Source organism: Pseudophryne corroboree, chromosome 1, assembly GCF_028390025.1.
Source record: "Pseudophryne corroboree isolate aPseCor3 chromosome 1, aPseCor3.hap2, whole genome shotgun sequence".
In the NCBI taxonomy this organism is placed as follows: Eukaryota; Metazoa; Chordata; class Amphibia; order Anura; family Myobatrachidae; genus Pseudophryne; species Pseudophryne corroboree.
This window is the reverse complement of record NC_086444.1, coordinates 946,325,667-946,397,755: the sequence shown is the minus strand read 5'-3', so window position 1 is coordinate 946,397,755 and position 72,089 is coordinate 946,325,667. Positions and strand designations below refer to the sequence as shown.

Below are 72,089 nucleotides of genomic sequence, written 5' to 3'. Positions count from 1 at the left end.
GGATCCCGGCCACCGGTAAAAAGTATGAATTCCTGCATTAGTGTGGCAGAGGTCGCACAGACATCTTTAAATTCTTAGTCCTTTCCCAGTTTTGAAAAAAAATACTCTATATTTGTTTTCTTAGAAGGTGCACCCGGAACATAAATTGAACATATAGTTAACCAAAAGAGAAGAATTCCTTTGTTGAGGCACTCGTGTACTATTTTATGTTTCTTAATGTTACCACTTTAAGTCACATACCATTTAGATAAGTGACCACTAATAATAAAATATTACTTTTAATATTTCTTTCGAAAAGACAGCTAATTATTACCTGTCGTTGTCAGAAGGATATCAGCATATTACCATTCTAATTATTAATGTGATCTAACACTGTATTCTACATAAAGGGTAAATCATATTATGTTGACTCTATATTAAAAACCTAAACAGTAACTGGAGGAATTGTACTCCTTTATATTTTGAACGTAACAAATATTTTTATTTAATATTGTTTTTATATATGCATCGCCAAGTAATTTTTAAGGTATAAAGGGAATAAAAGTAATGACATAAATTATACACAATTACATAAAGCGTGCCCCACAAATAATTTTATGTTTTCTGCAGTTATGCAATTAAGCAACTTATTACTTAGAGACTCTGGAGTACGAGGAAAGGTTTACTAGGTTAAATATGTATACACTAGAAAAGAGGTGTCTAAGAGGAGACATTAATATCTTCAAATATGTAAAGAGTCACTTTAAGGAGTTAGCAGGAGATTTGTTTATTAAAATTACTCTGAATAGTACACGTGGGCAATCGTTGAGGCTAGAGGAGAAAAAATTCTGTAGACAACGTAGGAAAGGGTTCTTCACGGTAAGGGCAATAAAGATTTGGAACTGCCTACCGGAACAGGTAATAATGGTGGGCTCTGTAAATGCATTTAAAAACAAATTGGACAAATTTCTAACTGGAAAAAGTATCCAGGGCTATAGCTCTTAACATAGTGACATTATATATCTCGTAGTGGTAAGAACCATAGTTGTCAATTGATACTAAACCATTACTTCAGCAGGTGCATTATAATATGCACAGCTTAACACAGAATACAGGTTGAACCCGATGGGCATTTTGCCTCTTTTAAACCTCACTAACTGAGGCGTGGCCACGACGGCTGAGGAGTAGGCAGCAGGTCTCGGGAGCTCCCCGGCTACCAAACTCCTGATACCCATCCTGACTCCCTCTGGTGCTTCTACCCGGCCGAAATACTCACCCCGTACTGCTGGGCACTGACGGGCGTCCCTCTCCGTAGTCTCCGGGTCCCGTGGAGGCGGCACTCACCGACGTCCGGCTCTGCGGCCTACAACTCCTCCGGATCCCCGGCCTCGATTTTGGCGGCCCCAGCCGCGGGACACCCGGAGCTCGAGCGGCGGGCTGCTGCCGGACGCCGCGGAAAGACTGTGGGGGGGAGATAGCCTCTCCTCTGCCTCTCGGGCTGTGACCTGGGACCCAAAAGATAGGAGGATAAGCAGGTACTCCTGGGGAAGGGGAAGGGACACTGCGGCCATTTTGGGAGTGGATTATAAAGGCTGCTGCCCATGCCTGCACATCTGATGGGCTGCCTGATGGGATTCTCCTGTGACCAGTGAACTGTTTTTGATCTCTGAGACCTTACTGTCAGTTGCTCTCATTCATTCTCAGCCTCTCAATATCTATATTATCTATATTAATTCAACATACCGTTGGAAGCACAGTCAGGTGTTCCCACTGCGCAGCTCTCCCATTCTGCCACATAGGAGCTGCATATAGATTGGAACTGACTACGCTGCTGTACTGCACTAATATCCTTCAGTGTACTACACACCAACATCCTGCCCCTGCCTCCCAAAATTGCTGCAGGATATTCCCTCTCCAATATTCCTGTCCGTATTGCTGCTGCTTCTACACAAGCCTGTATTTTCTATCCATTGATACTTTGACACAAAGACCGGGCACGGTTGCTTCCCGCCACTAATTGTATACGTCCTTGCTGCTACCACCTTCTAATTACACTTCTATACAGAAAACCCTGCCCTAGGGTGGATGTGACTGCTCCTGTCCAATATGGTTAAGGGAGGCCAGAGTGCGGCCGCGGCCAAACTAGAAAGATATGCCAGGCAATCCATTCCCAAGGTGTCATCGGCTCCTTCTCAGGGAGCTTCTCCGACCCACTCGGATTCTCCCTCTGTGTCTGCGGCCGGCTCCCCGGGGGTGGCGGAGGCGCCGTCTATTCAGCAGGTGCTGGAGGCTATAGCTGGCAGTGAGCAGCGTCTCTCCGATAAGATTGAAAAGGTGCAGTGCGACCTCTCCTTACTCCGACAAGATGTTCAGCGTATCCGTGAGAGAGTGGGTGAGGCGGAAACACGGGTCTCCAACCTGGAAGATATGTGTGGCCCCCTGAAGCAGTCCGTATCCACGGTGACCCAGCAGGTTTCCTCCCTTCAGACCAAGCTCTTAGACATGGAGGGATGGCTGTGCAGGAACAATGTAAGATTTGTAGGCCTGCCTGAAAGAGAAGAGGGCTCGCAGCCGGAGGACTTCCTCGAATCTTGGCTTAAGGAGATGTATGGCGCTGAGTCCTTAACGGCTCAATTCACGGTGGAGCGTGCACATAGGATACCATCTCGGCCGCTACCTCCTGGTGCCCCTCCTCGCACCTTCATCGCCAAATTCCTGCATTATAAGGACCGGGACTCAGTTCTCCGCCTAGGTCGTACGAAGGGCCCGTTGGTCCGTAATGGAGTCAAGGTATCGGCCTTCCCGGATTTTGCCGCAGACGTCCAGAAGGACTGAGCCCAATTTATGCCCATTAAACGGCGTCTGCGAGACCTCAACATCTCATATTCCATGCTGTTTCCTTCAAGGCTCCGAGTTGTGGCGGATGGGGAGACCAAGTTTTTTTAATTCCCCCAGAGAAGCGGCACAATGGCTGGACAGATTTGCACCGGGTGCTCGGCAGCTGGCTCCGGACTGATCTCCTGCGTTGCAGAAGCTGGGGACTAGACTGCCGGAGGGAACGATCATAGATCGGGGAGCCCCCCTCCTTTGTATTGGTGGCTCAAGACTTTTACGTCCAAGTGGTGTTGATTAGAGAAGGGTTGGAGGTTTAGTTGAGAATCTAGGCTTTCTTAACACTTGGAAGTTTGGGTTGTTGGTTTGGGATATAAGTATGCCGATGTTCGGTGGGGGTGTACAGGGAGGGGAGGGATAATTGGGAAACTGCTGGTTGCGGCTTCCTTTGTTGCTGTTTTTGGTTTTCTTTCTTTAGTTCGTTATTTTTCTTACCTAATTTTTTCTGAAGCAAGGATGTTTAATGATTCAGACGCTATGGCTTATAGCGCGGGGCTTATATACGTCATGTGTTGCTGGTATTAATACTGTTGATTCTCAGTTATATTTTGGGAAATGTCTATCCGGGAGACACATAGAATCTACATGGGGTTATGATTAACCTGAAAATTCTGGCATGGAATGTCCGAGGTCTGAATAACAAAATCAAACGCTCTTTGGTTCTAAATATGATTAAGAAATATGACCCGGATATTGCATGCCTCAGTGAGACCCACTTAGAGGGAAATAGGTTATTGTCTTTACGACGGGCCTGGGTGGGATGGGCATACCATGCCTCTCATTCTTCCTTTTCTAGGGGTGTCTCGGTTCTGATTAAAAAATCAGTGCAATTTGAATTGTTGTCGATCAAAACTGACCCGTATGGAAGATTTATATTTATGGAATGTAAACTGAGTTCCCAGCCCTATTACATTTTAGCGGTGTATGTCCCCCCTCCTTTTTCATATGCTGTGCTGCAGCAGGCTGCCTCTTTTATTGCTCCTTCTCCTACCACCCCAGTGATATGCCTGGGCGATTTTAATAATATCCTAGATTTATCCTTGGACCGATGGCACTCCCCGAATGTTGCGCTAGCGGGTGGTGGCCCTACCAAATTTGCTGACTTCTTGAATAGTTTGCAGTGGGTAGATGCGTGGAGACTCCGTCACCCTGCGGCCCGTCAGTTCTCCTGTTTTTCCAGTACTCATGGCTCCTTCTCCAGGATTGACCTGATGCTGGTGTCCCCTGCCCTTGTCCCTGGGATCATTGACATCCACTATGAGGCTCGAGGGGTCTCTGATCACTCCCCTCTGTTGATGACTATTGCTGTAGAAAGTCAGAAGGGGCACTCTTATTGGAAGCTGCACCCCTCTTGGCTGACCCAACTAGGTGACTGTAGTGACCTGGAGACTCAGTGGGGGGGGGGGGTACTTTAACGATAATGTAGGGTCAGCCCCGGGTACGGTAGTTTGGGATTCATTTAAGGCGTTTTTGAGAGGTTCCTATATTGGACGCATAGCGGCTCATAAAATGTCCTCAAGGGAGAGAGAACAGGCCCTTGAAAGTGACGCCAGGGAACTAGAGTCCCAATACTTGCTAGATGGTGCCCCCGCGATGAAGGTACGCTGGCTGGTGGCTCAGTCGGCTTGGATGGCCCACCTGTCCGATAAAAACTCACGTTCCCTCCTTTTTAAAGCTACTAATATTTATATGCAGGCTGATAGGATGGGGGGACACCTGGCCCGTCTGATTCATTATGATCGTCCTAGGTCTATGATCACCCAGATGTCTGATGGGGATGGCTCCTTTGTTGACACCACGCCGGATATTGCGCAACTATTCAGATCTTATTACTCTGAGATATATAGCTCACAATTGACGTGCTCTACTCTAGATCTCTCATATTACCTGAGGGGTATTGCGTTGCCCGCACTTTCCTCTGGAGCCTGTGAGCTGCTGGAGGCGCCCTTGACGCTCGAGGAGGTGACTGCGGCCATTGGTATGTCCCCTAATGGCAAGGCTCCGGGGTGTGGCGGGATTCCCTCCGAGGTCTATAAGAATCATATCGATTTTTTTGGGCCCAGACTCCATGCCCTATACTTAGATATATTTGCCAATAACGAACTTCCCCTCTCTATGTCAGAGGCAATTATAATAGTGATTCCAAAGACCGGTAAGGACCCTGGGTCTCCAGACTCCTATAGGCCGATTTCCCTGATTCCCACCGACGCTAAGGTCCTGGCAAAGATATTGGCTGTACGGCTTAACACAGTAATCACCTCCCTCGTTCACTCGGACCAGACTGGCTTCATGCCAGGGAAGTCCACTTCTATTAATCTACGTAGATTATATACCATTTTGCAACTCCCACATGACTCCCCTTCTGATTCGGCTGTGGTCTCGTTAGACGCGGCCAAGGCCTTTGACAGCATTGAATGGGCTTATTTATGGGAGGTGATGGCTTGTATGGGCTTTGGACCCAACTGTATCAGATGGACTAAATTACTGTATCAACATCCGAGTGCCAGGATCTTGGTGAACGGCTATGTATCCCCCTCTTTTCAACTGTCCCGTGGTACTAGGCAGGGCTGCCCCCTATCCCCCGCACTGTTTGCCCTGGCCATCGAGCCCCTGGCCTGTTTGATAAGATCGCACCCAGATATTGTGGGAATCGGTATGGGTTCACGTGAGGATAGAATAGCTCTTTATGCCGACGACATGTTGTTGTTTTTACAGGATTATACCAAGTCAATGCCCACTCTGCTCCGTGTGATTGAGTGCTTTGGTAATTACTCGGGTCTTAGAATTAACTGGTCTAAATCATACATTATGCCAGTCATAGCCCCCCCCCCCCCTACTATTCCCAAAATCCCCCTGCCATTATGTTGGACGATACAATTTAAATACCTCGGGATTCAAATAACTAATGACCCTTCTGATTTTGTCCCTTTGAACCTGGACCCAGTTATGCGGTGGGTCGTGGGTAAATCCAAAGCCTGGTGTAAGCTTCCACTGACGGTGTCTGGCAGGGTTAATCTCATTAAAATGATTATACTGCCTAAACTTTTATACATTATTCTCCAGTCCCCGGTATATATTTATCCGCCATTCTTTAGGAAATTGAATAGTGTTCTATCCTCTCTGATATGGGCTAACAAGCGACCTAGGATACAACTAAATACCCTTACCAGGCAGCGCTCTGACGGTGGCCTGGCTCTGCCTAATTTTCAGATATATTACTACGCTGCTCAGTTGACTCATATTAGTGTGTGGGCGCAGGATTCTGAGGTTAACTCTTTACATTGTGAGTTCATTCGCTGTTACTTCCCCCACCTCTCTCCTATGCAGGTGCTGCTGAGTGGGAGCATAGCTCGGTTTCTTCCCCCTTATTTTCCAGGCCTTAAAGATATGGCGGGCCCTGAGAGTCCTTTTGAGATACGATGGTATGGACCCAGATACCCCCCTTTGGTACTCTGACTGGCTCCCAGAATTGCATGCGCTTGAGGGGCGGGAGGTATGGGCCCCTAGATTGGTGGTTTCTATTTCTCAACTCTACCTAGATAATGTACTCAAATCCTTTCAACAACTGAAAGATGAGTTTGACTTACCCAATTCCTATTTTTTTCAGATATCTCCAGCTCCGTCACGCCCTCCGGTCCCAGTTTGCTGAGTCCCCCACACGAATCCTCCCATTTCCCATCAAGACCTTTGTGGCTACTTTGGGTCGAGCTAAGATGGTCTCCCTGGCGTATGGATATTTGCTTACTAAGCTCCATGCGGACCCTCTGACACGTCTCCGTGGAAGGTGGGAGGAGGATATGGGTTTAATAGCTGAGGAGGACTGGGCCCTTGCTCTGGAATACCCTGCCAAAGTTACCAAATCTCTAAGATATCAGCAAATTCAATTCTTCATTTTACACAGAACATATATGACTCCAGCTAGACTGGCTACTTTTGGTACAGGCGGATCTGGCCTTTGTCCTAAGTGCGAGGGGGCGGTGGGAACATTTTGGCATCTACTGTGGGATTGCCCGAGGTTGAGGGTGTTCTGGTTGGGGGTTAGGTCAATTCTGGAGAGTACGGGAGTGACTGGCGGACTGCTTACCCCTCAATTCTGTATTCTGGGGATGGGATGCTCTACTTCTATGTCTGTTTCGATGGGTCTTTATGCTCACAGTGTATGTGCCTTGGCTAAGGTTTGCGAGGCTATGGATGGCCCCTAGAGCCCCTTTGGTTTCTGCGCTTCAGACCTTAATCAATGATACAATAATTAAAGAAAGATATGTATATATGAAACAAAACGCATCAGCCAAATTCGAGAGGGTCTGGTCTCCATGGCTTGACTCCCCCCATTCTCACCCGATCCCACAACTATAGAGGGCACTGAAGTGCTAATTTTCCAAAATTTACTGTTTCATGATGTATTTGAGACGCTTGGCGGCTGAGCCCTGCGTGGTTGTCTATTCAACTGCACGATTAATGTGGTCCTGAGTCAGGATATTCCTTCTCACTTTGCTTCTGTTTTTTGTTTTTATTTTTGTTTCCTATTGGTTAGTTTAAGGGCGTTAATAAAAAAGTTAAATGTGGATTTATATATATATGGCTACTGATTTTGCAGACCTAACTGATCTGAACAACAGGAAATTTTCTGTACTATACCCTCATAGACATGTCCTGTTACTCCACAGTTGTGAAATTACTTCAAAAATGGGGTTCTGATTCAAGTTAAATGATTTATTTTTTGTGATGTGCTAATGCTCTGCAATGTCTGTACCTTATTCTCCAGACTGCTGAATAAAAATTACTTTATTAAAAAAAAAAAACCTCACTAACTATGTAACTATGTAACTTGTACTCAATTATGGGAGCACCACCAACTACAACTTCAAAGATGAACTCTTTCATTTCTTCAAATAATTCTGACATATTAAGAAAAAAGGTCAGAGCTTGTAAACCCTTATCAGACTTAATAATGGTGTATAATGTGCTCACATCAGCATTGACTAAAAGGCAATTATCATCCCACTCCATTTCTTCTGAATTGATTAAAATATCTCATATCCTTGAGATAAGCTTTGGTATTTTTAACCAATGGTTGGAGATAAAAATCTAACACTGCGGACAAATTTCAAGTTATGCTGTTTGTATTTGCGCCAGATATTATTGGCCTCCCAGTGAGTGTGAGGGATCCTTGTGTATTTTTGGAAAAACAAAAATGTGGGGACTGATGGGTGTTTAACTCCACAAGGGCTTGCATAACTTCACTAACTGGATCTGATTTTCATTTTTGTATAGGTATCCATTAATTATCTATACATTTTGGACACATAGTCACACTAGTCCAACAGAACCACACCGCCACACTTATCTGCAAGTTTTTTTCTCACAATTTCTTTTTTATTAAGAAATGAAGAATACATGAATAAAGTGTGACATTGATCTCAAAAGAAAATTAGAACAATCCGGATTGGTTTTTGCAAAAAAATAAAAAGACAATAGATTCATTATCAATTACAACTAAAAACCAGTCTGATATATGTCAAAGCTATGGAGCCATCTAGAGATATCAGCAAGATAGGTACAGTATAAGTAACAATAACAATGTGTCACAATCCTGACTGTAGGTTTCATATTTGGTGACTTACCCCTGCAATCTGTCCCGGATTCTGTGTCTTTTTACTCACTGAGTTAAACAGCTTGTCAGCACTATGAGTTTTCCTGAGTTCTCTGCCTGAAAGGTAATAGTTAATTAGCTCCACCTGTGGTGAGCTCCTGTGTGAGGCTGAATTCAGTAATCTGAAGTTTAGGCCTAAAAGCCAGCATCCTATGTTTTGCAGAAGTTCAGGCTTCAGTGTTCTCTCGGCCTGCTAGGCCTCATTCTACATCACAGCCTAGTCTAGAGTAGTCACATGACAGTGACTGTTTACCTGACCCAGAGTTGTCCAATCCTCTGCCAGCCTGAGACTCTCTGCATCACCTAATCCTGCTCACCAATCACCAAGGACCAGGAAGTATAAGTTGGGAGGCTGAGTTAGAAACTGGGCCAGTTCCTTGTGTCACACTCACAGCTATGTGTGAGTCTTCAAGCTGAGCTCCCTAAAGGTAACCTTTATACTCTAGTTCCTGTGAAAACTCTGTTCCTTGTTACCCTGTTTGGTTTACTTTTGTGTTGCCACTGATGATCACTATTTCCACGAGTCTCAAAGTAAAGGCACAGCTGCAGTGGTTCATCTTAAAGGCACAGTATTATATTCCATAGTCTCAACTGAAAACCACAGCTGCCGTGGTTCATCTTTACTGCTGTTGTAGTTGTGATCTCCAGAGCTCCCGTATCCCTGCAGCATCTCCGTGCCTCAGCATCTCCGTACCTCCGTGCCTCAGTACCTCCGTGCCTCAGTATCTCCGTGCATCAGTATCTCCGTGCCTCAGTATCTCCGTGCCTCAGTATCTCCGTGCCTCAGTACCTCCGTGCCTCAGCACCTCGTGCCTCCAGCATCTCCGTGCCTCCAGCATCTCCGTGCTTCCAGCATCTCCGTGCTTCCAGCATCTCCGTGTCTCGGATCCTCGTGCCTCAGCACCTCCGTGCCTCAGCGCCTCTGTACTTCCAGCACCCCAGTGCCTCAGTACCTCAGTGCCTCAGTACCTCAGTGCCTCAGTATCTCCATGCCTCAGTATCTCTGTGCCTCAGCACCTCCGTGCCTCAGTACCTCCATGCCTCCCAGCACCTCCGTGCCTCAGCACCTCGTGCCTCCAGCATCTCCGTGCTTCCAGCATCTCCGTGTCTCGGATCCTCGTGCCTCCGGCGCCTCCATGCCCCAGCATCTCCGTGTCTCAGTACCTCCGTGCCTCAGCGCCTCCGTGCTTCCAGCACCCCCGTGCCTCAGCACCTCGTGCCTCCAGCGTCTCCGTGCTTCAGCATCTCCGTGCTTCCGGCATCTCAGTGCCTCCAAGCACCTCAGTGCCTCCAAGCACCCCAGTGTCTCTACGCACCCCAGTGTCTCTACGCACCCCAGTGTCTCTACGCACCCCAGTGTCTCTACGCACCCCAGTGTCTCCAAGCACTTCCGTGCCTCCTAGCACCTCAGTGTCTCCAAGCATTCAGTGCACTTTAGCGCAGTTGTACCTGGAATTCTTCCCTGATTTATCAGCGCCTTTCCAGTTCTGTCTTTCAGGAGACCTTCAGCGTTCACACGTGCCTCCTGTCTGCCGACCTAATCCTGCATGGGGAGAACCTAGATTCGGCCATCTCTGCTGCGGTTCCTCTTCCCAGTCACCGGAAGAAGCCCCGAGTCCACAACACTCCCAAACCAGGTCAGTGGTAGTATTCATATAATTCTCCAGTCGCCCGCACAGACTTCACTAACACCGGGTTCACAAAACCTCAGTCATGACACAATGAAAAGGAGAAAAAGAGAAATATGTCATGTAAGTACAGAGGGAAGACAACTTGACAATCGGAAAGGAAAGCGATTACAATAGTAGAGATGAAGAGAAGAGAGAGAGGGAGAAGAAAAGAGAGAGCATTGTCATTACCTTAAAGCATCAGGGTGGAAGAGGGTTACCATACAGACATGAAATTCAGAAGTTTATTTGTAGCGCAACCATCCAGACCAGGTAGGGGTAAATTTAGAGGAGGGTATTCTCAAAGAGGAAGTAACATCCTCCATGTCCATATAAAATTGATCATTTGAAACCATGTGGAAATGGGTGGTTGAACAGTGGATCTCCAATAACAGGGGATAGTCTCCCTGCCAGCATTCACCAGATGTCGTAGTAAAGATTTCAATGAATTATCAAGAGATAGTCTGGACTTGGTGCTAGAAGCCAGCCAATCCATGACTTTGCCACATATGTGGAGAGGGGTGACTTGCAATTGGCCACACCAGTAGAGGGTGGATATGTTCGGAACATCTGGTGAACATTATCAGGGCAATGATACCATCTGGACATGATTTTATATTGTGTTTCCAGGACCTGGACTGAAGGAGAGCTGGCAAATGTGTAACAAAATATATATATATATATATATATATATATATATATATATGAGACCAGTGGTCTGCAGAGAGTTCCCTTTGGAAGTCCCTGTGCCAGCCTGTCACAAACGAGGGAGCTCAAGAAGGGAGGCTTAAGAGACATTTTTGATATAACTGAGAAATCAGGTGTCATGGCAGTCTCAGCCAAGCATATGGATTCAAAAGCTGTTGGAATCCACCCATTGACACGGACAGGTAGGGAGGCAACATAGTGCCAGAGGTGTAAATAAGCTCAGAAATAGCTAGATAGGAGGCCGAAAATCTGCGCTAAGTATGAACAGAGACCAGTTGAGCCAGTTAAATGGGACAGGCAGGAAATACCAGCCCTAGACCAAGCAGAAAGGGGGGATTATGTGAAGGAGTTCAGAGGTAAATCTGGGTGATGTAATAATGGCATAGGCATTGGATTGAAAGCTGGCAAGCTGGCCTGTATAGAAAGCTGGCAAGTGTTGCATGTCTTCCAACAGTTAGGGGTGGCATCTAAAGAATGGTATCTTTAACAAGGGGGGTTTCCTGATCCATGGGAGAATATGTGCAGGCATGCCAGTGGCAGCCCCTACAATGAGTGGCCATTGTTTATCAGCAGGAAATCGGACATCTCAATTATCCTAGCTAAATGAACAGAATGGTATTAGCTAATGGAGTGGGGGAGCTGAAGACCCCCTACAGTACGGCTACGTATCAGAACTGACTGAGCTAACCGATGGCTCATCTTGCCCCAAAAAAAGTGGCCTACTACCTCTTGCAATTCTTTAAAGAAAGGCGCTGGTATTAGATGGGCAGAGTTTGCAGAAGGGAAAGGATTTTTGGTAAAATATTCATTTTCACTGTGTTAATCCTACCCAACAAAGATAATTTAAGGGACGACCATTTGTTAAAACCTGTTTTAAATTTGTGTAATAAGGGGAAAAATTAAGTCAATACAGGTCTGAGTTGTTACGAGACAAGAGAACTTCTAAATATGTAAGTTGAGAAGGGTGCCATTGGAATGGAAATGATTCTCAGAGGCCCTCGATCACCCACATGGGAGTCAAAACATTCAGGGCAACTTACTTAGTATAATTTATCTTAATGTTAGATAAAAGATTAAACCTACTAATTCAGTCATGAAGACTGGGAGAGAGGTCACTGTGTCAAAGATAGTGGAAAGGAGAACATCTGCGTATAGGGATAATTTGTACTCACCACCACCTGCCCGTAAACCATAAATATTTGGATTGGCATGGATTGCTCTTGCCAGTACTTCCTTATCTGCGTGTTTTATTACTAACTCTTTATAAAGTATTTTTTAAAGACTTAATCACCATAAATTCCCTTTTAGTTAAGTTATATTTCTTATTTCTTTATTGCAAAGATTTTTCTGGTTCTTCAGTTACAATTTTACTGAAACATTCTATAAAACTTCCCTTTTCATATGAAGGGTAGAAAGAGGATTTTGGTTTAAATAAAGAGCTGGAGGGACCTCCAGCATACTTAATTATGTCTACATTGTTCTTACCTTTATTTATGAAAAAACTTTTCAATAGTTTATTTCCAAATATATTTCTGTCTGTCTTTATATAATTCAAAAGGACTGAGTGACTGACTCATCAGGAGAGTGGGTGGATTCCAGCAGCTTTTGAATCCATATGCTTGGCCGAGACTGTGCCACAACACCTGATTTCTGTAGGGGAGGCAGTGTATCATTGTGTTAGCCATGTTTCTGTTATTGACGGAAGGTTGAGGTTGTAAATTATATATCTACTAGGACTCTACTGGCAGCATGTAAGAGAAAGAATGAATAAATTAGTGCAATTTGCAGGCTGGTGTGATTAGATGGCTAGTATTGGGGAGTTGTGGAGCTACCATTTAAGATCCATCTTGCATGGGGGTTTCTAAGAAACTAAATAACTACTTACATGCTTGCCTGAAATTTACCTCCAGGATTTTAGCAGATCCATTTCCTTCTTCATCTATTGTTCTTGCTCTGTACATCTGCTCCCACCCTATAACACAAAGATTCCCATTGAATAAGACCAAATCATTTGTTCGGTTGACAGAAGGAATTGCTCCACGAAGACTTACATCTTCAATGAACCATATCTTACACTGATGAGTTAGTCAGTATTTGAAAAGTGAAACAGGGGGTTTATGTAATAGCCTGCGAGATGGAGGCTGGGGTAAGATTCTGATTAATCTGGACATATTTTTAAGGTGGCAATCATTGAAAAGGAAAAAGCAGGTTAATTATTATTTTTACAAAGTTTACAAGACTTGCCGGAATCTCGCCCCTGTCTGCATCTGACATTCTATTACATAAATGCCAGGTGCTGGCAGCATATCACCAGCATTATTTTTTCCAATCCTGCTCTAAGTGTTTACTTGTCTTGGCACTCTGCAGAGTAAAGCCATGGCCGTAACTAGGGTGTGTGGCTAGAGGATCATGTGACCCGGGCGCGAGATTGGATAGGGTGCTGGGATCAGCTGTGTCTGACACAGCAGAGAAGACAGTGGAGAAAAATTGGATTTTTAGTCATGTGTGCTACTGCTTAGACTTTATGCATTAACAGAGAGACTACAAATCCCATGAGGCATTGCACCCTGCAGAAAGATGGCCACTGCTGTAGCTATAGTAGTCAGGGTAGCATCTAGTTTCCCTTCCTCAGCGGCAAGCCTAAAAAGTATACCAGACGCCCGCCCTAGCTATGAATGTGGTCATGCTGCTGACCTTTCTCTGGCCCCACACAGCACTGCATTCAGCGCTGAGTCGCTGACAGCAAAGCGATGGATGGAAGCAGGACGGTATCCTTCACCTCCACCTTAGTAAAGAGCGAAAGGACTGGAGGTAAAACACACAAACACATATTCACTGTGACTTGTGTTAACCCCTGCAGCTCATTTAAACTAGTTTTCTTAAGCTTATATACAGTATATTGCCCTAATCTATAATGTGGAGACTGCTTATTTTCACCACTGTGACAGCTACAGATTGTATATGTGTATATATATATATATATATATATATATACAATTTATTTTGTGTATGTGGGTGTATGTATATGTATATATATATATATATATATATATATATATACACACACCATGTGTGTATTACTGGGGTCTGCTGGTCTGAGGGATATTACTCTTCCAGTGAAACAGAGACTAGTGACCTCCTGCCACCCGGTGGACAGTATTTTTTAGGGGACCCCCAGGAACCAACAGGGGTAGGTGGCAACAAAGGCCAAAAGGCCGCACGAGGAGGGGGCAAGGTAAGAAGGGGAAGACGGAAGTAGTCTCAGTTAATAACATATTTAACTTATCTACATACAGATTAACCCCAGCTGAAGAATCAGTATTAGCATTGGGACTTTCCTTTGTACCAACATTTAAAAGGGAAGAGTATGAACACCAAATCGATATGTATAAAATAGGTCGTAAATTATGCCTAAGAGAGTTTTTTGGTGAAACAGCTGAACCCCAGAATAGTAAGAAAGGATTTGATATTAAGAAGCCGAGTGAGTTTGAATCTCCTTCAACAAACCCAAGTCTAAAAATTTTCTTGAGGATGGTGGAGGAGGATTGTAAACAATCTTTTAGAGCTTGTCAAAATTATCAAAACATTAGTTCTGAACAGAGAATGGCAATTAGGGCCCTTCGGGCCAATGATAGGATTGTAATACGGATAGCCGATAAGGGAGGTGGTGTAGTGGAACTTGACTATAAATACTACAATGAGGATGTCAAATTACAGCTGAGCGATACAGCCACTTACACCTAAAAAACATATAATCCTATGTATGAAATAAAAAACAAGGTGGACTCATTGTTGACATGTGGCCTATCTAATGGCTGGTTGGATGAACAATTGGTAAAAGTATTGACAGTTGACCATCCAATTTGTCCTATATTATACTGTATTCCAAAAATCCACAAGTCATTGGATAGGCCTACAGTACGGCTACGTATCAGGACTGACTGAGCTAACCGATGGCTCATCTTGCCCCAAAAAAAGTGGCCTACTACCTCTTGCAATTCTTTAAAGAAAGGCGCTGGTATTAGATGGGCAGAGTTTGCAGAAGGGAAAGGATTTTTGGTAAAATATTCATTTTCACTGTGTTAATCCTACCCAACAAAGATAATTTAAGGGACGACCATTTGTTAAAACCTGTTTTAAATTTGTGTAATAAGGGGAAAAAATTAAGTCAATACAGGTCTGAGTTGTTACGAGACAAGAGAACTTCTAAATATGTAAGTTGAGAAGGGTGCCATTGGAATGGAAATGATTCTCAGAGGCCCTCGATCACCCGCATGGGAGTCAAAACATTCAGGGCAACTTACTTAGTATAATTTATCTTAATGTTAGATAAAAGATTAAACCTACTAATTCAGTCATGAAGACTGGGAGAGAGGTCACTGTGTCAAAGATAGTGGAAAGGAGAACATCTGCGTATAGGGATAATTTGTACTCACCACCACCTGCCCGTAAACCATAAATATTTGGATTGGCATGAATTGCTCTTGCCAGTACTTCCTTATCTGCGTGTTTTATTACTAACTCTTTATAAAGTATTTTTTAAAGACTTAATCACCATAAATTCCCTTTTAGTTAAGTTATATTTCTTATTTCTTTATTGCAAAGATTTTTCTGGTTCTTCAGTTACAATTTTACTGAAACATTCTATAAAACTTCCCTTTTCATATGAAGGGTAGAAAGAGGATTTTGGTTTAAATAAAGAGCTGGAGGGACCTCCAGCATACTTAATTATGTCTACATTGTTCTTACCTTTATTTATGAAAAAACTTTTCAATAGTTTATTTCCAAATATAGTTCTGTCTGTCCTTATATAATTCAAAAGGACTGAGTGACTGACTCATCAGGAGAGTGGGTGGATTCCAGCAGCTTTTGAATCCATATGCTTGGCCGAGACTGTGCCACAACACCTGATTTCTGTAGGGGAGGCAGTGTATCATTGTGTTAGCCATGTTTCTGTTATTGACGGAAGGTTGAGGTTGTAAATTATATATCTACTAGGACTCTACTGGCAGCATGTAAGAGAAAGAATGAATAAATTAGTGCAATTTGCAGGCTGATGTGATTAGATGGCTAGTATTGGGGAGTTGTGGAGCTACCATTTAAGATCCATCTTGCATGGGGGTTTCTGGGAAACTAAATAACTACATACATGCTTGCCTGAAATTTACCTCCAGGATTTTAGCAGATCCATTTCCTTCTTCATCTATTGTTCTTGCTCTGTACATCTGCTCCCACCCTATAACACAAAGATTCCCATTGAATAAGACCAAATCATTTGTTCAGTTGACAGAAGTGTAGAACAAGGAATTGCTCCACGAAGACTTACATCTTCAATGAACCATATCTTACACTGATGAGTTAGTCAGTATTCGAAAAGTGAAACAGGGGGTTTATGTAATAGCCTGCGAGATGGAGGCTGGGGTAAGATTCTGATTAATCTGGACATATTTTTAAGGTGGCAATCATTGAAAAGGAAAAAGCAGGTTAATTATTATTTTTACAAAGTTTACAAGACTTGCCGGAATCTCGCCCCTGTCTGCATCTGACATTCTATTACATAAATGCCAGGTGCTGGCAGCATATCACCAGCATTATTTTTTCCAATCCTGCTCTAAGTGTTTACTTGTCTTGGCACTCTGCAGAGTAAAGCCATGGCCGTAACTAGGGTGTGTGGCTAGAGGATCATGTGACCCGGGCGCGGGATTGGATAGGGTGCTGGGATCAGCTGCGTCTGACACAGCCGAGAAGACAGTGGAGAAAATTGGATTTTTAGTCATGTGTGCTACTGCTTAGACTTTATGCATTAACAGAGAGACTACAAATCCCATGAGGCATTGCACCCTGCAGAAAGATGGCCACTGCTGTAGCTATAGTAGTCAGGGTAGCGCCTAGTTTCCCTTCCTCAGCGGCAAGCCTAAAAAGTATACCAGACGCCCGCCCTAGCTATGAATGTGGTCATGCTGCTGACCTTTCTCTGGCCCCACACAGCATTCAGCGCTGAGTCACTGACAGCAAAGCGATGGATGGAAGCAGGATGGTATCCTTCACCTCCACCTTAGTAAAGAGCGAAAGGACTGGAGGTAAAACACACACACACACACACACACACACACACACACACACACACACACACACACACACACACACATTCACTGTGACTTGTGTAAACCCCTGCAGCTCATTTAAACTAGTTTTCTTAAGCTTATATACAGTATATTGCCCTAATCTATAATGTGGAGACTGCTTATTTTCACCACTGTGACAGCTACAGATTATATATATATATATATATATTTTTTTTTTTTTGTGTATATATATATATATATATATATATATATACACCATGTGTGTATTACTGGGGTCTGCTGGTCTGAGGGATATTACTCTTCCAGTGAAACAGAGACTAGTGACCTCCTGCCACCCAGTGGACAGTAGGTGGCAACAAAGGCCAAAAGGCCGCACGAGGAGGGGGCAAGGTAAGAAGGGGAAGAAGGAAGTAGTTTCAGTTAATAACATATTTAACTTATCTACATACAGATTAACCCCAGCTGAAGAATCAGTATTAGCATTGGGACTTTCCTTTGTACCAACATTTAAAAGGGAAGAGTATGAACACCAAATCGATATGTATAAAATAGGTCGTAAATTATGCCTAAGAGAGTTTTTTGGTGAAACAGCTGAACCCCAGACTAGTAAGAAAGGATTTGCTATTAAGAAGCCGAGTGAGTTTGAATCTTCTTCAACAAACCAAAGTCTAAAAATTTTCTTGAGGATGGTGGAGGAGGATTGTAAACAATCTTTTAGAGCTTGTCAAAATTATCAAAACATTAGTTCTGAACAGAGAATGGCAATTAGGGCCCTTCGGGCCAATGATAGGATTGTAATACGGATAGCCGATAAGGGAGGTGGTGTAGTGGTACTTGACTATAAATACTACAATGAGGATGTCAAATTACAGCTGAGCGATACAGCCACTTACAACAAAAAAACATATAATCCTATGTATGAAATAAAAAACAAGGTGGACTCATTGTTGACATGTGGCCTATCTAATGGCTGGTTGGATGAACAATTGGTAAAAGTATTGACAGTTGACCATCCAATTTGTCCTATATTATACTGTATTCCAAAAATCCACAAGTCATTGGATAGGCCACCAGGTCGCCCGATAGTATCGGCAGCAAACTCGGTTTTACAACCTTTAGCACAATACATTGATTTTTTGTTACAGCCTATAGTGGTATGCAGCAGAAGCTACATACGAGATACTGGAGATTTTTTTTTCTAAACTCACACAGATTGGTGATTTACCAATTGATTTTCTGTTTGCTACAACGGATGTTTCATCCCTATATACCGTCATACCCCATTATCAAGGGGTATCAGCAGTAAGGGAAGCTGTGATTAATTTCGATTTCTGTGGTCCACCTGTCGATTTTGTTTGTGAGATGATTCATGATATTTTAACTCTGAACCACTTCCAATATGCTGATTTTTTTTATGTGCAGAATGATGGGACTGCAATGGGGTCGAATTTGGCACCAGGGGTGTAGTACGGGTGACCGGCGGTCTCCTGACCGCCGGTCACCTTACCGACGCCGGGATCCCGGCAGCATACCGACGCCAGGATCCCGGCGGGGAGGGGCGAGTGCAGCAAGCCCCTTGCGGGCTCGCTGCGCTCGCCACGCTGCGGGCTCGGTGGCGACCTGCGGTCGCCACGGGTTCTGTTCCCACTCTATGGGTGTCGTGGACACCCACGAGTGGAAATAGTCCCTGTTGGTCGGCATGCCGACCATCGGGATAGTGAGCAGTCGGGCTCACGGAGGAGGTCATGTGACTGTCGGTCAGCCGACTGGCGGTCACATGACTACCACCCGGCACTAGAGTATGCAAATATTTACATGATGCAATATGAGAGCACTCACATCTACCCCAAATATGGTCCCAGAATTCTTCACTACTATAGGTTCATTGATGACATATTTCTATTGTGGGGAGATTCCAGTGAGAGTTTTTTAGAGATAGTCCAGGACCTCAATGGACTTGATAGTCCAATTCGTTTTACAAGCAACATTCTGACCAGCCAAATCGAGTTCCTCGATGTTTCTGTGTACAAGAAAGACGGGTCTTTGGGGACTACTCTGTACCACAAGGATACGGATAGAAACATACTTTTATACTCCACCAGTCATCACCCGAAATCACTCAAAAATGGATTGCCCATTTCGCAATTTTTACGAGTCATGTGTAACAACACACAGAGTGACATGATGGAGAAGCAACTAGCCGAGATGGCAACTAGATTTTAGGAGAGAGGCTATACATTGGGTATAGTGAAGAAAGCTCTTAAGAGAGCAAGACATATCTTCACAAGTGGACAGACCAAAACCAATTTACCAGCATCCGATAGAATCAGTGACGTGCGGTGAGGTCAGGGGCTGGGGAGGCACTGCAGCTAAACACCCCCCCCTGAAAAAAAAGTGCAGTCCCCCCACACCGCTAAAACCAGCACCAGGCAGAACCAGCCAGGGGGGATAATGCCATAGCAGGAGAGACACTCAGTGTGGGGTCCCCCTGCCATGCCATTAAACACCCCCCAAACTAGTGATGAGCTGGTTCGGTTTCTCGGAAACGGAACCCCCCCAAACTTCACCCTTTTTACACGGGTCCGAGCCGTACTCGGATTCTCCCGTATGGCTCGGTTAACCCGAGCGCGCCCGAACGTCATCATCCCGCTGTTGGATTCTCGCGAGATTCGGATTCTATATAAGCAGCCGGGCGTCGCCGCCATTTTCACTCGTGCATAGGAAATGTTAGGGAGAGGACATGGCTGGCGTCCTCTCCATTATTGTTGAACTTGATTGAGCATTATTGCTTAATTGTGGGGAGGGCTGGGGAGCAGCTGTATAATATAGGAGGAGTACAGTGCAGAGTTTTGCTGATCAGTGACCACCAGTTATCCGTTCTCTGCCTGAAAAAAACGCTCCATATCTGTGCTCAGTGTGCTGCTTTATTGTGGGGACTGGGGACCACCAGTATAATATTATATAGAAGGAGTACAGTGCAGAGTTTTGCTGACCAGTGACCACCAGTATATAATATATAGCATTACGGTACAGTAGGCCACTGCTGTACCTACCTCTGTGTCGTCATTAAGTATACTATCCATCTAGATTCTATACCTGTGGTGCATTTCAGTTGTGCAGTTTGCTGACACAGTGACCACCAGTATTTATAGCAGTACGGTACGGAAGGCCACTGCTGTACCTACCTTTGTGTCGTCATTAAGTATACTATCCATCTACATTCTATACCTGTGGTGCATTTTAGTTTTGCAGTTTGCTGACACAGTGACCACCAGTATACTATATATAGCAGTACGGTACGGAAGGCCACTGCTGTACCTACCTCTGTGTCGTCATTAAGTATACTATCCATCTACATTCTATACCTGTGGTGCATTTTAGTTTTGCAGTTTGCTGACACAGTGACCACCAGTATACTATTTATAGCAGTACGGTACGGAAGGCCACTGCTGTACCTACCTCTGTGTCGTCATTAAGTATACTATCCATCTACATTCTATACCTGTGGTGCATTTTAGTTTTGCAGTTTGCTGACACAGTGACCACCAGTATACTATATATAGCAGTACGGTACGGAAGGCCACTGCTGTACCTACCTCTGTGTCATCATTAAGTATACTATCCATTTACATTCTATACCTGTGGTGAATTTTAGTTTTGCAGTTTGCTGACACAGTGACCACCAGTATACTATATATAGCAGTACGGTACGGAAGGCCACTGCTGTACCTACCTCTGTGTCATCATTAAGTATACTATCCATCTACATTTTATACCTGTGGTGTATTTTAGTTTTGCAGTTTGCTGACACAGTGACCACCAGTATACTATATATAGCAGTACGGTACGGAAGGCCACTGCTGTACCTACCTCTGTGTCGTCATTAAGTATACTATCCATCTACATTTTATACCTGTGGTGCATTTTAGTTTTGCAGTTTGCTGACACAGTGACCACCAGTATACTATATATATAGGTAGGTACAGCAGTGGCCATTCTGGTGCATTTTAGTTTTGCAGTTTGCTGACACAGTGACCACCAGTATACTATATATAGCAGTACAGTACGGAAGGCAACTGCTGTACCTACCTCTGTGTCGTCATTAAGTATACTATCCATCTACAGTCTATACCTGTGGTGCATTTTAGTTTTGCAGTTTGCTGACACAGTGACCACCAGTATACTATATATAGCAGTACGGTACGGTAGGCCACTTCTGTACCTACCTCTGTGTCGTCATTAAGTATACTATCCATCTACATTCTATACCTGTGGTGCATTTAAGTTTTGCAGTTTGCTGACACAGTGACCACCAGTATACTATATATAGCAGTACGGTACGGAAGGCCACTGCTGTACCTACCTCTGTGTCGTCATTAAGTATCCCATCCATCTACATTCTATACCTGTGGTGCATTTTAGTTTTGCAGTTTGCTGACACAGTGACCACCAGTATACTATATATAGCAGTACGGTACGGAAGGCCACTGCTGTACCTACCTCTGTGTCGTCATTAAGTATACTATCCATCTACATTCTATACCTGTGGTGCATTTTAGTTTTGCAGTTTGCTGACACAGTGACCACCAGTATATATAGCAGTACGGTACGGAAGGCCACTGCTCTACCTACCTCTGTGTCGTCAAGTATACTATCCATCCATACCTGTGGTGCATTTCAGTTGTGCGCAGTATATATAGTAGTAGGCCATTGCTATTGATACTGGCATATAATTCCACACATTAAAAATGGAGAACAAAAATGTGGAGGTTAAAATAGGGAAAGATCAAGATCCACTTCCACCTCGTGCTGAAGCTGCTGCCACTAGTCATGGCCGAGACGTTGAAATGCCATCAACGTCGTCTGCCAAGGCCAATGCCCAATGTCATAGTAGAGAGCATGTAAAGTCCAAAAAACAAAAGTTCAGTAAAATAACCCAAAAATCAAAATTGAAAGCATCCGATGAGAAGCGTAAACTTGCCAATATGCCATTTACGACACGGAGTGGCGAGGAACGGCTGAGGCCCTGGCCTATGTTCATGGCTAGTGGTTCAGATTCGCATGGGGATTGAAGCACTCATCCTCTCGCTAGAAAAATGAAAAGACTTAAGCTGGCAAAAGCACAGCAAAGAACTGTGCGTTCTTCTAAATCACAAATCCCCAAGGAGAGTCCAATTGTGTCGGTTGCGATGCCTGACCTTCCCAACACTGGACGGGAAGAGCTTGCACCTTCCACCATTTGCACGACCCCTGCAAGTGCTGAAAGGAGCACCCGCAGTCCAGTTCCTGAGAGTCAAATTGAAGATGTCACTGTTGAAGTACACCAGGATGAGGATATGGGTGTTGCTGGCGCTGGGGAGGAAATTGACAAGGAGGATTCTGATGGTGAGGTGGTTTGTTTAAGTCAGGCACCCGGGGAGACACCTGTTGTCCGTGGGACGAATATGGCCATTGACATGCCTGGTCAAAATACAATAAAAATCAGCTCTTCGGTGTGGAATTATTTCAACACAAATGCGGACAACAGGTGTCAAGCCGTGTGTTGCCTTTGTCAAGCTGTAATAAGTAGGGGTAAGGACGTTACCACCTCGGAACATCCTCCCTTATACATCACCTGCAGCGCATTCATCATTAGTCAGTGACAAGTTCAAAAACTTTGGGTGACAGCGGAAGCAGTCCACTGACCAGTAAATCCCTTCCTCTTGTAACCAAGCTCCTGCAAACCACACCACCAACTCCCTCAGTGTCAATTTCCTCCTTACCCAGGAAAGCCAATAGTCCTGCAGGCCATGTCACTGGCAAGTCTGACGAGTCCTCTCCTGCCTGGGATTTCTCCGATGCATCCTTGAGTGTAACGCCTACTGCTGCTGGCACTGCTGTTGTAGCTGCTGGGAGTCGATCGTCATCCCAGAGGGGAAGTCGGAAGACCACTTGTACTACTTCCAGTAAGCAATTGACTGTCCAACAGTCCTTTGCGAGGAAGATGAAATATCACAGCAGTCATCCTGCTGCAAAGCAGATAACTCAGGCCTTGGCAGCCTGGGCGGTGAGAAACGTGGTTCCGGTATCCACCGTTAATTCAGAAGCAACTAGAGACTTGATTGAGGTACTGTGTCCCCGGTACCAAATACCATCTAGGTTCCATTTCTCTAGGCAGGCGATACCGAAAATGTACACAAACCTCAGAAAAAGAGTCACCAGTGTCCTAAAAAATGCTGTTGTACCCAATGTCCACTTAACCACGGACATGTGGACAAGTGGAGCAGGGCAGACTCAGGACTATATGACTGTGACAGCCCACTGGGTAGATGTATTGCCTCCCGCAGCAAGAACAGCAGCGGCGGCACCAGTAGCAGCATCTCGCAAACGCCAACTCGTTCCTAGGCAGGCTACGCTTTGTATCACCGCTTTCCAGAAGAGGCACACAGCTGACAACTTCTTACGGAAACTGAGGAACATCATCGCAGAATGGCTTACCCCAATTGGACTCTCCTGGGGATTTGTGACATTGGACAACGCCACCAATATTGTGCGTGCATTACATCTGGGCAAATTCCAGCACGTCCCATGTTTTGCACATACATTGAATTTGGTGGTGCAGAATTATTTAAAAAACGACAGGGGCGTGCAAGAGATTCTGTCGGTGGCCCGAAGAATTGCGGGCCACTTTCGGCATTCAGCCACCGCGTACAGAAGACTGGAGCACCACCAAACAGTCCTGAACCTGCCCTGCCATCATCTGAAGCAAGAGGTGGTAACGAGGTGGAATTCAACCCTCTATATGCTTCAGAGGATGGAGGAGCAGCAAAAGGCCATTCAAGCCTATACATCTGCCCACGATATAGGCAAAGGAGGGGGAATGCACCTGACTCAAGCACAGTGGAGAATGATTTCAACGTTGTGCAAGGTTCTGCAACCCTTTGAACTTGCCACACGTGAAGTCAGTTCAGACACTGCCAGCCTGAGTCAGGTCATTCCCCTCATCAGGCTTTTGCTGAAGAAGCTGGAGACATTGAAGGAGGAGCTAAAACAGAGCGATTCCGCTAGGCATGTGGGACTTGTGGATGGAGCCCTTAATTCGCTTAACCAGGATTCACGGATGGTCAATCTGTTGAAATCAGAGCACTACATTTTGGCCACCGTGCTCGATCCTAGATTTAAAACCTACGTTGTATCTCTCTTTCTGGAAGACACAAGTCTGCAGAGGTTCAAAGACCTGCTGGTGAGAAAATTGTCAAGTCAAGCGGAACGTGACCCGTCAACATCTCCTACTTCACATTCTCCCGCAACTGGGGGTGCGAGGAAAAGGCTAAGAATTCTGAGCCCACCCGCTGGCGGTGATGCAGGGCAGTCTGGAGCGAGTGCTGACATCTGGTCCGGACTGAGGGACCTGCCAACGATTACTGACATGTCGTCTACTGTCACTTCATATGATTCTCTAACCATTGAAAGAATGGTGGAGGATTATATGAGTGACCGCATCCAAGTCAGACAGTCCGTACGTATATTGGCAGGAAAAAGAGGCAATTTGGAGGCCCTTGCACAAACTGGCTTTATTCTACCCAAGTTGCTCTCCCTCCAGTGTGTACTCCGAAAGAGTGTTTAGTGCAGCCGCTCACCTTGTCAGCAATCGGCGTACGAGGTTACTTCCAGAAAATGTGGAGAAGATTATGTTCATCAAAATGAATTATAATCAATTCCTCCGTGGAGACATTCACCAGCAGCAATTGCCTCCACAAAGTACACAGGGACCTGAGATGGTGGATTCCAGTGGGGACGAATTAATAATCTGTGAGGAGGGGGATGTACACAGTGAAAGGGGTTAGGAATCGGAGGATGATTATGAGGTGGACATCTTGCCTCTGTAGAGCCAGTTTGTGCAAGGAGAGAGTGATTGCTTCTTTTTTTGGTGGGGGCCCAAACCAACCAGTCATTTCAGTCACAGTCGTGTGGCAGACCCTGTCGCTGAAATGATGGGTTCGTTAAAGTGTGCATGTCCTGTTTATACAACATAAGGGTGGGTGGGAGGGCCCAAGGACAATTCCATCTTGCACCTCTTTTTTCTTTAATTTTTCTTTGCATCATGTGCTGTTTGGGGACAATTTTTTTAAGTGCCATCCTGCCTGACACTGCAGTGCCACTCCTAGATGGGCCAGGTGTTTGTGTCGGCCACTTGTGTCGCTTAGCTTAGTCACACAGCGACCTTGGTGCACCTCTTTTTTTCTTTGCATCATGTGCTGTTTGGGGACAATTTTTTTGAGGTGCCATCCTGCCTGACACTGCAGTGCCACTCCTAGATGGGCCAGGTGTTTGTGTCGGCCACTTGTGTCGCTTAGCTTAGTCACACAGCGACCTTGGTGCGCCTCTTTTTTTCTTTGCATCATGTGCTGTTTGGGGACTATTTTTTTGAAGTGCCATCCTGCCTGACACTGCAGTGCCACTCCTAGATGGGCCAGGTGTTTGCGTCGGCCACTTGTGTCGCTTAGCTTAGCCATCCAGTGACCTCGGTGCAAATTTTAGGACTAAAAATAATATTGTGAGGTGCGAGGTGTTTAGAATAGACTGGAAATGAGTGGAAATTATGGTTATTGAGGTTAATAATACTATGGGATCAAAATGACCCCCAAATTCTATGATTTAAGCTGTTTTTTAGGGTTTTTTGTAAAAAACACCCGAATCCAAAACACACCCGAATCCGACAAAAAATTTTCGGTGAGGTTTTGCCAAAACGCGTCCGAATCCAAAACACGGTCGCGGAACCGAATCCAAAACCAAAACACAAAACCCGAAAAATGTCCGGTGCACATCACTACCCCAAACTAGTCAACCCAGGGCTGGAATTCCTCGGAAAGTGGGGCCCCCAAAAAATCAAAATGGGGTCCCCCCTCCCGAGCAACAACCAGCACTGGGCTGATAGCCCAGTGCTATGCCCCGCACCCCTGGTGGCGGTGGGTGCGGGGTTCATTGTATGCTAATACTGTTCTTTACAGGTGGCCTACAGGTCCCAGCTAGCCTGCCCCAGCATGCTGGCACTTGAAGAACCACAAGTGCCAGCATGCCCGGACATAAATGGCCAACTGGCACCTGTAGTCCACCTGCAAATAATAGTAATATTGTTCTTTACAGGTGGCCTACAGGTCTTAGCAAGCCTGCCCCAGCATGCTGTCACTTGGAGAACCACAAGTGCCAGCATGCCCGGACATAAAGGTCCCGCTGGCACCTGTAGTCCACCTGTAAAGAAAATATAAAAAAACCACTACACGTTCTTTAAAAAACCTTTATTCCAGAGTCTTCACCTGGTGGGCGGCGGCTGCTAAGCTCTTTTGCATAGACGCCGCCCATGCAGGACTTCCAGGGCGTCTTCGGTCTTCAGGAGCTCTTCTCTGCTCCTCCTCCGCCGTCAGACTGACAGCCGCTGCCTCGCGCTGACTTATATAAGTCAGCGTGAGGGGGCGGGGTGATGACGCGGCAAGCCATAATTGGCTCGCTGCGGCCATCTTGAAATTAAAAAATTACGCTGAGGCGCCATTTTTGAAATGGGTACCGCTTCTGCTGCCAAACTCTGCACAATGGCCCTGAATGCCGCATCCCGCCGCCGCTACCGCCGCCCGCATCTCCGCCGCCAGCACCTCCGCCGCCCGGCCCGCTGCATCCAGCACCTCCGCCGCCACCGACTCCCACACAGTGATTGACAGCGGATCCAGTAATGGATCCGCTGGCCAATCACTGTGGCCTCACTCACAGGGGCGTGCTTTCATAGGTTGAAAGCACGTTTCTGTACGAAAGCAGCACCTCTAATGGTGCCGCTTTCCCATGTTATTTCAATGGGACTTTCCTGCCCAATGCTAGGCCTCGCCCGCCCCCGCCCCCCGCTCCCATATCTTTTCCCAATCACTACGGGAGGCACCACGATCGGTGCCTCCCAAACTAATTATTCACACTTTAATGATAAGTAAAATAATAAAGAAGATACTTATGTGTCATAAGTATCTTCTTTGTATTATTTTACTCATTAATGACAGGGGAGGCACTGCCTCCCCTGCCTCCCCTGACTGCACGTCCCTGGATAGAATGGTCATCACCACCCGATTCGATATCAACGCACCAGCCTTTGCACGATCAGTCAATAAACATTGGTCAATAATTGCTACAGACAAGATGTTTAAAAGTATAGAGAAAAAGCCCCTACTATCTTTTGCTCAGGGTCCAAATATTAAACAATTATTGATTCAACCAACTAAGAACTTTGAAGCTAAATCCAATTCGACTTGGTTGAACCCCCCCAAAAATAGGGTGCTTCCCTGTATCGGCTGCACAACATGTAAAAACATGCTGACTGGAAAGATTTTCTCTCACCCACACATGGGCAGGAAACTTGCCATTAGACAACATGTGACATGCACGACTGACCATGTTGTATACATATTGATGTGCCCATGTGGCCTCTATTATGTCGTCAAGACTGTCACCTCATTTCGCGAAAGATGGCAAACCACCGCTTGTCCATAAGACAAGCCATGATAAATAAGAGTAGTGACAAACCTGTGGCGCGCCATTTCTTGACGAATGAACACCAACTAGCATCCCTTAAGAGTATGATAACTGACCATATTCCTAAGAAAATAAGGGGAGGTGACAGAAGCCGTATGTTGCTTCAAAGGGAGGCAAAATGGATTTTTAAATTAGATACTAAGTCACCTGAAAGTATAAAATTACCGTTGCTTCTTGTGATGTTAGCAGCACAGTACAGAGCACTAATTTGGTTAGCATTGGACTAAATAAGTTTTTTTCTTTTTCATTTTAGTTTTGAGTATTAATCTTGTGATGTAAGTCATTAATGTTTATTTTCTTTGATTATTAGGTGACTATAGGATGGTTCGGGTCTGCATATACAGCTTGAAATTACACGTCCAGATGGGTCATTGTTTAATATCTGAGTATTGCTTTTGGGCACTCCAAGGGATAGGCTGGGATAGAATAGGAGCTGGACATGAATGGTTATACCTGATTCCCATATAGAGAAGAGACAGAATATAAGTATAATAAGTCATTTTTAGTCTATGGTACAGCAGGTGGCTGATTATTGTATGCTATAAACTCTGAGCGTGTTAAAAGGATCACTCCTGATTGGCGCCCCCCAAATGAAATATTAATGAGCAGTTGAGATAGTGGCCTTGCGCTGTGGGGACAGAGGGGTGGTGTTACATGGGTTGAGACCTGTGTTTCGCTGTGCCCAGTAACCATAACAAAGGCCACAACACTGGGTTAGCTGCTAAGAGCCATCACAGGAAGTGACGTGCACCAGGTGGAAAGCACAACCTGGAAGTGCGGGAGCCCGTGGAACGCACAACGCTTCCTGCTCAGTGGGAGTTGTGCTGCAATTTGGTAACAGGAAATGCCTCTGCGGGTGAGCGCATGCGCAGTGAGGTGACACGCACGCCGGAGGGATGGGAGCAACAAGTCAGCACACCTGTAAGTATTTTTATAATGAAGCTGTATTATTTAAGTAAGGGTTCAGGTAACTTACTTTCTCAGATGGCTCCTGACTATTTGGGTGGTGATGACTGGATGTATTGGTCTCTAATGCTCATTTACTGACCGAAGTTGACAGACGGATAAGTGATATTTTTGATCTTGCTATCATTATGTTTCAAGCTGGATATGCAGGCACAGTGATTGCCATGGTGTTTGTTTATATAACTTTTGAGGACATTTGAAACTGAGCCACCTGTATGATATGCCTTGGAGTGCCCTGTCTGGGTGAAAATAAAAACGAGATGATTGAGTGCCCTTTTTAAACATTTATATATATATATATATATATATATAGATGAAGCATGAAAAAAGCGGCACTCAAAGTCTGGTGAAGAAGTTAAATATATTTCACACGTAGTGGTGAACCGACGTTTCGGGGACCAAGCGCCCCTTTTTCAAGGTGAACAACAGTGTATACAAGAAAAACATACCTTTTAAAGAAGAAGAAATGCCCGCCAAGTGCTCCTGATCACGCCCGCCCGGCCGCTCGTGGTTCGTCTTCCGCTCCGGCACATCTAGATGACGTCATGTTCAGCGCGCCCTACGTGCGCGTCATTGCCATGGTTACCCGATGTAATCTTCGGCCGGGCTGCGGCGCTGATTGGAAAAATATGTACAGTTTGTGACATCAAAAATTACAGAACCAGCCACCACTAAATAAAATTATTGCAATAAGGTGATACTTGAGCAAATGGGTGTTATATGCAAACCTATTGGGAAATGAAAATGAACAGGAAGTACACTCAAAACAATGGTCCACATGGCTGACTGGGTGGTAATTCTATTTAGACAGACTGGTGTGGAATGGATGTGAGGTGAAAATTCCATTGCTATATATATAACAGTGGGATTGTAACCATGAGCAACCCTAAACACCGAAAGGTTTTTTTAAAAAGTGTCTTTTTTGGAAATAATGAGCTTTCATATATTAATTAAGAAGTTTGAGTGCCCTTTGACTACAAAGTTTATATATATATATATATATATATATTGATGGGGGAAAGCTTATCGGCGCTTAACCGCGATACCAAATTGTACTAGAATGTAGTCCAGGATATTTATGAATGAGCAAAAAAAGTCTCCTTTTTCTAGACACTCCCTTTGTAATATTCGGGCGTCAGCTACACCTTAAAGAGAGAAGCATTGGTAAGGTGCTTCATGTATAGTGTAAAAGAAAAAGAGGATAAGGTGGTTTTAAGCGACCAGTGGTGTCTAATACTAAGAGGAGACTCAAATTTAAAAGAAAATATTTTTAATAAATCTAATAGGCACCGATAAAAGCAAATAAAATAGTAGCCCTATTACAAGGAGCCAAAAAAGTTACTAAAACTGTATTTAAGACATAAGTTAGTATAAAATTAATAATACGAACTTAAATAAGACAGGAGGAAAAAACGTCCTAATAGTAAAAAATTGGACATAAGATCAGCATAAAAAAGTATATAAATAAGGTTCTTAGCTTTTTGAGAGGGTATGTATCATAGCACCCAACGCGTTTCGTCCTATCTGGACTTCATCAAGGGGTGACAAACAACTGGGACAGCTCATCTATGTATACCTGTATTAGTAAGGAAGTGATAGCTACATCACTTCCTGTCAATTAACAGGTGTCAGATTTCATATACTGTTTAAACATTTAAAACGTAATGACAATACTCCTACAGCATAGTATCACTATGCTGTGTAAAACCGCTTTGAAGATAACTGTTTTCTGTGTGTTAGAGTTTATGAAACACACTGGTAAAGTTTAAAGTCCCGGACTTCCTGTCCGGATCGCGGGTGACGTCACGTCCGCCCCACTTCCGGCGTCCGGCATTCTTCATTGCGCATGCGCCGAGTGCGGGTTGTGGAGAGTTCCTGTCCGACATTAAATGCGCATGCGCCTGTTCTCCCATCTAGTAACAGTGGTTGGAAACGTGTATATAGTAGCGGCGGCCATTTTCTTGGAGTGCATTCCCCCAGGCATCTAGTTGTACAGTCATGTGGTCGCGGCGGCCATTTTGGATGCGATTGTTCATAATGGAAATGAGTTCATAGCCGAGAATAAAGAAAAAACATGATTCAGAAAAAATGTTTATGCGAATATTGCGTATTTCTATTCAATTCTACTGGTATCTCTGGTCCCAGGTACAGGAATACTTTAAACAGCCAGTGCAATTAGATGTCTAGCTGATAATTAGAATAACAGCATAAAGGGCAAAAAGACATCGATTATTTCATAATGTAGTCAGGTGAGGTTTAATAGTGCTTATAATTTCTAGTCATATACTAGTATAGCTTAGGCCAAAAAGTGAGTATGAATATAATCATTCTCAAGTGTAAGATAGTATAGCAGCAGACACACTGATTCACAACGAGCAAAGTGCAGGTATTAGCATGGTATATGTGTATTAAAAGCATTAAAAGCATTAAAAGCATATTTGCACCGAAGCTCCCATGGGAGGGTGATAGAGGGTATATTAGTTAATACAATAGCCTCTTAGCCCTTGCTCAAGAGAATTACAGCACCCAGTCTTCCATGATGGTTCCCCATCTATGTACTAGTTGGGCCCAGCACTGCTTGGCTTCCAAGATCGAGCCCTTGCTCAAGAGAATTACAGCACCCAGTCTTCCATGATGGTTCCCCATCTATGTACTAGTTGGGCCCAGCACTGCTTGGCTTCCAAGATCGAACGGAGTTGGGCATCTCCAGTGTGGTATGGCTGTAGTATTGGCGTGGTTTACGGAGGTATCATAATAACGGCGTGGTAGAAGTAGTGAACGTAGTGGCAATAGCAGAAAGTAAGGAAGAGACAGGTTGCCCAAATCAGAAAAATAAGTGCGGTCAGCTTACGTTACAGAAAGGGTGCTATTTCATAGCCTTCATTGAAGCCATCTGGATGCAAGGTGTTGAGTTCAAAGATACAGAGCATTTCCCTTTTCGATAAAAGATTGGAGAGATCACCGCCTCTCTCGCCCAATGAGACTAGCTCAATGCCCTTGAAGGTTAGTTCGTCAGGATCCGAGTCGTGGCAAGCATGGAAGTGTTTCGGTACTGCGTGTGTTAGTACTTTGTTTTTAATGTTTCTTATATGTTCCTGTATACGGATTTTTAAAGGTCTTTTCGTTTTCCCTATGTACTTCATCCCACATGAGCACTCCAGCATGTAAATCACTGACACCGTATTACAGTTGATAAACTGCTTGATCTTGTACTCTTTTGATCCATTGGTATTTTTGAAGGTTTTCCTAGTAGGGTGTACGTACCGGCATATATTGCAGCAGCCGCATTTATAACATCCAACGCATTTGGGCATGTTTGGTCGTACTTCCGGGTTCCTCAGCATGCTTGGTGCCACCAGATCTTTGAGGTTTTGCGACTTCCTAAATACCACTAGGGGATCCTTGGGGAGATAGTCCTTTAAAATAGGATCCATAAAGGAGGATGTTCCAGTGTTTCTTAAGGGTTTTCTTAATAATATTCTCATGTCTGCTGTATGTGGTGATAAAACGCACTGTGTCATCTCCTTTTTCCTTTGTTTTATATTTCAGAAGTTGTTTCCTCTCCAAATTCTTGGCCTTCAGATTTGCTTCTTCCAGGAGATGGTTCGGATAGCCTTTTTCCCTGAATCTTTCAGTGTATACCTGTAGTTGCTGATCTCGGTCTTCAGTATCCTTACAGTTCCGAGCAATTCTGTTGAACTGTGAAAAGGGGATATTATTCTTCCATTGTTGACTGTGATTGCTTCGGTAATGTACATAGCTGTTCATATCCACTTCCTTAACGTAGTTCTATGTGATCACTTCATTGCCTGTGTGTGTCAGAACCAGATCAAGGAATTCTATCTTCTCTGTGCTTTCCTTCGCAGTGAATTGAAGATTCATGGAATTGTTAGATAAATACGTAAAAAATTCCTTAAAACTCATAACATCACCGTCCCAAACAAGTAAAATGTCATCTATGTAGCGTTTATAAAATGCGATATTTTGTTGGAACGGGTGGTCCTTAAACATGTACTCGTTTTCCCAATTCCCCATAAAAAGATTAGCGAAACTGGGTGCGAAAATAGTCCCCATGGCGGTTCCACAGATTTGTAAAAAGTAAGTATCTAAAAATTTAAAATAATTCCTTTTCAGAATAAAATTCATCAGTTCACATAGAAAGATTCTGTGCTCCTCTGTAATCTCGGCATCTTTCTTCAGAAATCCATTGCAGGCCTCTACACCCATGTTGTGTTCTATGCAGGTGTAGAGCGACTGGACATCTATGGTGATCCACCGATAGGTGTCTTTCCATTCAAATGAATCCATCAGGTTGAGAACAGATGTTGTGTCTTTTAAAAAGGCTGGCAGATTTACCACGTTTCCTTAGAAATATATCCACGTATTCGGACAAATGTGATGTCAGTGAATCTATCCCGGCCACAATGGGTCTCCCTGGGGGATTCGTCATGGATTTATGCACCTTTGGTAGAAAGTAGAATATGGGGGTGGTGGGGTTGGAGTTGAGCAGGTACTGGTACTCTTCTTTGGTTAAGATCTCGCATCTGAATGCTTTCAAAAGTATGGTTCTTAATTCCTCCACGAAACCATCTTTTGGATCTCCCGGGAGTGGGGTGTACGAAGTTCTATCCCCCAAAAGTCTGTTCGCTTCTGCAACGTATGCCTCCCGGTCCATGATGACCAACCCCCCCCCCCTTTATCAGCAGATTTTATAACATTGTTTTTGTTGTCCTGGAGTTCCTTGATCGCCTTTGTTTCTCTGTTCATGAGATTCTTCTCCTTAATAGTCTCCATTTCAGTTTCACATAGATCTTTTTTCACTAGATCATAAAAAATGCCCACATTGTGGCCCTTTGATTCCAGCGGGTAGAACTTTGAAGTGGGTTTCAGTCCTGATTTGGATTGATCATAGTTTCGAATGGCCGCGTTTTCCTTTTTAAGAAAGTGCCTCTTGAGTGTTAACTTCCTTACGAATTTATTTAAATCTATGAAGACGTCAAACTTGTTCATGCCTTTCGTAGGTGCGTAGGAGAGTCCTTTATTCAATAGTGAACTTTCATATTCTGTTAATGTGTGGCTTGATAAGTTGAATATACCTTTATTTGTCGGATGTCCTAGTGGAGGTGTCTTCTTTTGCTGTTGTACAGATTTGTTCCTCCTGCCCCCTCGACATCCTCTTCTTCTACTAATCTTCTTTTTAGGGGTGTTGTGCTCGTAACTTTTTCTTTCGGAATATTTCTTGTCATGGTTTTGAACCGTGCGTTCTTGCCTGGTGATAAAAAATCCTCCTCATTAGCCGAATTCATTCTTTGTAATGCGGAAAACCTGTTGGTAGTTTGTATAATCTGTCTCCTCTGTGTATGGTTTCTTCCATTCTCCATAACTCTTCTTGGTACAGATTGCCAGTATTCCCTCTTTGCTCTTAGGTCAGTCTTGTCATTTCCATCAAATCTACTCCAATTCTTAATTTTGTTATTCTCATAATCTTGCTTGTCCCGTATGAATTTCTTTCCTTTATTCCTTACAACCTCATCTTCAACTTGCTCAAGTTTCCTATTCAGTACTTTTTTGTTGATCTTAAAATCCTCTTTGTCCTTGAATACTTCCAATTTAGTTTCAGTCTCTTTAATTTCTGTTTCCAGGGTGGAGATGATGCGTTTCTTTTCCGTCACCAAGATTTTCATTAATTTTATTGAACAGCTGTGGAGTGCGTTGTCCCATTCTTTCATGAATTCAGGGTTCTCCGCTCCAAATGTGGGTTGTTTGGTGATTCTGAGGCCCCTGGGAATTCGGTCCACGCTTATGCAGTGCTCCAACTCTTTCACGTCCCGTATACAGGAACATATAAGAAACATTAAAATCAAAGTACTAACACACTCAGTACCGAAACACTTCCATGTTTGCCACGACACGGATCCTGACGAACTAACCTTCAAGGGCATTGAGCTAGTCTCATTGGGCGAGAGAGGCGGTGATCTCTCCAATCTTTTATCGAAAAGGGAAATGTTCTGGATCTTTGAACTCAACACCTTGCATCCAGATGGCTTCAATGAAGGCTATGAAATAGCCCCCTTTCTGTAACGTAAGCTGACCGCACTTATTCTTCCGATTTGGGCAACCTGTCTCTTCCTTACTTTCTGCTATTGCCACTACGTTCACTACTTCTACCACGCCGTTATTATGATACCTCCGTAAACCACGCCAATACTACAGCCATACCACACTGGAGATGCCCAACTCCGTTCGATCTTGGAAGCCAAGCAGTGCTGGGCCAAACTAGTACATAGATGGGGAACCATCATGGAAGACTGGGTGCTGTAATTCTCTTGAGCAAGGGCTAAGAGGCTATTGTATTAACTAATATACCCTCTATCACCCTCCCATGGGAGCTTCGGTGCAAATATGCTTTTAATGCTTTTAATGCTTTTAATACACATATACCATGCTAATACCTGCACTTTGCTCATTGTGAATCAGTGTGTCTGCTGCTATACTATCTTCCACTTGAGAATGATTATATTCATACTCACTTTTTGGCCTAAGCTATACTAGTATATGACTAGAAATTACCAGCACTATTAAACCTCACCTGACTACATTATGAAATAATCGATGTCTTCTTGCCCTTTATGCTGTTATTCTAATTATCAGCTAGACATCTAATTGCACTGGCTGTTTAAAGTATTCCTGTACCTGGGACCAGAGATACCAGTAGAATTGAATAGAAATATGCAATATTCGCATAAACATTTTTTCTGAATCACGTTTTTTCTTTATTCTCGGCTATGAACTCATTTCCATTATGAACAATCGCATCCAAAATGGCCGCCGCGACCACTTGACTGTACAACTAGATGCCTGGGGGAATGCACTCCAAGAAAATGGCCGCCGCTACTATATACACGTTTCCAACCACTGTTACTAGATGGGAGAACAGGCGCATGCGCGTTTAATGTCGGACAGGAGCTCTCCACAACCCGCACTCGGCGCATGCGCAATGAAGAATGCCGGATGCCGGAAGTGGGGCGGACGTGACGTCACTCGCGATCCGGACAGGAAGTACGGGACTTTAAACTTTACCAGTGTGTTTCATAAACTCTAACACACAGAAAACAGTTATCTACAAAGCGGTTTTACACAGCATAGTGATACTATGCTGTAGGAGTATTGTCATTACGTTTTAAATGTTTAAACAGTATATTAAATCTGACACCTGTTAATTGACAGGAAGTGATGTAGCTATCACTTCCTTACTAATACAGGTATATATAGATGAGCTGTCCCAGTTGTTTGTCACCCCTTGATGAAGTCCAGATAGGATGAAACGTGTTGGGTGCTATGATACATACCCTCTCAAAAAGCTAAGAACCTTATTTATATACTTTTTATGCTGATCTTATGTCCAATTTTTTACTATTAGGACATTTTTCCTCCTGTCTTATTTAAGTTCGTATTATTAATTTTATACTAACTTATGTCTTATATACAGTTTTAGTAACTTTTTTGGCTCCTTGTAATAGGGCTACTATTTTATTTGCTTTTATTGGTGCCTATTAGATTTATTAAAAATATTTTCTTTTAAATTTGAGTCTCCTCTTAGTATTAGACACCACTGGTCGCTTAAAACCACCTTATCCTCTTTTTCTTTTACACTATACATGAAGCACCTTACCAATGCTTCTTTCTTTAAGGTGTAGCTGACGCCCGAATATTACAAAGGGAGTGTCTAGAAAAAGGAGACTTTTTTGCTCATTCATAAATATCCTGGACTACATTCTAGTACAATTTGGTATCGCGGTTAAGCGCCGATAAGCTTTCCCCCATCAATCTACTATCACGGTAATCTTTGCCCACGGCTGCCTTTCATAAGTCGATACCACACATACAGTATGTTCAGAACTGGGGAACGCACCAACAAAAGAAATAATGCATGCCATAAAATCTTTAATGAAACTAATACTATTGAGAATGTGCCCAATACTGACACACTTGATGAGATCTTTTGGAGTATGGAAAGACTATTAATTAAAGAAGTGAAGGCATGGTGGGACGTGAAAGGGTTGGAGCACTACATAAGCGTGGACCGAATTCCCAGGGGCCTCAGAATCACCAAAAAACCCATGTTTGGAGCAGAGAACCCTGAATTCATGAAAGAATGAGACAACGCACTCCACAGCTGTTCAATAAAATTAATGAAAATCTTGGTGATGGAAAAGAAACGCATCATCTCCACCCTGGAAACAGAAATTAAAGAGACTGAAACAAAATTGGAAGTATTCAAGGACAAAGAGGATTTTAAGATCAACGAAAAAGTACTGAATAGGAAACTTGAGCAAGTTGAAGATGAGGTTATAAGGAATAAAGGAAAGAAATTCATACGGGACAAGCAAGATTATGAGAATAACAAAATTAAGAATTGGAGTAGATTTGATGGAAATGACAAGACTGACCTAAGAGCAAAGAGGGAATACTGGCAATCTGTACCAAGAAAAGGTATGGAGAATGGAAGAAACCATACACAGAGGAGACAGATTATACAAACTACCAACAGGTTTTCCGCATTACAAAGAATGAATTCGGCTAACGAGGAGGATTTTTTATCACCAGGCAAGAACGCACGGTTCAAAACCATGACAAGAAATATTCCGAAAGAAAAAGTTACGAGCACAACACCCCTAAAAAGAAGATTAGCAGAAGAAGAGGATGTCGAGGGGGCAGGAGGAACAAATCTGTACAACAGCAAAAGAAGACACCTCCACTAGGATATCCGACAAATAAAGGTATATTCAACTTATCAAGCCACACGTTAACAGAATATGAAAGTTCACTATTGAATAAAGGACTCTCCTACGCACCTACGAAAGGCATGAACAAGTTTGACGTCTTCATAGATTTAAATAAATTCGTAAGGAAGTTAACACTCAAGAGGCACTTTCTTAAAAAGGAAAACGCGGCCATTCGAAACTATGATCAATCCAAATCAGGACTGAAACCCACTTCAAAGTTCTACCCGCTGGAATCAAAGGGCCACAATGTGGGCATTTTTTATGATCTAGTGAAAAAAGATCTATGTGAAACTGAAATGGAGACTATTAAGGAGAAGAATCTCACGAACAGAGAAACAAAGGCGATCAAAGAACTCCAGGACAACAAAAACATCGTTATAAAATCTGCTGATAAAGGGGGGGTTGGTCATCATGGACCGGGAGGCATACGTTGCAGAAGCGAACAGACTTTTGGGGGATAGAACTTCGTACACCCCACTCCCGGGAGATCCAAAAGATGGTTTCGTGGAGGAATTAAGAACCATACTTTTGAAAGCATTCAGATGCGAGATCTTAACCAAAGAAGAGTACCAGTACCTGCTCAACTCCAACCCCACCACCCCCATATTCTACTTTCTACCAAAGGTGCATAAATCCATGACGAATACCCCAGGGAGACCCATTGTGGCCAGGATAGATTCACTGACATCACATTTGTCCGAATACGTGGATATATTTCTAAGGAAACATGTGGTAAATCTGCCAGCCTATTTAAAAGACACAACATCTGTTCTCAACCTGATGGATTCATTTGAATGGAAAGACACCTATCGGTGGATCACCATAGATGTCCAGTCGCTCTACACCTGCATAGAACACAACATGGGTGTAGAGGCCTGCAATGGATTCCTGAAGAAAGATGCCGAGATTACAGAGGAGCACAGAATCTTTCTATGTGAACTGATGAATTTTATTCTGAAAAGGAATTATTTTAAATTTTTAGATACTTACTTTTTACAAATCTGTGGAACCGCCATGGGGACTATTTTCGCACCCAGTTTCGCTAATCTTTTTATGGGGATTTGGGAAAACGAGTACATTTTTAAGGACCACCCGTTCCAACAAAATATCGCATTTTATAAACGCTACATAGATGACATTTTACTTGTGTGGGACGGTGATGATATGAGTTTTAAGAAATTTTTTTACGTATTTATCTAACAATTCCATGAATCTTCAATTCACTGCGAAGGAAAGCACAGAGAAGATAGAATTCCTTGATCTGGTTCTGACACACACAGGCAATGAAGTGATCACATAGAACTACGTTAAGGAAGTGGATATGAACAGCTATGTACATTACCGAAGCAATCACAGTCAACAATGGAAGAATAATATCCCCTTTTCACAGTTCAACAGAATTGCTCGGAACTGTAAGGATACTGAAGACCGAGATCAGCAACTACAGGTATACACTGAAAGATTCAGGGAAAAAGGCTATCCGAACCATCTCCTGGAAGAAGCAAATCTGAAGGCCAAGAATTTGGAGAGGAAACAACTTCTGAAATATAAAACAAAGGAAAAAAGGAGATGACACAGTGCGTTTTATCACCACATACAGCAGACATGAGAATATTATTAAGAAAACCCTTAAGAAACACTGGAACATCCTCCTTATGGATCCTATTTTAAAGGACTATCTCCCCAAGGATCCCCTAGTGGTATTTAGGAAGTCGCAAAACCTCAAAGATCTGGTGGCACCAAGCATGCTGAGGAACCCGGAAGTACGACCAAACATGCCCAAATGCTTTGGATGTTATAAATGCAGCCGCTGCAATATATGCCGGTATGTACACCCTACTAGGAAAACCTTCAAAAATACCAATGGATCAAAAGAGTACAAGATCAAGCAGTTTATCAACTGTAATACGGTGTCAGTGATTTACATGCTGGAGTGCTCATGTGGGATGAAGTACATAGGGAAAACGAAAAGACCTTTAAAAATCCGTATACAGGAACATATAAGAAACATTAAAAACAAAGTACTAACACATGCAGTACCGAAACACTTCCATGCTTGCCACGACTCGGATCCTGACGAACTAACCTTCAAGGGCATTGAGCTAGTCTCATTGGGCGAGAGAGGCGGTGATCTCTCCAATCTTTTATCGAAAAGGGAAATGTTCTGGATCTTTGAACTCAACACCTTGCATCCAGATGGCTTCAATGAAGGCTATGAAATAGCACCCTTTCTGTAACGTAAGCTGACCGCACTTATTCTTCCGATTTGGGCAACCTGTCTCTTCCTTACTTTCTGCTATTGCCACTACGTTCACTACTTCTACCACGCCGTTATTATGATACCTCCATAAACCACGCCAATACTACAGCCATACCACACTGGAGATGCCCAACTCCGTTCGATCTTGGAAGCCAAGCAGTGCTGGGCCCAACTAGTACATAGATGGGGAACCATCATGGAAGACTGGGTGCTGTAATTCTCTTGAGCAAGGGCTAAGAGGCTATTGTATTAACTAATATACCCTCTATCACCCTCCCATGGGAGCTTTGGTGCAAATATGCTTTTAATGCTTTTAATGCTTTTAATACACATATACCATGCTAATACCTGCAATTTGCTCGTTGTGAATCAGTGTATCTGCTGCTATACTATCTTCCACTTGAGAATGATTATATTCATACTCACTTTTTGGCTTAAGCTATACTAGTATATGACTAGAAATTACCAGCACTATTAAACCTCACCTGACTACATTATGAAATAATCGATGTCTTCTTGCCCTTTATGCTGTTATTCTAATTATCAGCTAGACATCTAATTGCACTGGCTGTTTAAAGTATTCCTGTACCTGGGACCAGAGATACCAGTAGAATTGAATAGAAATACGCAATATTCGCATAAACATTTTTTCTGAATCAAGTTTTTTCTTTATTCTCGGCTATGAACTCATTTCCATTATGAGCAATCGCATCCAAAATGGCTGCCGCGACCACATGACTGTACAACTAGATGCCTGGGGGAATGCACTCCAAGAAAATGGCCGCCGCTACTATATACACGTTTCCAACCACTGTTACTAGATGGGAGAACAGGCGCATGCGCGTTTAATGTCGGACAGGAACTCTCCACAACCCGCACTCGGCGCATGCGCAATGAAGAATGCCGGACGCCGGAAGTGGGGCGGACGTGACGTCACCCGCGATCCGGACAGGAAGTCAGGGACTTTAAACTTTACCAGTGTGTTTCATAAACTCTAACACACAGAAAACAGTTATCTACAAAGCGGTTTTACACAGAATAGTGATACTATGCTGTAGGAGTATTGTCATTACGTTTTAAATGTTTAAACAGTATATGAAATCTGACACCTGTTAATTGACAGGAAGTGATGTAGCTATCACTTCCTTACTAATACAGGTATATATAGATGAGCTGTCCCAGTTGTTTGTCACCCCTTGATGAAGTCCAGATAGGACGAAACGCGTTGGGTGCTATGATACATACCCTCTCAAAAAGCTAAGAACCTTATTTATATACTTTTTATGCTGATCTTATGTCCAATTTTTTACTATTAGGACGTTTTTTCCTCCTGTCTTATTTAAGTTCGTATTATTAATTTTATACTAACTTATGTCTTATATACAGTTTTAGTAACTTTTTTGGCTCCTTGTAATAGGGCTACTATTTTATTTGCTTTTATTGGTGCCTATTAGATTTATTAAAAGTATTTTCTTTTAAATTTGAGTCTCCTCTTAGTATTAGACACCACTGGTCGCTTAAAACCACCTTATCCTCTTTTTCTTTTACTATATATATATATATATATATATATATAAATTGTGTATGTGGGTGTGTACATATATACATTCGTATATGGGCGGGCGCTAAATTAATGTCTTGCCCCAGGTGCCGTTAGTCCTAGTTTCGGCCCTGGTAAAGCACTGCCTATTAAGCAAAGTTACTACTTTCTTTCCAAATTGTAAAGCAGAGCACAGCCTTGTTACTCTTCTTGTTTATATTGTGCTGTTATATGATGAATGTGTGCATTTTATCTATTCTACAGAGCTGAGAGAAATATTAATTGTTTGTAAGCACTAATAACCGATAGTAGTAATAATAATAATAATAATAATAATAATAATAAAAATAATAGCAGCAGCAGCAGCAGCAGCAATGTAGCTAATAATTGACCAGTTAATCAGTATATTAAACAGTGATACCCATTCAGGTTGAGTTTTACAGAGTGACAAATCATTTGAAACCAATTAGTAGTACAAGACTTGTTTTTCTGCAAAGTTTAGACTACAAAGTAACTTATATTGTTTAAATGTCCTTGAAAATGGCAATAGTTCCAATTATCGAGTTCTACTTTGCACATACTGTAGGTTAAAAATGTTCCAGTTCAATACCGAGAGCTATTACATAATTAATATATAACAATAATTCAAGACTATTCAATGTGGATGGGCAAAACCAATAATTAAATTGTTTATTTTTGCATCAGCTGTATTCCTTTTAATTTCTTTAAAAAACAAAAAAAAGCCCTGAGGTTTACAAGTTGGTCACTAATTTATTAAATGTCCATCATAAGATTAGGCAGCATGTCCTTGGGGCTGCAGTCACAGAAACAGCAGAAGGTTTGTATATAAATTGGGATATATCCTGCTTGAAACCTTTTCTGCAAATTAGGAATGTCTGCTTCCTCATTAACATGCTCAGTCAATGTGCAGTTTGCATCATTGCATAATATTTCATTGAGAAGGGGTACCCATACAAGTTATGTGTGATACAGTCTCGGTGGACCTCTCAATACTATAATGCTTATACCGTAGTTTGCAGAATTAAATAAAAATATTTTTTTTTTTAAATCATTTAAAATAAATGTTGCAAATTTTAAAGAATAAGACCATGATATGTAGGAAGAACTGTATCAAAAATCCAGATTGGGGTTAAATGATGTTGTACAGTCAGTCCAACTAAAAAAAGGGGTATTTTCATGGACAACTATTTGAAGGGACATATTTTTCAAAGCTAGAAATATGGGACATTGCGTTGTTGCTCTGCAGGTCCAGTGACAGGGGGGGCACGGTTGTATTGGGGCTTGAGGTTCCAAGGAGTCCCAGAGTTTACTGCAGCAGTGCAGACAGCAGTTATAGATGGATCTACAGTATCTGTCAGGTCTGGGGTTCCGCTGCGGCTTGATCTTCCATCACGTCCAGCTGCCGGTGCAATAAAGTGTTTTCTTTATTGCAATGCCAAACACATGGGTGTAACAGGCCACAGGTTTTCTATTGCATAAACTGTAGCATTTGCACCAGACGTTCAAGTGTGTATACTTATACCCATAATACCACAAGGATAGTGTACATATATGATGTGATGGTTTTAGTAGTTAATACTTATGTTGCATTACTCTATTTATATGCAATACAGTAATAGCTTGATATATTAATGAATGTGAGTAGTGTTTTTAATATTAAATCTAATTTTAAACTACAATTTAAATACATGCATGAAATGGTATATTTCATTCTTGCAGTATATAAGAAATGTCAAGAAAGTAATTAGACTAGATGATCATGAATTTATATATTATAACTTCAAAGCTAATGATTTAAGCTGGAGAGGTTAATACAATATGTAGATAGTACTTCTTATAGTCATCATCATTATAATCATCATCATTACATATCATTATACCAGCCCTCTAGTGCACACAAGTGATCCGGAGACGGCATACTATATATGAATGTGTCTATGTCTAAGTGTTTAGCAATCATTTTAATTCCATCACTGTGCTTAGCCTATGCTTGCCCATATCTGCCTGCCACATTCCACCTCTATGTACAAAAGGCGACTCCACTAAAAAAGAAAGCAATAGGCTGATTTACTGTAGATGTGGTTGGAGTAGCTTTTGCTTCTGCTTTCATAGAATATGCAGCAAAACCTCTAATATGGTAATGCAGCAGGAGACGTCACACCTCCTGCTGCATTACTGATCCAAGGATGCAGTGCTGGATCTTCCCCGGCACCATTGGCCAGCTGTGTGACCCCTGGGGTCGCGCAAAGTGCCTGCCACAAGTCCTACCTAGAGGCCAGGAAAGTTTTATCCTATGATGGCGATCCTGGCCTCATACCTCCCCTGTAATGCGACATGCCTCTGCTTGGAGAAATAGAGACCGTCGCCATACCCTCCCCATCTGGCCCCCAAAACATACAGATATACCTGATATACAGATATACCTGTACAGTGCAAAGTCCAGTTAGCAAAAAAAGGTCAGGACAGGTAGCAAATTAGAGAAGGTCCAGTAACAATCAAAGGTCAGGTGCAGTCAGCAGCCTGTGAAATGTCAAAATAAAAATCTGAGGACAGGGCAGGCAGCAGTTAAGAGTACTGTAAGTCTAATATAATGATGCGTTTATTCAAAAGACAGAATCAGAATCTAATTTCCATAAGGTTAAATCAGTCAGTTAATAAATAAATCTTTGTATTGGTCCAAATGGCTTGCACTCCTCCCATAAGGTATATTAACTGAATACGTAATGCCTGGTCTTGTATCCATAAAAATAAAATTGCCACCAAATACTAGAATCTCCTGGTGAATGGATAATTGAATAATTGTAGCTTAACTTGTTTTATTGCTTGTTTGTAATTTCCTCAGAAGTATATACAGTACACAGAAAATGAGTGTAAGACTATTAAGTAATTAGCAATGTATAGCTTGAAATAAAGAAAATTAGTTTATCAAGAGAAAAAATTATAAATTGTTGTCATATGAAAGCAATGTTTATATTAGTAATAAAACATAAATGTCACAACTGAGGGCTGATGAAGGTAGCTGGAAGCCTCAGTTATAGGGGCTGACGGCTACCGGAATTTAGGAGGAGTGAGTGGACTCCTAGTCATACATCAGACAGTAGCAGTAAGTGCCCAAAGGCGTGACCACGACAACTGGAATATATTTGAGGATATTTATTAAATAAAAAGTCATATAAGGTGCAATGAAATAAACAAAAGTCACAGGTGAGTATAATACAGCTGGTTAGGACCAGTAATCCGGAATGAGTGTGAAAGTTCAGTATAATACTTGGGAGCCCAGGTGAGGTGTAACGTGAAGTTGGGAGTAGCAGGAGAGCTGTAGAAGAAGCTGGGGTTCGCAGGAGCACAAAGGGTAACTTGAGTGTGGCTACTGGAAAGCCGGAGCATAACCCTTTAGTTAGCACTGGGTGCGGGAGCAAAGATGACAGGCTGCACCACAGGGCTTAACACTGGAGAGCTTGAACAACACCGCAAGGGGGGACCACCAGGGAGTCAGGCTGAACTGCAGGAGAAGTCCACAGTGAACTGCACACTGTATACACAGGGATAGACAATGGAAGCACTGACAACCTTCTGGGTGTGGAGACAGGATATTTATACCAGATGAACAACAGGGATTGGCTGACCATAATACCTGGGCTCCAGCAGCACGGAGGATAGGTGGAATAATGACATGTGACTAGAGTCCATCATGGCTGCGCCCATAGACGGGAATTGAAGGTGAAAGTGGTGTCTCAGTACCTGGATCATGACAGCACCCCCCCCTTTAGGAGTGGCCCCAGGACACTTCTGTGGTTTACGTGGGAACCTAGAATGAAATTTTTGGCCAAATTTAGGACCGTAAATGTCAGAAGCATTCGTCCAAGAACGTTCCTCGGGACCATAGCCCTTCCAATCTATCAGATACTGGAGATGACCATACCTGATACGAGAATCCAGTATCTGGGCAACATCATACTCAACACCTCGTTGAGTTTGGACCTTGGGACCATAGGGTAACACGGAATGAAAACAATTCAAAATCACTGGTTTGAGGAGAGAAACATGGAACGTTTTAGGGACTTTCAAGAATGGAGGAAGTTTGTAAGCCACTGGGTTGACAACTTGTTCAGTTAAGAAAGGACCGATGTAGCGGGGGGGCGAATTTCATACTCGGAACCCTCAGTCGTAGATTCTTCGTGGAAAGCCAAACATGATCACCAACTTTTAGGGCAGGGATTGCCCTGCGCTTCCTATCTGCAAATCTCTTGTACCTGGAGGATGCTTTCAACAGAGCCGCATGAACATTCTTCCAGTTGTTTTAAAACTGTTGAATCGTAATGTCAGATGCAGGCATGGATGTTGCTGGAAGCGGCTGCAACTCAGGCACTTTTGGATGGAACCCATAATTGGTGAGGAATGGCGTGGAGGAAGATGAAGAATGGTACTGATTGTTGTGACAGAATTCGGCCCACGGAAGCAGTTGAACCCAATCATACCTAGAGGAGGATACATAGAGAAGGAGGAAGGCCTCCAAGTCTTGATTCACCCTCTCAGTCTGCCCATTGGTTTGAGGATGATAGGCTGTAGAAAACTTCAGCTTGACTTGGAGTGCTTGACAAAGGCTTTGCCAGAACTTGGCTACAAACTTGACACCTCTATCGGAAATTATCTCCTCAGGGAAACCATGTAATCTGAAGATCTCTTGAATAAAGACTTGTGCCAACTTGGGAGCTGACGGAAGACCGGTGAGCGGGATGAAATGTGCAATCTTGGTGAACCGGTCAACTACCACCCAGATGGAATTGAATTTATTACACATAGAGAGATCCGTGACAAAGTCCATCGAGAGATGAGTCCACGGATGATGAGGAATAGACAAAGGAACCAGTTGCCCAGCGGGTGACTGGTGGGGTACTTTGTGTTGGGCACATTTTGGGCAGGAGGCCACAAATTCAGTAATGTCCTTCTTTAGGGTCGGCCACCAGTATGATCTGGAAACAAATTCTAAGGTCTTGCGTAGGCCCGCGTGCCCGGCCAAGCGAGAGGAATGTGCCCAATGCAAGTGCTTCCTTCTGAGAGCCGGCTTCATGAAACGTTTCCCTGGTGGAGGCATAGAGTCCATCCTTACTGCGGAGAACACCACTGGATCAATGATATAATGCTTGTCAGTAGATTCAGACTCAATTTCTTGCTCCAAGGAGCGGGAAAGGGCATTGGCCTTACGATTTTGTGACCCTGGACAAAACTGCAACTTGAAATTAAATCTGTAAAAGAAAAGTGCCCACCTGGCTTGGCGAGGGTTAAGACATTGAGCACCTTTAAGATACAGTAGGTTTTTGTGATCCATCATAATAGTGATGGGATGAGAAGCTCCCACCAACAGGTACCTCCATTCTTCCAAAGAGAGCTTAAATCGCCAACAGTTCTTGATCGCTGATGGCGTAGTAATGCTCTGCAGGAGAGAATTTTCATGAGAAGAAGCCACAGGGATGTAGATGACCATCGTTTGCTCTTTGAGACAGTACTGCGCCAACTCCAACAGAAGAGGCGTCCACCTCTAGGATGAAGGGCGAGCTGGTATCTGGCTGTTTCAAAACTGGAGCAGTGATGAATCTTTGTTTTAACAAATGAAACACTTGGGAAGCTTCCTCTGGCCATTTGGAAGGCTTGGCACCCTTTTTGGTAAGAGCCGTGATAGGCGCTACAATGGTGGAAAAGTCTTGAATAAATTTCCAGTAGTAATTGGCAAACCCTAGGAACCTTTGGATGCCCTTGAGGTTTACAGGAATCGGCCAATCTTGGATCGCTTGAAGTTTCTCGGGGTCCATCTCCAGACTGAAACCGGATACAATATACCCCGTGAACGGGATGGATTTAACTTCAAAGATGCACTTTTTTGCAGTTTGCAATATAGATGATTGGTACGGAGACGAGACAAGACCTCTTTCACCCAGAACCGATGTTCCTCCAAATCATTCGCGAAGATAAGGATATCATCGAGATAAACTACAATTTGACGATAAAGAATGTCTCTGAAGATTTCATTCACGAAGTGTTGGAATACCGCTGGAGCATTGCTGAGTCCGAAAGGCATGACGAGGTACTCGTAATGTCCATCACAGGTGTTAAAAGCGGTCTTCCACTCGTCACCCTTTCGGATACGGATGAGATTATAAGCACCCCTCAGATCTAGCTTTGTGAAGATAGTGGCTCCACTGACGCGGTCAAACAGCTCGGTGATAAGCGGCAGAGGGTATCAATTTTTCACTGTGATGTCATTCAGACCCCGGTAGTCAATACAAGGCCGCAGGCCACCATCTTTCTTCTTCATGAAGAAGAAGCCTGCAACAGCTGGAGAAGATGAAGGCCGGATGAATCCTTTAGCCAGGTTTTCCTTGGTATACGCCTCCATGGAGTGGGTCTCAGGCAACGACAATGGATATGTTCGACCACGAGGAGGAGTTTTCCCTGGAATGAGATCGATAGGACAATCCCATTCTCTATGAGGATGAAGAATGTTGGCCGAAGACTTGCTGAATACATCAGTGAAATCCTGATATGGAGAAGGTGGAACATCAGGAGACTTAGAGGAGGATTTGCAAACTGGAAGCACTTTCTGTAGACATGTCTTGGAACAGGAAGTACCCCATGCCAGGATATGGGTCGTCTTCCAATCGACTTGGGGATTATGCAGACGAAGCCATGGGAGACCTAGAACCACAGGATGAGTGGCCCTTGGGATTACCAGGAAGGAAATCAACTCGGTGTGCAGGACCCCTACCTTCAGACAGATAGGTAGGGTCTTGGAGGTAATCACTGCATCAGAAATCCTACTGCCATCCACGGCAGTTAAAGAAATTGGAGATAAAAGTCTCTCAGTGGGTAGAGACCACTGCTTAACAAACCTTTTAGTAATAAAGTTTCCGGCTGTTCCAGAATCCAATAATGCAACAAGATTCTTGGTACACTGAGACACTTGAAGAGAAACTGAGAGGTTACAGTCACTTGAAGCCGGAGATGCATACATTACTCCTAGCTGACCCTCTCCTTGGCGGGCTAGGATTTGGAGTTTCCCGGACGCTCGGGACAGGCATTAATGAGGTGGGAAGGTGCAGCACAGTATAGGCACAGGTGGTTGGACAAACGTCTTCTGCGCTCTGCTGGAGACAGATGTGAATGACCTATGCGGAGACAGCTGACGAGGAGGAGGAACAGAAAAGGTCTTATGAGCTGTTGATCTGCCTCGCTCCAAATCCCTTTTGCGGAACCGTAGGTCAACTTTAGTGCAGAGCAATATGAGCTCATTCAGTTTCGAGGGCAAGTCTCTAGCGGCGAGCTCATCTTTAATACGTTCAGACAACCCTTACCAGAACACTGCATAGAGGGCTTCCTCATTCCAGGAGACTTCGGATGCCAACGTCTGAAATTGTACAATATACTGGCCGACAGTTCTTGTCCCTTGACGCAGCCGAAGGATCTCAAAAGAAGCTGATGACACTCGACCTGGCTCATCAAAAATTTGTCTGAATGTTGTCACGAAGTCAGAGTAGGATGACAGTAGAGTATTCGATTTTTCCCATAGGGGTGATGCCCAGTCAAGAGCGGAACCACTGAGTAGGGAGATGATATACGCCACCTTAGTGAGGTCTGTAGGAAAACTGCTCGGTTGCAACTCAAAGTGGATCTCACACTGGTTTAGGAAACCCCTACAGGCTTTTGGGGATCCATCATAATTGGCAGGTGTCGGCAAGTGGAGACATGGAGGAGAAATGGGTATGGTGGGTGGGGATACTACCGGAGCTACTACTGTCGACATACTGGGTGCCTCTGACCCACGGAGGGTAGCTTGAATTTCATCCAGTCGGGAGGAGAGGTCCTGGAGACATCGGATAACATGGCCCTGTGCAGCCTCCTGATGTTCGAGACGGGCTGCCACTTCTTGCATGGGCCTGGTCCGTTGGACTTGGTCTCTGACCGGATCCATTAGGTCAGTGCTTACTGTCACAACTGAGGGCTGATGAAGGTAGCTGGAAGCCTCAGTTATAGGGGCTGACGGGTACCTGAATTTAGGAGGAGTGAGTGGACTCCTAGACATACGTCAGACAGTAGCAGTAAGTGCCCGAAGGCGTGACCATGACAACTGGAATATCTTTGAGGATATTTATTAAATAAAAAGTCATATAAGGTGCAATGAAATAAACAAAAGTCACAGGTGAGTATAATACAGCTGGTTAGGACCAGTAATCCAGAATGAGTGTGACAGTTCAGTATAACACTTGGGAGCCCAGGTGAGGTATAACGTGAAGTTGGGAGTAGCAGGAGAGCTGTAGAAGAAGCTGGGGTTCGCAGGAGCACAAAGGGTAACTGGAGTGTGGCTACTGGAAAGCCGGAGCATAACCCTTTAGTTAGCACTGGGTGAGGGAGCAAAGATGACAGGCTGCACCACAGGGCTTAACACTGGAGAGCTGGAACAACACCGCAAGGGGGGACCACCAAGGAGTCGGGCTGAACTGCAGGAGAAGTTCACAGTGAACTGCACACTGTATACACAGGGATAGACAATGGAAGCACTGACAACCTTCTGGGTGTGGAGACAGGATATTTATACCAGATGAACAACAGGGATTGGCTGACCATAATACCTGGGCTCCAGCAGCACTGAGGATAGGTGGAATAATGACATGTAACTAGAGTCCATCATGGCTGCGCCCATAGACGGGAACTGAAGGGGAATTAAGTACTGTGAAGCATGTGTAACAATGGCGGCGGAGGCCGCAGCAGCAGAACTTCATGCGTCCAGACGTGCACGGCAGCCACAGGGACAGAGGTGGCAGCAGAGACACATGGAGGATGCAAATCCAGGAGAGGACCACAGGCGCGGCGGTGATGGCTGTGACAGGGCTGAGAGCGCCACACCTCCTTGAGTACATATACAGAGGTGGCTGCTGAAACCAGCGCTGCGAGCAATAACGATAGCTAAAGCCCGGCCCTGGCCAGCTGAGCCAACCTCAGGAGACACCTAATGGGTAGAAAGTGGTGTCTCTGTACCCGGATCATGACAATAAATATCTGATAGTTGTAATCAAATATATATCTATGAATAAATTAGACACACACACACACACACACACACACACACACACACACACACACACACACACACACACACACACACACTTGCAAAAATATTCAACACCCTAAAAAGTCAACAGATGTGTCTGTATTGCAAATGACACACAGATTATTCTAGTCATTGTTTATTATCAATCAGTAAACACTTAATGTAATTTTCAAACTCATAATTCATCATTTATCTACAATTTCTTTTCTATTAAAAACTAAATTATGCTACTTATATAAGTATTTAACGCTTATGATGTGGAAGATCCAAGTTTACCAAGAGAAAAATTATATTGTTCTATCGGTTGTCTTTTATATAGCCTCTAATTGTGAATCATTCATTAATTTTATGGATAAAAGACCCTCAAATTCAAATAACATTGGTCATACTGAGAATCTGAAGGAAAACAGGTAAATTGAAGGCCAAAGAGCATTGTAGACCGTTCGCATATTTTTAAAGTCTAAAGTTATAGACCTGCACAATGGGGGTCATTCCGAGTTGTTCGCTCGCAAGCTGCTTTTAGCAGCTTTGCACACGCTAAGCCGCCGCCTACTGGGAGTGAATCTTAGCTTATCAAAATTGCGAACGAAAGATTAGCAGAATTGCGAATAGACACTTCTTAGCAGTTTCTGAGTAGCTCCAGACTTACTCGGCATCTGCGATCAGTTCAGTCAGTGTCGTTCCTGGTTTGACGTCACAAACACACCCAGCGTTCGCCCAGACACTCCTCCGTTTCTCCAGCCACTCCCGCGTTTTTCCCAGAAACGGTAGCGTTTTTTGCACACACCCATAAAACGGCCAGTTTCCGCCCAGAAACACCCACTTCCTGTCAATCACATCACGATCACCAGAACGAAGAAAAAACCTTGTAATGCCGTGAGTAAAATACCTAACTGCATAGCAAATTTACTTGGCGCAGTCGCAGTGCGAACATTGCGCATGCGCATTAGCGACTAACCGCTCTGTTGCGAGAAAAAAATAACGAGCGAACAACTCGGAATGACCCCCATTATAGGAAGATGTTAAAAAAATGGCATTCAAGTGCTTGGATTTGCAGTGAGCCAAGTGCTTGGACTTGGCAGTGGGTCAGTAGTACAGAAATACAAGCTGCATCATACCGCCCAGGCACTGCCTAGACGAGGCCATCCCTCAAAGCTCGGCATCAGAGCAAGAAGGAGACTTGAAAGAGCTACACAGTACAGTGGATGAGTGCACCAGTCATCCATATCAAAAGTTCTGTATACAACAGGCCTGTATAGGAGGGTGGCTAGAAAGAAGTAATTACTGAATAAAAACCACATCAAAACATGTCTGCAGTTTGCCAGCAAACCTCAGAGTTGTGCAGCTAAAATGTGGGAAAACGTTTTGTTGTCCAATGAAACAAAAATGGAGCTATTAGACTCAAATTCAAAAGCTACAGTATGTGTTACTCAATAAATACCATCCCAACAATGAAGTATGGGGGTGGCACTATAATATTATGGGGATGGTTTTACTATGCAGGGACTGGATACCTCATTAAAATTGAAGGATGGATAATTGCTGCAAAATACAGGGAGATACCATCAGAAAACTGCTTCAGTCTTCTAGAAATCTAAAGCTTGGGAGAAAGATCACCTTTGAGTGTGACCAAGGCACTGTCTGTATTCAGTTTTTGGGTCCGATTCAATAACTCACAGCATTTACCGCATGGGTATATCTCTGTGCTTAATGTCTGGAGCTATTCCATTATTAGTGAATTTCCACAAAGAAAATTCCACATTAAGTGCACCCTCTGCTTAATGTGTGGAAGCTTAATGTGTGTAGTAGTAACCTGCCCCTTTATGTTCTATCTACATTATAGTGGTTTTGGCAAATGTATGGGGTGGTCTGTGCACAGGCATAGCCACAAAAAGCAGATGTGGTTGCAATCTAACAGGTAAAATTTTGTAACAATTCTGTTGCCTTCTGATGAGATACCTCTAAGACAAGAGTAAAGTACTTATGAATCTGGTGGTGCTCCCCAAGAGTCAAAGATATAGCTTTGACTTTGAAAAAAAAAGAGTCTACTGTTTTCTTTCTCTCTGTGTACATTATAGTTGTGTAAGGTTTTGTAAGGTTGTCCCTTCTCTATGTGCAAGCCTTAACACTGCAAAGGAGGTGGGACAGTCTTAGGAGAGGAGGAGCAGCCACTGTAGTAATTATAGGATGGTGGAAGGAGTCAGGATGGAGCCATGATGGAGGAATCAGGATGGAGCCATGATGAGAAGGGACAACCTTCAGTACGCATGTATGGCAAGGGGTGTGGCCATAGCTCATGGAGTGTGGTCTAGTGGCATGCCCTCATTTTTCTGTATGTCAGGCACCAGAACAGAGCACCTGGAGGCTGCTCAGACAGACCCTATCTTTGAGACCTGTCAGCCAAGCAGAGCACTGGGAGCCAGAACTGCTTGGCCCATCAAGCCAGAGGGCCAGTCAAGCCCTAAGAGAGACGTGGTGTTGAGGCAGAGCCGTGATGGGGGGGATGTTTAAAGGAGGACAGCAGAGAGGGGGCGGGGCAAACCAGAAAGAATGAGGAGACTGAAGTGACGGCTCCATTAAATTAGTTACATAAAATTTGTAGTTGGTTCTTTTGGGTGATCTGGTTAATCTGACAAAAGTTAACTTTATTCATAAAAGTGATTGACTGAATTTCCACTGAGTCACAGACTAATGTTAGTTATTAAATATTCTCTGTGCCCGGTAGTCTTGCCTTTCATTAGGAGTACAGTATGTAGTACTATTTCAATGTTGCTTTCACATACTGTATGCTGTCTTCCATGTTTTTCACTCTAGCACTTTGGTCAGTCATTCCTTTTTGCCAGTGAATTATCTCCTGTATTATTGATGTTAGAAAACAGTCTTTCTATCAGTGTCTTATAGAACATAAATACACATACTGTATTCAGATGTGCCAACCACATTAATTTAGGATCTTGTTCTAGTCACATTTATATCTTAAATGTCATTTGTTTTTACTGTCATAACTTACATTTTCAGTTGCAGAGATTGCTATACCCCGGCATGAATAAAAATTCTATATTTATAGTATCTGGGCAGGAAGCCAATCTGGATTCCCGATATAAAGACATTTTGGAGATGTACCAGTTTTCAATACCTATTATAATTTCCAAACAATTTGTTTCAGTAAGGTTCAATTAAATTGTGTCACATGTGTCCAACAAAAGGTTAAGGATTTCATCTGTCTGCTCACAATATATGCTTGAGAAGACAGTGAGATACAGTACTGTAAGAAATAATAAAAAAAATAGAGTCAATTTTTCAATGGAATAAAAAAAAATCTGGTTATATAAATGACCTTCAAAAATAATTTCCTGTTACATTTTTTTATTGGTAGGACTTGGCTGTTATGGAAATAAATGTCATTGCTTTAGGTAATGCAGAAATATCCAATAATTTCTACTAATGACTTGAAAGATCACACTCAGTTATCTATATGACAGAAGGTAAATCACAAGTGTTATGTACTCTACGTAACCTACTGTACTATATAGAATGACTAATATAATCTTTCAAAGTGCATATGTGTTCTTTATGTAATGTAGTTGGTTCAGGCTCTCTAACAGGGGTAGCTTGGGATTTTATAACGGCCATGATTCTGTCAGTAGGTGGGGTCAAATCAAAAGGTAGGGGGTGCAAGTGTGGGTGCTGCTATATACAGTAGCTAGATATGGGGATTATAGCACATAAAAGGTGTTGCTAATACTTTGGACAATGTTAGGTCATCCTCCAACCACATTATTTATTTATAAACAGTTTCTTATATAGCACAGCAAATTCTATTGCACTTTGCAATTGGAAACAATGATAACAAAAACAAAACAATTGAAAACAACAGTGATAAAACAACAACTGGATAATAACAGTCAGACATAAAGGTAGGAAGACCCTGCTTGCACCTTACAATCTATAGGGAAGTAGGCATTGATACACAAGGATAGGTGTTATCTATTGCATAATGGCCCACCAGATTGCAAAGGTTCTTGGTGGGCTGTATGATATGGTCACCCAGCAATGTTAGCCTGAGGTCAGGAGGATGGGAAAGTGAAGAAGGAGAAAATATGTGAGGATATGAGTGAACTCTACAGTGGGGAAGTAATTGGAGAGGAAAGTTTATGAAGGTGATGAATGCTATGCACCTACTAGATAGCCAAGCAGTTTAAAAACAATCTAACGCTGGGCACACACTAGAGGGATGTGTACCTGGACGATATGGCAGCGGACATAGCATATCCACGGTATATAACAGAACAATGTAATGAAGTTGGAATGATCCCTTGTTCCATTCTTTATTACACTGCATGGCGCCCCATGCAATATCGTCCGGTTGGGCGTGCAGCACGGCCATCTATAAGATATCGCTAATGACTGCGGAAGCACACAGATTGGTTGTACACAGTGAACAATCTTACCAATATTTTATTCTTATTTGCTCTAGTGTGTACCTGGTAAAAGTCCCCCAACTAGCTTCAACATCAAATCAGTAGTAATCAAAGTCTTACCATATGCGTACACAAACACACTTACAGTACATTAGTATTCCCACACTATAGCAATCAGCAGTGGCACCCTTCACACACACACACACACACACACACACACACACACACACACACACACACACACACACACACACATTTTAGCAGTGATACCTCCTCCTCCAAATTTCAGCAATGACCCCTCCATATTATAGATTACCAATTACCTCTCTTGATTTTGCGTAGCAGAAGAAACACAGTCAACGATCTACAGTATATGCTTTGCCTTTTTCTTGTACATTAGTTGCGTGATATTATATAGTCATTGTTGCTGTGGTGACACCCTCCTTTCATATATCCTCTTGTTTGCCCTATTGATAATAATATTAATTAAATTATATGTTGTAAGAGAAGAAGAATGTCGTAAAAACTCAAACCTAAACATGACTAAAGTATAGCCATTGTTCAATTTTTTTTTAGAAAACATCATATTTTGAGCGGCAATATTAGGGATTTGGGGCTTTATTCAGGTTTCTGCTTTTTTGGTTTGCTAACAAACCTGAATAACCCCCCTTGGTTCTCATAGCCTTTGGTGTGGAAATCAATCTAGCCTAGTTTTTATTCATGAGGAGGAAAATGATATACTGAAATAAGCCTACCAAGTTGCATTACAAAGCCGCACCTGAAAATCAGAGTCACATGCTGCTGTGACCACTTTAGCGTCTTTTGCTGTGGCCACCACTGGGACTTTATCCTAGAGCTACAGTAGTAAAAGCTCATCTCCTGGTGTACAAGTGTGCATCTGAATGTGCAGGGACTGTGATGCCCACTGTATGCCTTTTTAGATACAACAATCCCTCTTGGTGCATCTTTGGCTCTATATACTAAGCCTTGGAGAGAAATAAATGGAGAGAGATTATGGGGTCAATTTCATAAGCCCTGGATGGAGATAAAGTGGACAGATATAAAGTCACAGCCAATCAGCTCCTAACTGAAATTTTTCAAACACAGCCTATGACATGGCAGTTAGGAGCTGATTGGCTGGTACTTATTCTCTCTCCACTTTATCTTTCTCCAAGGCTTAGTACATAAACTCCTGAGTTCTCAAACAGTTATACAACAATAAAAGACCAACAAGGTGCTGATATCAAGGATGTAAAGTTGTTTACATATATATATATATATATATATATATACATTATTCAAAGAATACATCAGGCCAGTTCAGTCACTACTCCCTATAAAACTCCTGTGGGTTTAAAAAATACAAATAAATAAATAAATAAATAAAGAGGAATTGCACTCCATTGGTCATGTTAGTACATTTAAATATAAAAATAGTATTACTTAAGCAAGCTGAATATATAAAATTAATTTTATTACTAAAATACAGTAATGCTGTGCCAAATTCACATATAAACTGTAAATGCAAAATAATTATATCAATAAAGAACACCTTAATCCCAGAAAATCACTTTCACACTATGTAGAACATTGCCATCAGGTAAAAAACGCATTCCTGTTGGAGGCCATCTATTGGTGAGAACCAGACTCGTACACAGTTCCAATGCTGTTCTGTATAGTTTGGAGAGTTTATCATTCAATAAATTTAGTAATCAGTAAATTACAGTTCTTGCATGCTTCTTCACTATAGACTGCATGTTTAAATTGCTCTACTGTCTTAGCCTCTACCACCTGTGATGGGAGGCTATTCCACTTGTCCACTACCCTTTCTGTGAAGTAATTTTTCCTCAGATTTCCCATGAACCTCCCCCGTTCAGTCTCAGTGCATGTCCTTGTGTCCTATTGCTTCTCTTCATTTGGAGAATGTTTCCCTCTTGGACTTTGTTAAAACCCTTGATATATTTGAAAGTTTCTATCATGTCCCCCTTTTCCCTTCAAAGAGTGATATTGGAAGTTAAAAGAGCTAATGATCACCTAAAGAGGGTATATATATAGAGAGAGGTAGAGGACCAAGCACAGAACCTTGATGGACACCTACAGTTAGTGGAAGTAAGGTGGAGTCATGAGAGAAGACAGAGAAGGAATGGTCAGAGAGGTAGGAGGATAGCTAGAAGAAGGCAGTATCATGCAGACCATGGGAGTCAAGGATTTGCAGAAGCAAAGGGTGGTCCACAGTGTCAAAAGCAGCAGAGAGTTCAAGAAGAATAAGCAGAGAGTAGTGACCCTTAGATTTGGCAGCATGGAGGTTATTGCATACTTTTGTGAGGGCAGTTTCAGTGAAGTGGAGAGAATGGAAACCAGACTGGAATGGGTCAAGCAGTGAGTGGGACGAAAAAAAGGCAGTAAAGTGGTTATCAACAACATGCTCAAGAAGTTTGGAGGCAAAAGGGAGGAGAGAGATGGGTTGGTAGTATCTGAAAGGGGTGCTCTCTGTCTGCTGTATCTGAAAAAGGGGTGCTCTGTCTGTCTGCTGTATCTGAAAGGGATGCTCTCTCTGTCTGCTGTATCTGAAAAGGGGTGCTCTCTCTGTCTGCTGTATCTGAAAGGGGTGCTCTCTCTGCTGTATTTGAAAAAGGGGTGCTCTCTCTGCCTGCTGTATCTAAAAAAGGGGTGCACTCTCTGCCTGCTGTATCTTAAAAAAGGGGTGATCTGTCCATACATCCAGGAACTCCGCTCCAGTGTAAAATTAAAATAATAAAAGCTAAAAACAAAAAGCCTAAAATTATAATTATAAAAAAATATATATTTTTGTTTGTGCTGTGCCTCAGTGTACTATACAATTTTGTATTTTATTTTCTTAAGTAGTCAGACACTGCTGGTCAGACCGCAGCATATTATTTCCTACTCATACATGTATTGTGCAACGCTGTCGTGAAGGTCAACCACAGTGTGTAATTATATATATTTCTGACTGATTTGTGCAACACTGTAACTGCCAGTATGTGATATAAAAAATACTTACATATTTCTAACTCATTTGTGGGATGCTGTCGGTGAAGGTCAACCGCAGTGTGTAATTATATATATTTCTGAATCCTTTGTGCGACACTGTTGCTGTTCCCCACTTCGAATTGATAGTAATGTAGGACAAACAATTGAAAGATAAGGAACCACTTTCTACTACTAGTGCTGAAGCTGCTACCAATAGTCATGACACTGAAATGCAAGTCCGTCAATGTCATCTGCTTAGGCCGATGCCCATTGGCGAAGAGGGCATGTAAAATCAAAGAAGCAATATTTTATGATGATAAATAATAAAAAAAATAAAGTTTTTTTTTTTTTTACAAAAGTTTACTTTACTGATAAATAATATAAAAAGTAAAGTTGGCTGATGAGAAACATAAAATTGGCAATATGCCATTCGCTACACAAAGTGGTAAGGAAAGACGTTTATGACTGGTGATTATGTGTCTCATAAAAATAATGTAAGCCCTTCTCAATTTAGAAGAGTTAAAAAATGTTACTTGTTAAGGCACAGGAACCAATTGTGCATTCATTAATATCAACAATCCCCAAGGAGAGTCCAAGTATGTCCGTGGTTGAGATGTATAAGCCTGACCTTTCCAATACTGTACGGGAAGAGAAGACTCCTTCCACCATTTGCATGCACTCTGCAAGTGTTGGGAAGAGCAGTGCCAGTCAACATGCTGACATTAAGATTGAGGATGTCACTGTAGAAGTACACCAGGATGAGGAGGATATTGGTGCAGCTGGCGCTAATGAGAATGTTGATGAGGATTTTGATGATGAAGATGTGGTTTGTTTAAATAAGGCACCAGTGGAGACAGTTGTTGCCCATGGTATGAAAAAACCCATTGTCATGCATGGGCAAAAGACAAAAAAATCCATCTCATCTGTGTGGAATTATTTCTACCCAAATCTGGACAAGTGTCAAGCCAACTGTAGCCTTTGTAAAGCCATATTAAGTAGGGGTACAGACCTTAACCACCTAGGAACATCCTCCCTTATAAGTCACTTGCAGCACATTCATCAAAAGTCATTGTCAAATTCAGAACTTCAGTTTCCTTTTCTCTGTTGGATCCAAGCACCTGAAATCCCCAGCACCAACACCCTCATCATCAATTGCTTTCTCAATCAGAATCGGAAGTAGTCCTGTATCCAATTTCAAAGGCATGACTGACTCCTCTCCTATCCGGGATTCCACCAGAGGATCCTTGAGTGTTATGTCTTCTGCTGCTGCTGGGAGTTTATCTTCATCCCAGGAGGTTACCAGGAAGACTACTTGTAGCTTAACAAAACAATTGACTGTTCAACAACACTTTGCGAGGAAGACGAAGTATGACAGCAGTCACCCAGTTGCAAAGCGTATTACTGAGGCCATAACAACTATGCTGGTGTTAGACTTGCATTCAGTTTCCACCATTATTGCAGTGGGTTTTAGACAGTTAATTGGCGTACTATGTCCCCAGTACCAAATCCCATCTAGATTCCACTCCACTAGACAAGCAATTCCCAGCCTGTACAAGGACATTAAAAAAAGTGTTATTAGTGTCCTCAGAAATGCCATTGTTCCCACTGTCCACTTAACCACGGATATGTGGACAAGTGCAACAGGGCAAACTGAAGACTGTATGACTATGACAGCCCACTGGGTAGATGTATTGCCTTTTGCAACAGCAGCATCTCACAAATGCCAACTTATTCAGAGGCAGGCTATACTGTGTATCACTGCTTTCAGTAAGAGGCACACTGCTGAGAACCTCTTAGAAAAACTCAGGGAAATGATTGCACAATGGCTTACCCCACTTAGACTCTCCTTGGGATTTGTAATATCTGACAATGCCACCAATATTGTGAGAGCTTTACATCTGGACCAATTCAAACATGTCCCATGTTTTGCTCACACAATTAATTTGGTGTTGCAGAATAAAGAAAAATGACAGGGGCATGCAGGAGATGCTGTCAGTGGCCCAAAAAATTTGTGGACATTTTCGACATTCGGCAACTGCATGTCGAAGACTGGAGTGTCAGCAAACACTCTTGGATTTGCCCTGCCATCATCTGAACCAAGATGTAGTAACGATGTGGAATTCTACCCTTTACAGTATATACTTCAGCAGATGGAGGAGCAGCAAAAGGCCATTCAAGCCTAAACATCCACCTATCACATAGGGAAAGGAGCGGGAATGCACCTGAGACAAGTTCAGTAGAGAAAAATTTCCATGTTGTACAGGATTTTCAATCCCTTTGAAGTTGCCACATGCTAAGTTCGTTCAGACACTTACAGCTTGAGTCAGGTCATTCCCCTCATCAGGCTTTTGCAAAAGCGGCTGGAGAAAGTGAAGGAGGAGCTGAAGTGGAGCAATTCTGCCGAGTATGTCGGACTTGTAGATGAAGCCCTTCATTCGCTTTGCCAGGATTCAATGGTCATCAATCTCCTGAAATCAGATCACTATATTTTGATAACCGTACTTGATCCTAGGTTTAAGTCATACGTTGTGTCTCTTTCCAATGGGCACAAATCTGCAGAAATGCAATGAGCTGTTGATGAGAAAACCGTCAGCTCAAGCAGAACGTGACAAAGCAACATCTCCTCCTTCATTTTCTCGGGCAACTGCTGCTGCAAGGAAAAAACGAAATTTTCCAAAGAGACTCGCTGGCGGTGATACAGATCAGTCAGGAACAAATTTTAACATCTGGTCCGGACTGAAGGAGCTGCCTACAATTAATGACATGTCTACTGTCACTGTATATGACGATGTCACCATTGAAAGAATGGTTGATGACTATTTCAGTGATAGCATCCAACTAGGTATGTCAGACAGTCCGTTTCAATACTGGCAGGAAAAAGAGGCAATTTGGAGGCCCTTGCTCAAACTGACTTTGTTTTACTTAAGTTGCCCACCCTGCAGTGTGTACTCAGAAAGAGGTTTTAGCGCAGTCGGGAACCTTGTCAGCGATCAGCGTAGGAGGTTACTTCCCCAAAATGTGGAAAAGATGATGTTCACCAAAATGAATTACAAATTCCAAGAGGAAGACCTTTACCAACAATTACATCCAAAAAGTACAGAGGGACCCGTGATGGTGGATTCCAGCGGGGATGAATTAATAGTCTTTGAAGAAGAGGATGTACACACTAATGAGGGTGAGGGATTGGATGCTGATGACGACATCGTTCCTATTTAAAGTACTAAAGCCAGTTTGTGCCCTGCCCATTGCCAGCTTGTTTTGTGAGGGTCCAAACAAACCAATAATTATAGCCACAAGTGACAGTCCCTGTTGCTGAAATGATTAGTTTGTTAAACTTTGCATGTCCTGTTTAATATACAACATAAGGGTAGGTGGGTGCACCCAAGAACAATTTCATCTTGCACCTCTTTTCTTTGCGTTATGTGCTCTTTGTAGCATTTTTTTTGGCATAGTTTATAAACTGATATCCTGTCTGCCACTGCAGTGCCACTCCTAGATATGCCACGTGTTTGTGCCACCCACTTCGGTCGCTTAGTTTAGTCATCCAGCTACCTCGGTGCAACATTTTGGCCTAAACTGGATAAAAACAATATTGTGAGCTGTGAGGTGGTCAAAATTGGCTGGAAATGACTGAAAATGAATGTTATTGAGGTTAATTATACTGCTGTAATTTTAGCTGTTTTCATGATTTATAAAAAAAAATAATATATAGATCCAAAACCAAAACCTGCAAGGGGGGTTTTGACAACACCAATACAGATCCAAAACATGAAGGAGATAAATATCCATAACCAAAACACACACACACAAAAAAAAGGCCCGGCGCACACCACTACTATGAGCATATACATGGGGACTGATTGCATTCAAAGGTCTGTGTGCTTCCAAATTGTGTGCAATGAATGAAGATTCACTGCAAGGCCATAGTCCAATCCAAATAAACAGAAATTCCCAGGCTTTATTAACTTTAGCTCATGTCAAGTGACATTCAATGATCTTAAATTTACAAAGAAACCTCATTCCACATTTATTTGTGTTTTGCAAATAAAAACTGTATTATATTATATTACGTAGGCTAAATGGAAATTTTCAAAATCACTACTGTTTGAAATGTTTAATATTAATGTTTAATGCCTTTTGCATTCATTTTGAGGGCCCAATTAAAATAATAATTAGTTAGTGCAAATAAACTGAAATATGTTAAATGGCAAAAAACATGGCAATTGGCAAGCTAGTGAGGGATTTTATATGGACAGAAGGCAGTATAGTTATGTGCACAGGTGTAATATACAAAGGTTGGGGTGTGTTAGCCGAGGGCTATTTCCAAGAGAAAATGGGAAATTATACATTGAGAGATAAATATATTGTGCTTATTGTAAACTTTAAAAATACATTCTGAAATAGAAAACATTAGTGGATCGCGGAGTGGCTAACGCAGATAAAACTGCACAGTACTGCATGTTCAAAGCCACAGACAGTAGAAAGCAGACATTAAAAATTGCTAGAACCTTTGAAGAATAAGAAGCCAATATGAAAGTGCTGGAGGCAGCAGCACAAGAAGTAAATGCTGTTGGAGAACGTACACAAATGAACAGAGCACGGTGAGGAAAAAGAGACAAGGCACAAAGCACAGATTGGAGAAGGAACATGTTGCAGAACATTTTGGCACAACTATTATTCTGTACATTTGCTGAGAACGAAAACAAACTTCACAAGTGCTGCAGTGGGAATTAACTATGATGTGCTATAGTGGGAACTGGAATTAATGACAGCCAAATCAATGTAGATATGATACATTTACAGGTGTCAGACATTGAGAAAGATGCAGACCAAATATGAATTTGCATGCTGTTGATTGGGAAAGTAGAAAATGAGAGCAATAACCGAGATGGAGACTACTGAATACTAAAAGTGGTTAAAAAACAAATACCAGTAATATGAGGATTTATACAGGAACACACGTACAGTAAATTACAAAACCCTACACACTTACAGCATACACATGTTTAGATAGAGAATATACTGTACTCTTGATAAAACAGAACAATCAAGGCTATTATGATATGATGGCTCAAGTAATTGGTATCTGTATATTGAAATGCAAATGCAAAGAATAAAGAAATTCTGTAATACAAAAAACCCCCAAACACATGCCATGACGGCAACACATCTTATATATATATATATATATATATATATACAGAGTGAGAGATATGCTGTTTCTATAAGAGGGATGATATAAATTCTGTCAATAAACATACAGATCATATTCCAATGGAAAACTTTCATCAACAACGCCTGATGTTATCTTCACAATCTCTTAGCTTATATCTTAGCTTGGTGTACAGTGGAAGCAGGGCCGAAACTAGGATTTTGATCATCCATTAATTTGACGCCCCCTCCCCCAAAAAACAACAAAACAAACTGTCAGGCTAAAATAATCAGATTATAAAAAAAAAAGAAAAAAGGGGACACTATTGGACAATATTCCCCTATGTGCCTCAAATGCCCTATGCGTCACATACCCCACCAGCGTGTTCAACTACATGCTCCTCTGTGTGTCCCCATACATTGCATTATATCATAACACTTCATCACTGCACTACATTCCCATGTCCACTGCACTACATCACTATTTTACATCCCCTACACGCTGATCTGCATCACTGCACTACATGCCCCTATGCACTGCACTACATACCCTATATGGTACACTACATCACTACACTACATCCCCCTATAGCTACAGCAGATCCCCCCATATGGGAGGCAAAGCGGAGGTTGATACTGCTAACTGGGAGCACAGTGCATTTCTATAGCTTGTACAGTGCACCGCACGCTAGTCGCAGCACTGAATGGCAAAGATAAGAGTTTAAGACAGTAGCCGGCACAGGAGAGATCCTAGGCACTGGAGCTCACCCGCACAGCATCGGAGCCAGCTGTGGACAGACAGGTGGGTCAGAGACATTGCCCGGGGAGCTGTCTGCTGTCTCGCTGGAGCAGCACAGCACTGCCGGTTTAAAAACAAAACAAAACTGCTCCTATGTAACTCCCTGGCGCCCCCTCAAATCCTGCACCCCGGGGCACTTGCCCCCTTAGGGGGCCCCTAGCTACGGCCCTGGTGGAAGAGAACATTGGATTGATACTTTGCAGAGCAACTCACACAGCACAGCTCCATCCACTTAGAGGGAAAGAGATTGTTTCCGTATCAGTGGAAAAAATCATTTTACTGTAGTTACTAAACAACTTCATAGATAAAGCCCCTGCTCAAATTGCTGACATTTCCTCATTATTGCTACCACATACCTATCATGCCAGAACTTAAGGTGCATACACATGGTGAGATTTTGGATATCTTCAATTTTGACTATGCGATATCCACTATGCAATTTTGACTAAGTAACAATTTTGGCTATACTTTACTACTAGATAGTCAAAATTGTCTTGCCTGCACAGTATATCTAACCTTTGCGACACCAACCCCACGGGACTGCGCATTGGGACAGCAAGGTGGCTAACACCTCGCAAGGATAAATCTCACCGTGTGTATGCACCTTTAGTGCAAGGTGCAGTGAGCTGCCTTCATGTCACAGCAAAGTCCAAACCTCCTTATATGAGTCCCTTTGCAAAAATCACTGGGGCGTTAGACTGCTCTCCCTTGTCAGAAGTTGTGCTAATACTGACTGATATAGCACCACATCCATTTCCACTAGTGATGAGCGGGTTCGGATCCTCGGGATCCGAACCCGCCCGAACTTCACCTTTTTTTTTACGGGTCCGAGCAACTCCGATCCTCCCACCTTGCTCGGTTAACCCGAGCGCGCCCGTACGTCATCATCCCACGGTCAGATTCTCGCGAGATTCGTATTCTATATAAGGAGCCGCGCGTCGCCGCCATTTTTCACTCGTGCATTGGAGATGATCGTGAGAGGACGTGGCTGGTGTCCTCTCAGTTTCTATGTTCAGTGGGCTGCAAATTGTGCTGCAAATATCTGTGCTCAGTGTGCTGCAAGTGCAAATATCTATGTTCTCTGCCTGAAAAACGCTCCATATCTGACTGTGCTCAGTGTGCTGCAAATATCTGTGCTCAGTGTGCTAATTGCTTTATTGTGGGGACTGGGGACCAGCAGTATTATATAGTAGGAGGACAGTGCAGAGTTTTGCTGACCAGTGACCAGTGACCACCAGTATTATACGTTCTCTGCCTGAAAAATGCTCCATATCTGTGCTTCATTGTAGTATATAGTAGGAGGACAGTGCAGAATTTTGCTGACCACCAGTATAACTATATATATATATATATATATAGCAGTACGGTACAGTAGTCCACTGCACTACCTACCTCTGTGTCGTCAAGTATACTATCCATCCATACATGTGGTGCATTTCAGTTTTGCACAGTTTGCTGACCACCAGTATATACTATATGCAGTACGGTACAGTAGGCCACTGCTCTACCTGCCTCTGTGTCGTCAAGTATACTATCCATCCATACCTGTGGTGCATTTCAGTTTTGCACAGTTTGCTGACCACCAGTATATACTATATAGCAGTACGGTACAGAAGGCCACTGCTCTACCTACCTCTGTGTCCTCAAGTATACTATCCATCCATACCTGTGGTGCATTTCAGTTTTGCACAGTTTGCTGACCACCAGTATATACTATATGCAGTACGGTACAGTAGGCCACTGCTCTACCTACCTCTGTGTCGTCAAATATACTATCCATCCATACCTGTGGTGCATTTCAGTTTTGCACAGTTTGCTGACCACCAGTATATACTATATAGCAGTACAGTACAGTAGGCCACTGCTCTACCTACCTCTGTGTCGTCAAGTATACTATCCATCCATACCTGTGGTGCATTTCAGTTGTGCGCAGTATATATAGTAGTAGGCCATTGCTATTGATATATTACTGCCATATAATTCCACACATTAAAAAATGGAGAACAAAAATGTGGAGGGTAAAATAGGAAAAGATCAAGATCCACTTCCACCTCGTGCTGAAGCTGCTGCCACTAGTCATGTCCGAAACAATGAAATGCCATCAACGTCGTCTGCCAAGGCCGATGCCCAATGTCATAGTGGAGAGCATGTAAGATCAAAAAAAATAAAGCTCAGTAAAATGACCCAAAAATCTAAATCAAAATCATCTGAGGAGAAGCGTAAACTTGCCAATGTGCCATTTACGACACGGAGTGACAAGGAACGGCTGAGGCCCTGGCCTATGTTCAAGGCTAGTGGTTCAGCTTCACCTGAGGATGGAAGCACTCATCCTCCTGCTAGAAAACTTAAAAAAGAGTTAAGATGGCAAAAGCACAGCAAAGAACTGTGCGTTCTTCTAAATCACAAATCCCCAAGGAGAGTCCAATTGTGTCGGTTGCGATGCCTGACCTTCCCAACACTGGACGGGAAGAGGTTGCGCCTTCCACCATTTGCACGCCCCCTGCAAGTGCTGGAAGGAGCACCCGCAGTCCAGTTCCTGATAGTCAAATTGAAGATGTCACTGTTGAAGTACACCAGGATGAGGATATGGGTGTTGCTGGCGCTGGGGAGGAAATTGACAAGGAGGATTCTGATGGTGAGGTGGTTTGTTTAAGTCAGGCACCCGGGGAGACACCTGTTGTCCGTGGGACGAATATGGCCATTGACATGCCTGGTCAAAATAAAAATAAAAATCACCTCTTCGGTGTGGAATTATTTCAACAGAAATGCGGACAACTGGTGTCAAGCCGTGTGTTGCCTTTGTCAAGCTGTAATAAGTAGGGGTAAGGACGTTAACCACCTAGGAACATCCTCCCTTATTCGTCACCTGGACCGCATTCATCAGAAGTCAGTGACAAGTTCAAAAACTTTGGATGACAGCGGAAGCAGTCCACTGACCACTAAATCCCTTCCTCTTGTAACCAAGCTCCTGCAAACCACACCACCAACTCCCTCAGTGTCAATTTCCTCCTTAGACAGGAAAGCCAATAGTCCTGCAGGCCATGTCACTGTCAAGTCTGACGAGTCCTCTCCTGCCTGGGATTCCTCCGATACATCCTTGAGTGTAACGCCTACTGCTGCTGGCACTGCTGTTGTTGCTGCTGGGAGTCGATCATCATCCCAGAGGGGAAGTCGGAAGACCACTTGTACTACTTCCAGTAAGCAATTGACTGTCCAATAGTCCTTTGCGAGGAAGATGAAATATCACAGCAGTCATCCTGCTGCAAAGCGGATAACTCAGGCCTTGGCAGCCTGGGTGGTGAGAAACGTGTTTCCGGTATCCACCGTTAATTCACGGGGAACTAGAGACTTGATTGAGGTACTGTGTGCCCGGTACCAAATACCATCTAGGTTCCATTTCTCTAGGCAGGCGATACCGAAAATGTACACAGACGTCAGAAAAAGAGTCACCAGTGTCCTAAAAAATGCAGCTGTACCCAATGTCCACTTAACCACGGACATGTGGACAAGTGGAGCAGGGCAGACTCAGGACTATATGACTGTGACAGCCCACTGGGTAGATGTATTGCCTCCCGCAGCAAGAGCAGCAGCAGCGGCACCAGTAGCAGCATCTCGCAAACGCCAACTCGTTCCTAGGCAGGCTACGCTTTGTATCACCGCTTTCCATAAGAGGCATACAGCTGACAACCTCTTACGGAAACTGAAGAACATCATCGCAGAATGGCTTACCCCAATTGGACTCTCCTGGGGATTTGTGACATCGAACAACACCACCAATATTGTGCGTGCAATACATCTGGGCAAATTCCAGCACGTCCTATGTTTTGCACATACATTGAATTTGGTGGTGCAGAATTATTTAAAAAATGACAGGGGCGTGCAAGAGATGCTGTCGGTGGCCCGAAGAATTGCGGGCCACTTTCGGCATTCAGCCACCGCGTGCCGAAGACTGGAGCACCAGCAAACAGTCCTGAACCTGCCCTGCCATCATCTGAAGCAAGAGGTGGTAACGAGGTGGAATTCAACCCTCTATATGCTTCAGAGGATGGAGGAGCAGCAAAAGGCCATTCAAGCCTATACATCTGCCTATGATATAGGCAAAGGAGGGGGAATGCACCTGACTCAAGCGCAGTGGAGAATGATTTCAACGTTGTGCAAGGTTCTGCAACCCTTTGAACTTGCCACACGTGAAGTCAGTTCAGACACTGCCAGCCTGAGTCAGGTCATTCCCCTCATCAGGCTTTTGCAGAAGAAGCTGGAGATATTGAAGGAGGAGCTAAAACAGAGCGATTCCGCTAGGCATGTGGGACTTGTGGATGGAGCCCTTAATTCGCTTAACCAGGATTCACGGGTGGTCAATCGGTTGAAATCAGAGCACTACATTGTGGCCACCGTGCTCGATCCTAGATTTAAAACCTACGTTGTATCTCTCTTTCCGGCAGACACAAGTCTGCAGAGGTTCAAAGACCTGCTGGTGAGAAAATTGTCAAGTCAAGCGGATCGTGACCCGTCAACAGCTTCTCCTTCACATTCTCCCACAACTGGGGGTGCGAGGAAAAGGCTAAGAACTCCGAGCCCTCCCGCTGGCGGTGATGCAGGGCAGTTTGGAGCGAGTGCTGACATCTGGTCCGGACTGAAGGACCTGCCAACGATTACTGACATGTAGTCTACTGTCACTGCATATGATTCTGTCAGCATTGAAAGAATGGTGGAGGATTATATGAGTGACCGCATCCAAGTAGGCACGTCCGACAGTCCGTACGTATACTGGCAGGAAAAAGAGGCAATTTGGAGGCCCTTGCACAAACTGGCTTTATTTTACCTAAGTTGCCCCCCTCCAGTGTGTACTCCGAAAGAGTGTTTAGTGCAGCCGCTCACCTTGTCAGCAATCGGCGTACGAGATTACTTCCAGAAAATGTGGAGAAGATGATGTTCATCAAAATGAATTATCATCAATTCCTCCATGGAGACATTCACCAGCAATTGCATCCAGAAAGTACACAGGGACCTGAGATGGTGGATTCCAGTGGGGACGAATTAATAATCTGTGAGGAGGGGGATGTACACAGTGAAAGGGGTGAGGAATCGGACGATGAGGAGGAGGTGGACATCTGGCTTCTGTAGAGCCAGTTTGTGCAAGGAGAGATTGATTGCTTCTTTTTTGGTGGGGGCCCAAACCAGTCATTTCAGTCACAGTCGTGTGGCAGACCCTGTCGCTGAAATGATGGGTTCGTTAAAGTGTGCATGTCCTGTTTATACAACATAAGGGTGGGTGGGAGGGCCCAAGGACAATTCCATCTTGCATCTCTTTTTTCTTTCATTTTTCTTTGCATCATGTGCTGATTGGGGACTATTTTTTTGAAGTGCCATCCTGCCTGACACTGCAGTGCCACTCCTAGATGGGCCAGGTGTTTGTGTCGGCCACTTGTGTCGCTTAGCTTAGCCATCCAGCGACCTTGGTGCACCTCTTTTTTTCTTTGCATCATGTGTTGTTTGGGGACTATTTTTTAAATCTGACATCCTGTCTGACACTGCAGTGCCACTCCTAGATGGGCCAGGTGTTTGTGTTGGCCACTTGGGTCGCTTAGCTTAGTCATCCAGCGACCTCGGTGCAAATTTTAGGACTAAAAATAATATTGTCAGGTGTGAGGTGTTCAGAATAGACTGAAAATGAGTGGAAATTATGGTTATTGAGGTTAATAATACTATGGGATCAAAATGACCCCCAAATTATATGATTTAAGTTGTTTTTGAGGGTTTTTTGTAAAAAAAAACCCGAATCCAAAACACACCCGAATCAGACAAAACATTTTCAGGGAGGTTTTGCCAAAACGCGTCCAAATCCAAAACACGGCCTCGGAACCGAATCCAAAACCAAAACACAAAACCCGAAAAATTTCCGGTGCACATCACTAATTTCCACTAACTGTGAGACCCTGGGTCAATTTGAAAAAAGACTCTGACACACAATTAGTCCCTAGAAAACTTTATATGGGGCCAAGGAATGTTTAGACCATGGATACAATGCTTTATCCTATAAAGAACTGAAACTCCCAATAGGGGTTGTATTACCAGCTAGTGGCATTTAATACAGAAGTGTCTCCAACCAAGCCATAATTAGTCTAATGGGCTTGCTTGGGAAAGCCTAATTATGCAGGCAATCTAATAGTGTCCTACATTTAGGGGCGTAATAATCATATTTAACACTGTCACGTATACTGTTAGGTATAATAACTAACCTAATTTCATTGAAACTATCTGCTCTCTCCCTCCAGTTTCTTTGAAGAAGATCAAACAGTGAAATTTCTTAACCAAATAAATGTGCAGATTAATAAAATCTTTGACAATAAACTTTTGTCTCACACTTGTCAATATTCCAAATTACACAAAGAAATGTCCTATACAATATAATATCCCTTATATGTATTACAATAAATTCTGTGGGTAAACTATAAAAACTATAGAGTTGGTGCACACATTGGGGTCTTTTAAATTGGTCATATTTAGTTGCTTGAAAGATTAATTGTATCTGCTAAATGGAATATTTCCTTTTTTATTTGCTTGGCTCAATAAGCATACAACACTTATATGTCACAAGTAGATTTCTATAAGTTTGTTACATATTCCAATTCAAGACGCCACCTTTAATCCACGCTACTTGTGCCCGTAATTGAGTCCCATGAGCAGAAGATATAGAATGAGTCTCTCACAATATTACAGTCTTGTGTCCCAGCAGCTAGCTTAGCATAATAGCTGTGCAGCCATTACTAAACTCATTAGGGCCAGTGAACAGTTAATATTCAACTACAAGGCACTGTAGATAAATTGAAGCTGTTTGTTTATGTACTGTACCAGGGGCTGTAGTGTAGGACGGTATTATGCTGATAGGCTGACTGGCTAGTGACGGTGTGCTAAATAACTACAGACCTCCTAGCTGTCTTCTTGCCTTTAGCACAGTACAGCATTCTGCCACCACTGTCTACTACAATGGTTAGTTAAAGCTGACACTCCCCCTGACTCCTCCACCAGCTGGTGTGTTTGTGCAGTGAGAAGCCTTCTCATAATAGCCAGGTCTCAGATTCCCAGGGCTCCTCCCAGCTGTACTCCGCCTCCTCCCAGCTGTCACTCAGGCTGAGGCACCACTCACTTCTGCAGCTGTTGGTGGACAGTGGATCTCAGCCACTCTAATAGAGCATTGCCTCCTTACTTCCTTCAGCTGCTGGCTTTTGCTGCCACCCAGCACCGCCAATGTCTGGCCCCGCCCACTTTGTCTTTAGCTTGGCCCACCTTTTGTTGCTGGTCAGGTCTCGTCCTGATGCCGCTGCCTACAGTTAACCAGCCACCCACTCTGTGATGGGGACTCACAACTCCAGCTGAGATCCTGGCTCCTTCTCTGGCTTCACCCCCTGTGCCTGTTCACAGCTCTGATGTTTACAGCTCTGGCTAGCTAGGCACAGGGGGTGAGCGCTGTAGGGAGGGATCTCCAGATTGCCTGTCAGTTTCAGCTGACAGCTCTTTTATACAGATGGGTCAACATTTATCGTGACCTTTAATAGGATTAACTGAAACTGGCCACTCGGACTTAATCCCCTGCTGTAATGACTTAATCCCCTGCTGTATTGTTCTCTGTATTGTATTGCAGCTGAAAACAATAGATGAAGGGTTTATGCTAATAAGTCATGTTGTGCCTAGGCGCAGAAAACTAGTCAAGATAACAGTGGACCCATCTGTACCTCTGGCTGTGCATCAAATGACCCCTTCTGAGGTGATGCCCCACCCACTGGTAATCAACCCACTAGGTGATTGACAGCTAGGAGCAGGAGAAATTGCCAAAACCTTCCCCACAGCACTGGCCACCAATGTATATACTGTACATGTGCTTTCACTTAGATAATTTATGCATATGCATCTATATGCATATAAGGGCCATTGAAAACAATACAGTGTGTAGCTTTATATATACATTTCATTTTAAATATACATACTGTACATGTGTACACCAGTGTAAATATATGAATTTAGGACTTTGCATCTATAATGTATTGAAATAACTATTTACAGTAGTATGCTGTCAAAATATTATTAACCCTATTCAAGGTTACATTAATGCCATGAGGAGGGTCATGATGCAATGGGCTCCCTCCTCCATGTAGTGGCCCTCATCTTCTGTGGCCGGAACTTTTTTCCCAGTGATATTCGAAAAGATGGTACATGCGCAGAAGATAACAAACGCTCTGGCATAATGCCAGAATCTTTGCTTTTAATGCAGTGGCGGAACTAGCGAGCGGTGGGCCCATGTGCAACAAAATGGCTTGGGCCCCCCCCCCCCATCCCATCCCATCCAAGTCCACCCCCTCACCCCTGGAGAGGATCTGGTGAGGGGGGCCTGCTCAGGGAAGTGGATACCTAGCAACAGTGCCGTAACTAGACATATTAGCACTGTGTGCAAGAAATGGCATTGGAGCCCCACCCCTGCATGCAAAATAGGGGCAATGCGCGCCGTAGGCGCGCGCAA

General features: G+C 43.3%; 3 pseudogenes; 2 read left to right on the top strand and 1 right to left on the bottom strand.

Annotated features, from left to right (window-relative positions):
- Positions 1-31,111: 31,111 nt before the first annotated feature.
- LOC134947934 (5S ribosomal RNA) lies at positions 31,112-31,230 on the bottom strand (annotated as a pseudogene).
- Positions 31,231-34,707: 3,477 nt separating this feature from the next.
- Positions 34,708-34,826, top strand: LOC134945799 (5S ribosomal RNA; annotated as a pseudogene).
- A 4,823-nt stretch (positions 34,827-39,649) lies between these two features.
- On the top strand, positions 39,650-39,768 carry LOC134947928 (5S ribosomal RNA; annotated as a pseudogene).
- Positions 39,769-72,089: the final 32,321 nt, after the last annotated feature.